General features: G+C 34.8%; 3 protein-coding genes across 3 annotated transcripts; 1 reads left to right on the top strand and 2 right to left on the bottom strand.

Annotated features, from left to right (window-relative positions):
- Positions 1-14,883: 14,883 nt before the first annotated feature.
- Positions 14,884-16,617, top strand: LOC113771202 (protein NUCLEAR FUSION DEFECTIVE 4-like). Its single transcript, XM_027315813.1, has one exon. The coding sequence runs from the start codon at positions 14,884-14,886 to the stop codon at positions 16,615-16,617; it is 1,734 nt and encodes a 577-aa protein (XP_027171614.1).
- A 13,154-nt stretch (positions 16,618-29,771) lies between these two features.
- Positions 29,772-56,895, bottom strand: LOC113771200 (putative disease resistance protein RGA4). The gene is made up of 4 exons (XM_027315812.1): positions 56,602-56,895; positions 56,309-56,522; positions 54,262-56,186; positions 29,772-30,041 (listed from the first exon to the last, which is right to left on the bottom strand). The coding sequence occupies exons 1-4, from the start codon at positions 56,893-56,895 to the stop codon at positions 29,772-29,774; spliced, it is 2,703 nt and encodes a 900-aa protein (XP_027171613.1).
- Positions 56,896-59,643: 2,748 nt separating this feature from the next.
- Positions 59,644-63,401, bottom strand: LOC113770083 (nucleoside-triphosphatase ntp-1-like). The gene is made up of 6 exons (XM_027314439.1): positions 63,190-63,401; positions 62,580-62,692; positions 62,107-62,232; positions 61,850-61,947; positions 61,655-61,740; positions 59,644-59,892 (listed from the first exon to the last, which is right to left on the bottom strand). Exons 1-5 carry the CDS (start codon positions 63,311-63,313, stop codon positions 61,710-61,712), a joined length of 492 nt encoding a protein of 163 aa, XP_027170240.1. The 5' UTR covers positions 63,314-63,401; the 3' UTR covers positions 59,644-59,892; positions 61,655-61,709.
- Positions 63,402-72,089: the final 8,688 nt, after the last annotated feature.

Genomic DNA, 72,089 nt, shown 5'->3' with positions numbered 1-72,089 from the left:
TTTTGGTACAGTGACTGAACTTCATATGACGATACCTACGCCTTCAAAGGATTGGTGGTATGATTCTAGTGCTGCAATTCATGTTTGCAATGATAAGAATCAGTTCAAGAGTTATGAATTTCTTGAAGGTCATGAAGTTGTCATGGCAAATGGAGTGAGAGCCAAGGTTCATGGCAAAGGGGATGTGCATCTTCAATTCACATCCGGTAAAAAGTTGGTCCTTACCAACGTACTTCATGTTCCTGATGTTGTTAAGAATTTAATGTCTGCGGACATTCTTAACAAGAAAGGATTGAAGGCTGTACTAGAGTCGAATAATGTAATTTTGTCAAAGAATGGTGTATTTGTAGGGAAGGGCTATTCTTGTAATGGAATGTTCAAGTTGAGTATTAATAAAGTGAATGATATTTCTGTTTACTCTTTGGCTTCTACTTCTTCTTATTTTTTGTGGCATGGTAGGTTAGGACATGTGAATCATAAAGTGTTGAAATTTATGACTAAAGATGGCCTAATTTCCTATGATGACCTTGAAAATAAGAAATGTGAAACTTGTGTTCAAGCCAAGATTACAAGGTTGCCTTTTCTTAAAGTTGAACGACAAACGCAGATGCTTGATCTTGTGCACTCTGATGTGTGTGAATTCAATGGTTTTCTAACTAGAGGAGGAAATAGATACTTTGTCACATTCATAGATGATTGTTCTAGGTTTGTGTATGTGTATCTTATGAAGCACAAAGAAGAAGTGTTTGGTATGTTTAAAACATACAAAGCTTTAGTAGAAAATCAATTGAATAAGAGAATCAAAATTTTGAGAAGTGATAGAGGGGGTGAGTACTTCCCTAGTGAATTCTCGAAATTTTGTGAAGAAAGTGGAATTGTACACCAAACCAGTGCACCATACACACCACAACAAAATGGTTTGGCTGAAAGGAAAAATCGAACTCTTGAAGATATGGTTAATTCCATGCTTGTGAGTTCAGGGTTGCCAAATAATTTGTGGGGTGAAGCTTTGTTAGTTGCATGTCATGTTCATAATAGAATTCCTTCCTTAAAAACTAGAATTTCTCCATATGAAGTGTGGAAAAATAGAAAACCAAATCTGTCTTATTTAAGGATTTGGGGCTGTATAGTCTACTATAGGGTCCCTGATAATAAAAGGACTAAATTGGGACCTAGAGCCCTTAAAAGTGTGTTCGTTGGCTATGCAGAAAATTCGAAAGCCTATAGACTACTTGATCTTGGTTCAAATATAATAGTTCAGTCAAGGGATGTTGAGTTCTTTGAAGATAAGTTTCTTAAAGACTCAACAGTTACTATAGGTCCATCCTCTCCAAATGCAACTTCTTCTAGTGGTACAAAAAGAAAAGAAATTGATACTCCTAGTGAACCTAGGAGAAGTCAGAGACAAAAAAAAGAAAAACAATTGCCCCACGACTTTGTGTCTCTTCAAGCTATTGTTTTTCTAGTAGAAGGAAATTAAGATTCTCTACTAAATAAAACTCCAATTTTGTTGAGTGTAGAGGATGATCCTAAGACATATGATGAAGCTATGAAATCGAGAGATGTTGCATTTTGGAAAGAGGCTGTGAATGATGAAATGGACTCAATATTGTCTAACAATACTTGGGTTCTTGTGGACTTGTCTCAAGGTTCTAAACCTATTGGTTGTAAGTGGGTATTTCGCAAGAAATATGCCACTGATGGAACTATTCTTACTTACAAGGCTAGGTTAGTAGCTAAAGGCTATAGGCAAAAGGAAGGAATAGACTATTTTGACACATATGCACCTGTGGCTAGAATAACCTCTGTTAGAGTACTACTAGCCTTAGCTTCTGTTTTTAGCTTTCATGTGCATCAAATGGATGTTAAAACAGCTTTCTTAAATGGTGATTTGAATGAGGAGGTGTACATGAAACAACCGGAAGGTTTTATACTCCCGGGTAATGAACATAAGGTGTGTAAGCTAGTGAAATCTTTATATGGCTTGAAACAAGCTCCAAAACAATGGCATGAGAAATTCGAATCTGTCTTACTCTCTAGTGGATTTAGGTACAATAATGCTGATAAGTGCATTTATTCTAAATTTAATAGTGAGTATAGTGTGATTATCTGTTTGTATATGGATGACATACTAATTGTTAGTGCTACACTTAAAGGTGTAGTAGAAACTAAGAAGTATTTGTCTTCTAAGTTCAAGATGAAAGATCTTGGTGAAGTAGATACTATCTTAGGAATTAAAGTTAAAAGACATAGTGGGGGTTTTGCCTTGTCTCAATCACATTATGTTGAGAAAATATTAAACAAGTATCAACATTTAAGTGTGAAAGAAGTTGGTACCCCTTTTGATCCTAACTTTAAGTTGTATGAGAATACCGGTAAACCAATAGCTCAACTAGAATATGCTAGTGTTATTGGTAATCTTATGTATGCAATGAGTTGCACTAAACCGGATATTTCATACTCGGTTTGTAGACTAGCTAGATACACTAAAAATCCAAATAAAGATCATTGGAAAGCTATTTGTAGAGTGCTTGATTATCTTAAAAGAACTAAAGATCTTGGACTCTTTTATAATAGTTTTCCTAGTGTTCTTGAGGGATTTTCAGATGCTAGTTGGATTACTAGTATCAGTGAGCAAAAACCAACTAGTGGTTGGATTTTTATGCTTGGTGGTGGAGCTATCTCATGGGCTTCAAAGAAGCAAACGGTGATAACTCATTCAACCATGGAAGCTGAATTTATTGTACTATCTTCAGCTTGTAAAGAGGCTGAGTGGCTAAGAGATCTTTTACTCGATATTGATTTTTGGCCTAAACTAATGCCTCCAACAACTATCTTTTGTGATAGTGAAGCTACTATGTCTAGAGCATTGAATAAAGTTTACAATGGGAAGTCTAGACATATAAGTTTGAGACACGCGTTTATAAGACAAATGCTTGCAAATGATGTTGTCAGTATTGTGTTTGTAAGAACACACAAAAACTTGGCGGATCCCTTAACTAAACCTCTCACAAGAGAGTTAGTGAATGTGACAACATCTGGAATGGGATTAAAACCCTTATACTAAAATCACTTAGCAATGGTAACCCAACCTTTCTTCTAGTACTACCCCTAGTTTGGAAGGTTTAAAGGGTAATAACAAGTTGCTTCAAGTGATAGTGCACACTACGTTTTGTGTAGACCATTCCAATTAGTAGTGTTATTTGTTACTCTTAAGTGAGTAGGATGAGAAGTAACTCTTAATAAACATATTTCTTGTATTTTATTTGTTAAAACTAGAAATATAGTTTACCTATATGGTCATAGAAGTGGTGCCGCTTCTAACAAGAGTTTTGGGTGATCTCTTGTATATGATCATGAATAGGATGAGCACATGGCCAGTAATAGTGCTACAGATGGTTGTGAATATATAAATGCTACATGATTCATGTATGTAATATTTCTTATTTTTGTGAATCTTGGTTTAAGCAATCTAGCCACCAAGGGCTTCACTTAAATGTGTATTTCGGTTTGGTGACCAGAAGACTCCTTAGGAGTTAAGTGTGCCCACGCTAAGTGATCACGCTTAAAGATCAGAGTTCCAGTTACAAAACAGAAGACTTCTTATGAGTTAGACGTGCCCACGTATAATCCGGAACGAGTTAAGCGTGCCCACGCTAAGTGATCACACTTAAAGATCAGAGTTCCAATTACAAAACAGAAGACTTCTATGAGTTAGACGTGCCAACGTCTAATCCTGAACGACCAAATCAGATCGAAACTTAATTTTTCAGCAAGGGAAGTTTAAGACGAGAATTACTTTCCTTGATGCATGAACTTTCAGTGTTAGTTTGACTTTCTATTTTGCAAACTAAGTGGGGGATTGTTGATGTAGTTTGCAAAATAGGAAAGGTTTGCACCTTTTGAAGCACCCTTTCACAGTGAAACTTCATGTTCCTTTGAAAGGGTACATGTGAGCAGTTTCTAACAGTTTTCTGAATATTGTGGGTGTATAAATCAATGGGTTGAACACCAGAAAACCAACTGAAGCATTTTTATTCTTGACTAGACAAATCCAAGAACTTGCTACTTGGTTGTCTAATTAGAATTCATTGTATCCTAGAGTTTTTGCCCCGAAACCGGATTAGCAAGATAGCGGGGGCAATCAAACTTCAAGGAAAGTGATTACACGCCTTGAATTCATCAACTCTTGATCCCCGTTTATGTAAACTTATTTCTATAGAATTCTCTCTTGATTTTTTCTGGTTTGACTCAGTGCAATCTTGTCCTTTTATATTATATTTTTCCTGCAGCTAGAACCGGACAGGAAGGTGGAATGACTTTTAGTAGATACAGTGGGTTGGGATGGGCTTGGGAAGACAACAGGATGGGATGGAAATTCTTGAAATCTTCAGAGGACACAGAGTCCTGATTGGAGCTGAAACCAAGCCAAAACTTGATAGGGTCGCGAATGGGACGGCCATTTAAGATGTGGAATGTCATAGTTTCTACTATCTGTGTGTGTGAAAAGTATGGGTTTGTGGTAGGACGAGGGAGGCGACTAAAGAGAGAAATCAATCAAGTAGAAAAGTGTAGTAGTAAGATGGCTGAACTGAACTCAAGAGAGGAAATGGAGAATCAAGAAGACAGCGGAAGCGGATGATGATTAGTGGATGATGGAGAGGTTAAGCTTTGTTGAAACCCTCATTTTCTTTTTCTCCTCTCTATCTCTGTCTCTCGTTTAACCCCCGAAGCTTTCTCCTTTCAACCCTAGCCGCCCCTTTGTTTTCTTTCTTTTGTCCGCCGTAGCTTTTTCTCTTTCAAGCCCTAGCTCTTTCTTGCCGTAGCTTGTTTCTTTTTCTTTTTCTTGTCTTCCTTTTTTTCCAAATTATCCTAAGCCCCCAAGTGTCTAGCCACCTAACCCCCCCTTTCCTGTGTTGTCAACCAAGAATGAGGACATTTGTCATATTTGCATGCACTCCACTTGTCTAATATCCCCCTAATACACTTGTCTAATGATCCCCTAATACACTTGTCTTCTTATTTTCATTTATTTATTATATATTTTTTAGAAACAATTTAGGTAAACAAAATAAAAAAATGTTAATTCTTATTGTACAATTTTCATTTATCTTAAAGAAATCAAATCTAAAAGGGTTAAAGACAATTTTTAATTTTTGTGAGAATTTTTAGAAATTTAATGTAAAAATACTTTAAAAATGAAAATGATAAACCGAATTTATAAAAATAAACAAAATGAACATTAACTATCATTTAATAAAATAAAATAAAATAAAATAAAATAAAACAAGAATAAAGCTAAAATTGAATAAAATAAATGAAATTTTGGTGTCTACAGGCGGCAGGGGTGTTGCCTCTATATAAACAACCGAGGTGATGGTAGTTTCAGGAAATTTATCCATCAAATGGCCCCAAGATGCCCCCTCTGCTACCACCAGCTCAAATGTTGCAATTGAATCTGAATTGGATGTTGTCGCTGAATGTGAGCTCCAACCCTCCAACCTGTTCCACACTGCCATCACCTCTTGAGATGGGTGTTGTCACCACCATCGCGGTGGCCATTGACACATGCGAAATGAGTGGGAGAGTTTTCTAGCCCAATCCATAGCAGCATCCTTGAGCCAAGAGCAGTCTGTTTTGTGCTGGATCATAGGGGATGTGGATGACTCTTACATGGCTGATTTAAACAAGGTTCTCCAAATGTTGGTGGTGGTGGATAGGCAGCGCCAACTATGAGTACAATGCCAGCTAGGAGTTCAAGGATTCATGAATTAAGAACCAAAGCCCCGTAATTCCAAAATCCTTCATCAACCTTGAATCCAAATTTCCTAAGATTCTTAGCCATACAAGGGCCTTCGTCAAGCTTTAGACTAGTTTTGCCTTGTTTGTTTGATATAGCTCTGGGTTTCTTTTAGCATAAGTATATTCTTTTCTGGTCAAAAATATAAAGTACACTCAGTTAGGGGTGAGCAAACAGTTATAATTCGGTAATTCGGTTACATGAATTCGGTGAATTCGGTTATTTAACTTATAGAAATCTAAACCGCTTTCAATTTCGAATTAGCTATAACCGAATTCATTCCGCAATCGATTTCAAATTCAAAAATGGTAATGAATTCGGTCTAACCGAATTCATTTATTAAAAAAAAGATGAGATAAGTCAGATAACCCTGTTATCAACTTAAGTAATATTAGTTACAAACTTACAAATTACAACTAGTGTAAATACCTGTGCTATGCATGGCGCTGACATTATTGAAAAAAATGAAAATAAAAGGGTGAATAAAATAAGGTTAAAAAATTGTGCCGATACAATTAAAATATAATATCTGTCTAACAATAGTTTGAAATATGATAGAATGTGTATATCATTTAATAACTGCCTTTTTTCGGAAGATAGATCCTGAAAAAATAATAGAAATTTATATTAGAAAATGAATGATATACGAATAAAAATGAATGTAATTGAATGTTGTTAAAATGAAATACTTACAAATATTATGCATTCGATTTGATAATCTTGCATGAAGATGCGAACAATCTTCACACCAATCAACTTTTAGTATGAAAGCCAAAATTGGTGATTTAATTAATTTTGTTGAATTTTGTGAAGTGCGTACTACAAAAGAAAATGCACGATTTTTGCATGAATTAATTCGTTGGTTGAACAATCTATCACCATTTTCCTAAGAATTAAGTACGTACGAAATTCAAAATTAATGTATTTTTTTACATAGTTTATAAATAGCATTATAAAAAATAAATATATATATATATCAAGATATTCTACATTCCTTTGTAATTCTCTGAGATAAGAAGCATCACAACCAAATACGAATCGTGCATGTCTGTCTTGTAGATTAAGATACATGTTACCACTGGAATCTCTGATTTATATGTTAACATTGTACCTATTTCACAAATAAAATGTTATATACAATACAGAAAAATATGTTGAAATTAAAGATACATGAAATTAATTATCTAACAACAGTGTCGATCACGTTATTACAATGCATACACACTGTTTTTGAAAAATGACCTTCACATAGTTGTCCACAATTTTTGCATAGCCCATAGAACATGTACGTTTCGTTTCCTAAACAAATGTTTTCTCCTTTGTGTGACAGCCTCACCTCACCCTAAGGCGAACCAAAGGGATCGGCGGACTGCCTGCCCAACTCTCGCCGGAACTCAGTCGAACCTCAATCAAATCCGAAATAAAACCACAAGATCAAACGAAATAACAATCCAAAACTTAAAGCGAAACTTATATACATTAGTATCTCAAAAGGGAGTACAAATATCGAATATACAAAAGTTCTCAATTCGTCATACATCCAGCCCGTGCCAAGCACTAGGGCGAGAACCATTACAAACCAAAAAACTAGACTAGGCTAACCTACACTGGGCTCTCGTCCTCGCTCGCATCCCCCTGTTAAGGAAAACAAAACTAAAGGGGTGAGCTAAAAGCTCAGTGAGTGTTCCTTGTTGCTATATTTTCCTTGATTTCATGGCTTGTTGTTATTGTTTGGTAATGTGTTAATTGCTCTTAATGATTGCCAAAACGAGTTTTCTAGGCGAGTGTGTACTTTATTGCACTCGACCTAAATGATTGTGAAATTTTCAATGATTGAACGATTATATGCGCATGTATGTAAGCCTTTTGGCTGAACTGGGTCCTGCCCTTCGTTACCGATCGACTCGAGCCAGAAGTGGATTCGGTCGGGCGATATGGTGACCCTGGGTGAATTTGGTATACTCGAGTATTACCTTAAATTCTGGTGGAGCCTGGCCAACGTCCAGGAAGGGGGTGAACGAAATGAATGAACGAACGAGGGTTTTACTTACGAAAATACATTTTCAAATGAGTGGAGGAATAAGGGGAAATGATAGGAGAATGAATGAACGAATGAATGAATGGCTCCTTATGAGCCCGTATCCTTTTAATGAATATGTTTATCGCTTTATATTGTACATGTATCTTGAATTATTGGTGATATGTAGTGAATGCATTGGATTTGTTGTTTGCCTATGTGTTCAGAATCTCACTGAGCTTTTATCTCACCCCTTTAGTTTTGTTTTCCTTAACAGGGGGATGCGAGCGAGGACGAGAGCCCAGTGTAGGTTAGCCTAGTCTAGTTTTTTGGTTTGTAATGGTTCTCGCCCTAGTGCTTGGCACGGGCTGGATGTATGACGAATTGAGAACTTTTGTATATTCGATATTTGTACTCCCTTTTGAGATAGTAATGTATATAAGTTTCGCTTTAAGCTTTGGATTGTTATTGCGTTTGATCTTGTGGTTTTATTTCGGATTTGATTGAGGTTCGACTGAGTCCCGGCGAGAGCTGGACAGGCGGTCCGCCGAACCCTTTGGTTCGCCTTAGGGTGAAGTGGGGCTGTCACACTTTGCAATCTTGCGAGTTTAAAATTTAGTTGTCGTTGAAATACTTGTAGGCGGGTATGTTCCATAGTGAAATTAGGTTAAGGGCTAAGATGGATACCATAAAAAAGTTGAAGGAGATAATAAGTTCTTGGGGAAAATGCAAGAAAGATCTCCTAATTGGAGTGAGCACGCAAGCAAATTGAATGAGGATACTATGTTTTGGAGGACTTTTAATTGGAGTGGAATTCTTAAATTGGAGGACTCTTAATTGGAGTGGGAAAGTGGGGAAAATGTAGGGAAAACGTGAGCATGATTATAGGATTTTTAAGAGTGGTTATAGGATTAGTTAAGAGATAAAGATTTCTTAAATTGGAGGACTCTTAATTAGGGTAGAAAACGTGGAGGAAATATGGGGGCATTGCAAGTTACGGCAACGTGCTAGTGGCATCTAGTCCTAAATTTTTTTTTGGGTCAAAATCTAGTCCTAATTGGTTCTACTGTTTCCTGATCATGTTGTATGCTTCCGAATTCTACTTAGCGTTTAATAATTGATAATGGCTTATTCTATTCTTTCATGGTATTGGACAGGCGAAAATCAGACCAGAAGTGTGATAAATTTACTATAAACTCTTCATATTATCTCCCCTAGTTTTGTATACTTTTTAAAAAATTTAAACTTTTGTCAACAATAGGCTGGTCATGCAAATTAAAAAAAAAGGAACTAGTCACACATCTCATTCTTTGCCCTAAAGAACTCAATTCAACAAATTTCTTAGAATAATGGTGAAAAAATCATAACAATGGAAGAACCTGGGTTTGTTTCTTTTTTTTTTTTGGGATCTGAAACAGCCCTATTCATTTTGAAAAAATAAATAAATTGGCCATCTTACGTTCATTAAGAGAGGGAAAATTTTTTGGTCACTACGCATGGATGTCCGGCCATCCTAAAGGGAAAAAAAATCAATGGTTCCGTTCTTGCGATTTTTTTTAGGGTTTAATATAGTAAGCCTCTTAACTTTACATTTAGTTGCACTTCACCCTTTCAACTTTACATTTAGTTGCACATTTGTGAAGAAGATAGTGGAAAATTTTTAAATTTTAAATTTGACTGGTGATAGAGTTGGTTATAACGTTACATTTAGTTGCACTTTACCCCCTCAACTTTATATTTAGTTGCACATTTGTGATTTTTTTGAAACGTGATTGTAATTTGCAAAGCTCATTTGTAGGGGTAGTTATAGGATTAGTTTAGTGATAAATATTTCTTAGTTATAAAAATGTAAAATTATATTAAAATAGCATATAAATGAGCATTTGTCTTTAATATAAGGAGTAAAAAGGATTTAAAGTATAAATAACAAACTATAAATGATTTATGAAGTAGATAGTGGGAAAGTTTTAAATTTTAAATTTACCTGGTGATAGGGTTGGTTATAGCCCACTACTTTTTATGTATTAAAATAAATACAAAAATCTAGAAAAAAAATGGGAAGTTTGAAAGCCATTGAGAGGGTCTCTCCTAAAAACCTACTCTGCAATATATATAGATATAGATGATTAGTGATAAGTTATATTAGTTACAAACTTATAATTTATTTCAAATCAAAATAAAACCTATTTACTTACATATGTTATTGTGAAAGTCAATACACTAATGCATTGATTTGCAATTCATATGCATTCACTTACACTGTTTAGTTGTCTTGTCTATACTTAAAACCTTAAAATTAGTGAATAGATAATATGAATTTTTATGTTAAATATGTAATGTAAATTTAGAGCACACTAATACTTGCAAGTTACAGGTTACGCATTCAAATATTCAATAATTCAAACATGAATGATGTATCAAATTACCAATATCTAAATTCTAATTATTAATTATGTTTATTGTTTAATATTTAGTAATATACATATATGTATTAATTATTATCTAATTCTAGTCATGTTACTCATGTATAAAATAATAAGTATTATAGCTATCTTATATTGTTATGTATTACTATATATTTGTATTATTATAGTCATATAACAATCAACAAATACTAAAATAATATATTGTACATTATTATATATTATTATTATTATAAGTACATGATAATACCATATACTAATTATTATTAATAGCATTTACCTATATAATATAATAATATATTAGTAGTTTATACTAATACTAAATAGCATTTATCTATATGTTATATAATTTTATATACTAATTTGGTATTTGAATGTGGTAATGCGGTACCCTATTTCATTTTACCGAATTTGAATGCGAAATCGGTTATTACCAAATTCATAATCCCATTACCTATTTCATACCATATTAGAATTCGGTGAATTCAGTACATACCGAAGTTGTACCAAATTACCAAATACCGATTTCAAATTACCGAATTGAATTTGAATTCGGTCATGAATTCGGTATGAACCGAATTTGCTCACCCCTACACTCAGTTTCTAATTTTTTTTTATTTTTTGGGTAAATATTTCTCTCATTTCAAAGAAAAAAATGTTTTTACAAACAAAGTTTTTTTTGTGTGAAAAAGATTTAGATAATTTTTTAAAAATTTTTTAAAACTTGTATCTGTGATGACCCAGAAAAATCATTTTCTCACTTCCCAACTATTTGCATTTCTATTTAAATTATATTTTTATAAAATTTGCATTCATATAGTGATTTACTTGTTAATTGATAAATGAGTTTTTCTTGCTTATTTTAACCTTCGAGCAATTAATTTCTTGAAAATTGTTGATTTTGTGACTTATTAGTGAATTTGGCCAAAACCCTAGGAGAATAAGTTGAGATATTAATGAAGTTAAGAAAGATTTTGGGAGTTAAAAGAAGGTTAGAAAAGCTAAGGATTGATAGCAAGAAACCTAAGTGGAAGACACTATTTAGGGCACTATTCTTAGTTGACTTGAAAACCTTGTTTTGTGGCCATTACATTAGCTCAAAAAACAACCAAAAACCACTTCATTTTCTCTTCTTGATGGCCAAAAATTAGAGAGAGGGAGAGAGAGAAACACCAATCTTCTTAAAATTCTTGAAGAATCCAAGCTTCCCTTTCACCAATCTACTTGAACTTTTGGAAGATCGTGAGAGAAAAGCCTTCTAGGGAGTGGATCTTGCCATCTTCTTGGGTTAATCTTGCCAAAGTTTGGGGCTTTCAAGAGGTAAGTGGCTACATTAATTCATTCTTTTGCTTTTCAAGCAATTTTGGACTAGATCTTGGTAGATTTATGGTATTTATGGAATACCTATGATGGATTTGAAAGTTTTATGAAAATTTAGTACTAGATGCTTTAATGGTCTTGGTATGCTTGGATCTTGATAAATTTGACCAAACTTTAGTGGATTCTTGTCTCTTGAGATCCTAAAGTTAATGATTGATGAAACCCTTGAGGATTTGAGTATGATTTATGGTGAATTGTTGGAAAAAAATGGAGTATATATATGCTGAAATTTCTGTTTAGATGGCCAATTATCATGGGCAAATTTTCAGCTTTATCTTCCTTGAATTTGTGGCTTGTTGTACACTTGTGCTGGAATATTTTTAGGAAATTTGATGCTATTTGACTCTATGTATGTTGGTTGAAATATGCTGAAAATTTTGTAAGAAAATGAAGTATTGGTATGGGTTATCTTGTGGGACAAAGTAAAGTTGCAAAAGTTGGAAAATGGCCTAAGCTGGCCGAATTTGTGAGCTAAAAGTCCAGTTTTAATTTTCTATTTTAAAAACTGTTTTTGGGTGGAATTTAGCTCAGAAGGTTCTATTGGACTTTGATCTTTATACTGATTTTGGATCAAAATTTTGAAGTTAAAGGGGAGGAAGGTAAGATTTCCTCCAAAGTTTAGTGGTTGACAGCTGTATGAACTGATTTGACTTTGGATCCTTGTTTTAATGAAGTTTTGGTTGGTTTAGTTCAAGAAACCTTATTAAACTTTGATCCTTGTTTGTGAGAAGACTTTGGGACAAAAACTACGAATGTAAATAATTGAAAAGGTGGACTTTTGCTATGATTTGCTTGCTAGAAAACTATTGTAGGATTGGAAAACCTTGTCCAAACTTTTGAAATGCTTTTGCCCTAGTGGAAAGTTGTATTTTTTTTTACCTGAATTGTCGATTTGAAAGCCTGAATGGGTTGAAGTGTCTAGGACACTAAAGTTGACATATTTGAAAACAAAGTTTTCGTATTTAAGTGGATTGAATTGGTGAACACTAAAGGTTCACTTATATGTTGTATTTGTCTGTTAGGGTTGCAAACTGAACGTGCAGGTGATCCTTATGTAGACGCTTAAGTGCTATTTGGTGAGTGTTCTAAGTGCGTGGTAGCACTATATATACGCTTGATATGTCAATGAGCTTGAGAAAAATGATATGACTATGAACTGTCATTTTTTAACTTATTTATGAATGGGCGAGTGTGTACTTTATCGCACTCAACCCTACTGAATTGTTATTGCTATAAGTGAATGTGATATGATATTAATGATATGTTGGGGCCCCAAAGCCCAATGGCTAGTTATTCAAGGTTGAACCGGCAAGGGTTTGGTTGACCCAATTAGTATATGTGTTGGATCCATACTGTACTGGGTATACTCGAATAATACCAATCACTGAAATTTTGTTGGTGTGCGGGCCCGATAGGGAGTGAAAGGTGGATGAAGTTGAGTGAAGTGGCGATTCTACATGGACATAAAAGTTGATGGAGTGTTAACTACTTGAATTACTGATTGATCGAGTGGTTTGCCAGTGCTCAGTATCTTTAATGATTGACATATCAAATTTTAATGATGTGCTTATATGATACCTCTTATTTACATTTCTTGTTGACTTAAATATATGAAATAATTGCTTTCTTAGATTGCATGTCTTTCTTAGATCTCACTAGGCGCAAGCTCATATATTTCCTTTTGTTTTCCTTAGTAGGGTTGGTTCGTGATTCGGGGAATTAGCACTTAACTTTTGTTTTAGTTAGACTAAGTGATTAGAGTACTATATTATTTTGAATGTTAATTTGTAAACTTAAACTCTCTTTTGTATTTGAAGTTGTTCATCAGACAACTGTATGTATTAGTTGTATTTAGTGTAGTATTTTGTGGTAAGGTTGGATATTGAATTTGATTTTGTGGTTTGTTAATGAGTCCCGGTGAGAGTTGAACAGGTAACCTGCTAATACCTTAGGGTATGCCCTTGGGAGAGGTGAGGTCGTCATAGCATCTCTCATTTTGGTTTCCTTTTTTCATCTAGAGTTTTGTTTTCCTTTTTTTTAAAATTTTTTAATGTAGTTCTTTTTTCAGACCAAAATGATGTATCTCTTTTCTTTTACGGATAGAAATGTTGTTTGCGTTTGTTCTTTTTTTTTAACTTGTAGCATTTCTTATTTTATTTTTGTTTTTTGTGAAATTTTCTGTCCCTGCTTTCTACCTTTTCTTTCTAAGGGGTTTTTCGATATACATTTGTTCTTTCAAGGGTTTGACTGTTATTTGGCCAAACCTAATGATTGAAATGGTAATTTGGTCAAACCTCAAGAGAGGTAATATAACTAACCCAAAATGAAAAGCTTTTAAGTCATGGCACGTGGCTGCTTGTGCTATCATTTCAGTTGAAAATTAGATGAAATTCATTAATTGCTCATTTTTATGCAAATTTGAATAGATTAGGGACTACATTTACTTTCAGAAATAGAATGGGGACCAAATATGCACACAAATGATAAATTGGGGACTAAAACTATAATTATTGGGAAACAATTTGACACACAGACTAAACATTAGAAACCAAAACTATAATTTTCCCATAGAAAAAGGAGCTTATTCCATTATTTGCAAAACATGCAATAAAGTATTCACAAGTAAAATGATGCTAATCGCGCAATAAGCACAAAAAAACTGAATGGAAAGTGTAAAAGATAAGAATGATCCCATCATTAGAATCAATTTTCGGAAACAAAAATTAGATCAGCCAAACATCAGTGTCTGCAATGTAACATGATTGCTATATAATAAATTAACAACGCAAAGAACTAATCATGTAAAGATCACTGTACATTTTAACAAAAGAATAAACGGAAATATATTATAGTATATTGAAAATTGGCACATTAGCCGTTCACATCAACTAGTGATGCAGATGATAAAAAGTCAAAACAAGTAGAAAAGAAAAATGCAAAAGTAGCGCATTGAGAAGACAAAAGTGGAATCCGTCTTTTTCAGATACTGTCTACCAATTCGCCTTACTTAATGCGTGTTATTGCCAAGACTCTTTTAACCGAAAAGTACCAATTGCAATATTATGCCTTTCTCCATCATTGAATAAGATGACATTAATTAGTATGGCCAATACACTTAGTGGCCTAGTGGCCACTTAATTTTGTTGCTAACCTCAATCAATGACCCGAAAGATCAATTCCATGTAGAACTCTGCAAGATAAATCTCGTCGATATAAGCACAAGTTTTGTACATTTCTAGCAAGCAGTATTTTGGGAAGAAACTATGGTGGAGACTGAGTTGAAGGGAGCAATGGGTTGGAAAGCTACGGGTGCCTTTGTCCGACATCTACTCACTAGCCGATGGTTCATGGTCTGTGCAACCTTTCTGCTCATGTCCATGTCTGGAGCTACTTACATGTTTGGCATCTACTCAGGGGACATCAAATCATCCCTAGGCTATGACCAAACAACCCTGAACTTGATAAGCTTCTTCAAGGACGTGGGAGCAAACAATGGAATTGTTGCAGGGCTTGTCAATGAGGTTGCACCACCTTGGTTAGTCCTCTCATGTGGAGCAATCATGAACTTTTTTGGGTACTTCATGATTTGGCTGGTGGTCACACATCGAATAGCGAAACCTCCTGCTTGGCAGATGTATTTATACATAGGCATTGGTACCAATTCTCAAACATTTCCATGCATTGTTGCATTAGTTTCATGTGTAAAGAACTGCCCAGAAAGTCTAGGTGTTGTCGTAGGCATGATAAAGGGATTTATTGGCCTTAGTGGAGCAGTTATCACACAGCTCTATCTTACTTTTTATGGGCATAATTCCAAATCTCTCATCTTACTTGTTGCCTGGCTTCCAGCAGCTGTTTCAATCTTGTTTCTGCGCACAATTCGCATCATGAAGGTTGTTCAACAAGCGAATGCGCACAAGATATTCCAAAATTTTCTCTACTCTTCGCTTAGCCTTGCTGGATTTCTAATGATTATGATTATCATACAAAACTGGCTCTCCTTTACCAGGTTCGAGTATGCGGCAAGTGGTTCTGTTGTGCTTCTTTTGCTAATCTTCACCAACTTCCTGGTTGTTGTTAGAGAAGAATTTGACCTTTGGAAGAGCAAGAAACAAGTATTAGATGATCATCCACCCTCGATAGTTCAATTAACACCTGCAGAAACTGTCCCAAAACCGCAAAATCAAGAAGTGCAAGTTTCTTGCTTTAGTAACATGTTTACGCAACCAAAGAGGGGCGAGGATCATACAATTCTACAAGGAATTTTCAACATTGATATGCTAATTCTATTCACAGTCTCAGCATTTGGGATTGGTGGGACCTTGGTGGCAATTGACAACTTGGGCCAAATTGGAAAGTCCTTAGGATATCCAACTAAAACTATTGCCACATTTGTAACTCTAGTGAGCATTTGGAATTTTCTTGGACGTGTCGCAGCAGGATTTGCTTCAGAAATTCTTTTGGCTAAATACAACTTTGCACGTCCACTGATGCTGGCCTTGGTACTTTTTGTATCTTGTGCTGGCCATCTTCTCATTGCTTTCGGCGTTCCTAATTCTGTCTATCTCGCCTCTTTGATTGTGGGTTTTTGCTTCGGAGCTCAATGGACGTTGATATTCAGTATAGTGTCAGAATTATTTGGGCTCAAGTACTACTCCACCTTAGTCAGTATAGTTGCTGGAGGCACTCCATTGGGTACTTACGTGCTTAATGTCAGAGTTGCTGGCCATCTCTACGATATGGAAGCTTTAAAGCAAATGGCAGCCAAGGGACTCACAAGGAAAGAAGGGGAAGCTTTGACATGCAACGGTGTGGAGTGTTACAAGCTATCTTTTCTGATACTAACAGCAGCTACGTTCTTTGGCAGTGCTCTTTCTCTGGTTCTATCCTATAGAACCAGAAATTTCTATAAAGGTGATATTTACAAAAAATTCAAAGATCAAGCACACGCAGCAGACACTGAGAAACTCTCAGTTACAAATGTAACGACCACATAGCTAGCTGGTCTAAGCCAAATGATTGGTGTAGTTGACAATTAAGATTATTGAGAATATTGTACACAAGTTTGTGTGGTTAGCAATTGTTGTACATTCAGTATGGATGATAATTTGTAGAATAAAAAGAAGAATATGTATTTATGTTTGAGGGGAGACCTTCACGTCCGGTTCGGAGGGCGGGCATATCCGAGCCATCCTCATTCAATCAATCGTTCGGGAGCCATCCCAGGGGGCACCCACCCCCTGGAGGGGTTCTCTAAAGCCGTAGGGCTCTATAGCTCCAATAGATGCTAGTTTAGGCATTGCAATTAAGGACTTAAATCGGACTGAAAGAGGAACGAAGAGGCTCGTTTGGGCCTATCACCCGATAGTCCCTTCACTCGTTATTGCTTCTTTTGAGATTCTTTGTCCCATGTTTAACTACAAAAGGAACTCGAACTCATAACTCATATTTTCTTATATGATCAGAGAAACACCCACGGACATCAGGAAGAGAATCGCTTGTTGATTGAATCAAAATGGGTTGGGATTCACAGCCATATTTCGTACATCATTAATATTAAGAAAAGGCTCTGACACTGCTACTTAAGTGCGTTTCCTGGGCATTCTCTTAAGCTTAAAAGTATTTCACCGGTGGCCCCCTATATGCATGTTAACTGGCCTAAAAAGGCCTGGAAATGGCCATAGGAAGAACGCATTCATTTGGCAGTGGGGCTAAAGAGATAGAGAGAATCGGTCTTGAGAGATCTTTTCTCTTCTTTCTTTTGGGATCATTCCAACTTCCTTAGTCACTCAGAGAGGAAGAATCTTGGGGAGGGTAGAAGAGGGCTATACTACTTTGGCCATTCCATTCCTTCCATTGTTGAATCGAAAAGAGAAGCGGCAGGACCCAGCCGCTTCTCTAAGAGTAAGCTGTAGAACAATTTGTTCGAGGCCTAATACGTTTCCTATTTTTAGGGGGGTAACGTTCCGATCTTCCTCTTCTTGTTGATGCTCGGATGCTTCGTATGTTAGTGTATATACTTTAAAGCCGGGGTTTTATCATTGTAATTGAATTATTTGTGTTCAATAGAAGGCGCAATGATCTATTTAATTATTGTATTGCTTAATTAGTTTGGTAAAGTGTGGAGAGTAGACAACACTTAGTTTAATGTAATCATAAAGTATGGTTATAGTGAGATACATTAAAGAGAAATTTAACGTAATCATAAACTATGGTGATAATGAGATATATTAAAGAGAGTTTATTTTTAAATGTTTCTAATCGTAGTATTAATAGATGGGACATTATTAATATGGATAGACTAGCATATTCTTCCTTTTCAATGAAGTAATAAATTTTATCTACTTGATATAGACATCAAAATTAGCTATGTAGCTACTTGATAAGATGATTAAGCTAATTAAGGGAAAATCGGTCAAAACGTCCTTCACATTTTACGAGATGACTTTTTTCGTCCCTCACTTTTAAAAGTGTAATTTTACGTCTCTTATAAATTCACATTGACCAAATTTGGTCCCTACCTAGGTTTCCGACTAGTTTTTGACCTGAATCCACCACGTGACTTGCATGTGACCATTTTTTAAGGGCAAAATTGTCAAATCAAATTTTTACATAATAATCTAATTCATAGTTCCTCACATTTCACAAAATGAATTTTTTCGTCCCTAACATTTCACAAAATGAATTATTTCAATCCTCACATTTTAAAAAATGAATTTTTCCATCCCTCATATTTTTCAAAATGAATTTTTTCATCCCTCATTGATCATGTGTATGAATAGCTCTTTTTCTATAAACCCACGTATATGTCTATTTGATTTTACCTGATCAGTACAAATAACATGTAATTTATCTCTATTGTATTTCATCTAAACATGCTAATCGTAGTTATACACATGCTATTCAATAGATATATATAAGGGGTTTAAAACTAATAATTTTGTTTGAAACCCATGTATATATTTATATGATTTCACCATTTGAACCTATTCAATATTTGTCACCTTTCTCTTTTGGTAATAATTTATTTATTGAGTTGTATAATAAGGTCATCTAATTAATGGGTCCTAACTCGAATTCTATAATTGTACTAACAAATTTCAATTTAAATCTGAAATTTCTACTCAACACTTTTAAGACTAACAGTTGAATTACTTGCCTTGTGATTGTCTTAAAATTTGAAAGTGCCAATCACTTATTTCTTTTTGTCATATTTTCTTTTATTTACTTTTTCTATCCAAATTTAATTTGATATAAACACTCGATAATATTTAGGATTAAATGTCTTCTTTATTTTCAAATTTTGAGTAAAAGAAAATGAATATAAGTGAAAAACTAACAATTTTTTTAAACTTATGTACATATCTATTTGATTTCACTTGAGCAGTATGAATAATATGTAATATATCTCTATTTGATTTCACATGCTATTCATACTATTCAGGTGAAATCAAATAGATATATACATTGATTTTAAAAAAAAAAAACTATTCACACACATGATCAATAAAAGATGAAAAAATTCATTTTGAAAAGTATGAAGGATGAAAAAATTCAGTTTGTAAAATGTAAGGGACAAAAAAATTTATTTTATGAAATGTGAGGGATTATGAATCGAATTATATAAAATTTAATTTGACAATTTTGCCCTTAAAATATGATTACATGCAAGGCATGTGGTGAATTCTGACAAAAAGCTAGTCGGAAACTTAAGGAGTGACCAAATTTGACCAATATGAATTTGTAAGAGATGTAAAATTACATTTTTAAAAGTGAGGGACGAAAAAAGTTATTTTACAAAATGTGAAGGATGTTTTGAATGATTTTCCCGCTAATTAAATTGATCCAACATGAGATTGTGTCAATGATAAATACCTAAATATGACATGTGCATAAGTGATTCTTTTACTTATGATTAGCATAGTATTTTGAATGCAAATTATTATACTTCCACTTTCTCGATAGTTATCCATAAAAGGGTAATCAATTCATTAGAGGTTGGGTATATCATGAAACATGGAAAGATGGTAAGTAATCTAAGAATTTACAATCTTTAATAGATAGATGAGTTATCTCATTAATGGCAACTTATTCAAATATGATTCTAGAAATCTTAGTACTAATTAATAGAGAGATTTTGGATAGATGTATCTAAATATCTATTCATTGAGACTTATATTTTGGTAATAAAGAAATCATTAATTAATTTAGAGTTGGAACTTATTCCATACTCTAAGATTAATGAGGGTTAAAGATGGTGAAGGAGATTAATTATATGATATATGTACATAGAAAAATGTTGTCAGTTACTTGACTATTCCCTATACTTTTGGTGGTCATAATACTTTATTAGAAGCCAATCTTGATCTAAAGTTAGTTGATGAAGTTTAATCAATAATAAATTAAAGGTGTTTAATTTATCTAGTTCTTATTATTAAGAATTCTAACTTTTAGTTATTACTAGCCTAGTCGAGAACCTAATGGGTTGTACACATGAGAGTCAATTGCGCAAAATTAAAAGTATCCAAGTAATAGGTACTTGATTGATAAGTTTGAAAAACTTATAATTTAATTTGTGAGACAAGTTAAACTTGAGGAACTTTATTACAAATATGAATAAGTTTTGTAAAACAAGAGTTATGTTGAACATTGGTTTCTCAAATCCTTATGGAAACATCATTAGAGTTTCCAATAGGATTTAAAAACTTATTTGCCTATATATATCCTAATTGCTTTAACTAGTAAAACACAATTGTGAGAGATTTTAGTGAAAATCTAGAAAGAGATAACAGACATATTTGGCTGCGGAAAAATCGTTCTCCCACCCTTATGTTGGCCAAATTCTCTTAGTTAAAAAACTAGGGTTTTTCTCCATGAAAACTAATTCAAATTGTGAGGGAGAGGCTTGATAGTTGTCTACCACCATTCTAGCTGAGGAATACTACCTAAGGAGGTCTTTGCATCAAGGAGTCACGTGGATTACCATTGGGGATTGAACACTTGGGCAACTTCAAGTAGAAGTGCTCAACTGGCATGCATGTTTCTTCGCAAAGTAGACAAATCTTCAATTAATCAAGGTATATCTCTATGATCTCTTATCACATGGACGATTATCGACTTGTAGGAATCGAAATTTTTAAATTTCTGCTGCATATGCATGTTTGATTGCTTATAACAGAAAGGCGAATGCTTTATGAGACCAGAGGTATAGTTAACTGAATTAGCATTCAAGCATTGAAAACAATGCTAATGGGAACATTTAACCAACGCTGAGAATTTGATTTGCTAATTTTAAACACTAAATTTAAATCATCTTAGTAAGGAAAAAAATTGTCATTAGCAGCCTTTAATTCAAACAAATGTTTGAGAAACACAAAGAAAATAAAAATGATACCATACATTTGATAGAAAAGGCCATTTGATAAAATTGAAAATTAAAATTTGAAATCTAAAAACTGAAACTTAAGTCTTGGAATCTTAATTTGCTGAATCTATAGACTTAAATTTGTTTGATAATTAGCTGAATGTGAGCATTGAATCAAAATATTTTATTCCAAGTGTATTCTATACTTTCAAAGTAATATTATGTTGTATTTGCTATAATACATTAGTTTTTTAACATATTAATTCGTAATACTGAAAAAGTGTATGATAGTATAGATAGTGCATATATTTGTTTGTGAGAGAGAAAGTATGTGTTTACTGCATTAAAATGTGCGTCTTGGAGAAAATATTGTGTGTTTCATAGAGTTTTTTTTAATGGTTAAAAGCACTTTGCGGCCTTGTACTTGGAATGTAATCACACTTTGCCCCGTTCAACCAGAACAATACACATTTTGTCTGCCTAGTCTAGCAAAAGTTAAGTTTTTAATGACCTCAAAATAGTAAAAACAAAATTGTCTTCCAATTTTGCCCTTAGTATTGGTTAAAGTTTGCCCCCTTGAACTAAGAAAATATCCTACTTTGCCCTACTCAACATAAAAATATACACTTTGGTTAATAATCAACACTTATATATAAGTTGTAATATGAAGTATAAAGCTTAAAAATAATATGTTTATTCTAAAAATTTATTGATCAAATGAAACAACTTATAAATTCTTTATAATATCAACACATTCTTTATACTATGTTTTTACACTTTTCGTTTGAGCTCAAATTAGAGAATTCTATAGCTATTTTTGTTCACATTAAATTTCAGATAATCTCATCTACTATAATTTCTTTTGAAATTTTGAACACATTTAATCTTTGACCTTAGAGAAGAAGAAAGAAATGAGCTGTACATCAATGAAAATTATTTGGCAAAAATTTATTAACAAATATTTGCAAGAACATTGTCAAAATTTATGTACAAAAGATGATAACCAATAACATTTGAAAATAAATTTAAAAATTTATTATGATGTGAAATAATTATAATGTTAAATTTAACATAATGTTAAATTTTGGAGTTTTGTAATTAATTCCACAAAACTCCATAACTTAAGAAGGCATTAAATAAATAACATAACAGTATTTGTGCCTAATTATTACTACAACATGAACAATTTAGTCATTATATTCTTCTCATAAGATAAATTATGTTGGAGTTAATTAAACAACTTGTTATTCTTAAATTTTTCTTTTTTTTTGTTTTGCTCGTTTTTTTGGTAACAATTGTAATAGAAGAATAGCCCTATTTATTATCTTTTTATGTTTTTAAATGTTTAGAATTATAGTTCATTCTTGGTTATAAGATGATAAAAATTTTTATTTGAACACAATTTTGATCTTACGATACATTTTCTACAAATCTAAGCATTTTAAAATTGACTCTCCCTTTGACTTTGTCCAGCTTTGTCTAATATCTTAGTGACACTTTGCATGAAACAGTATTCTAAAATTTGTCATCATAACTTTCACCATATGCTTTGGCATTTCAATTTTAACATATTATCTATGTGATACAAAAAATAAAATAAAATCTTCTTTGTCAATATACGTGTTCTTGTAGAAAATTGACATCCAGAAATGATATTAACCTAGTCTAAGTTTTGAGTTGCACTACAGCTCCATTTGGGTAAAACTTCTCTAGTACTACTTAGGAAACATCAAATTCTGTAAGGGTGAAAATTATCTACTAGAATAAAAGATTTTATCAAGCCAAAGTTGGTCTTAAATTTACCACATCACTCATGTTATATAGTCCAAAAAAAGTCTGTTGTCCTAGTGGACCCCAACCTAGAGTAGGGTAAATTTGGACAAGTGTTTTCTTTACATTATAGTCCAAATAAACACTTGACAAGGATAAATTTGGGCAAGTGTTTATATTGAATTAAATTTGGACAAGAAAAATAAACAAAGGAAAAGTATGACAAAAAGAAGTAAGTAATTGACACTTTCAAATTTTAAAACAATCATAAGGTAAAAAATTCAACTGTTGGTCTTAAAAGTAGTAAGTAGAAACTTTAGATTTAAACTACATTTTATAAACATGACTATAGAATTCGAGTTAGGACCGATTAATTGGATGACCTTATTACACAACTCAATAAATAAATTATTATCAAAAGAGGAAAGACCACAAATATTGAATAGATTCACATGATAAAATCAAATAGATATATATATGTGGGTTTAAAACAAAATTGGTAGATTTAAACCCATGTGTATATCTATTGAATAACATGTGTACAACTATAATTAATCTATTTAGGTGAAATCAAATAGAGATATATTATATGCTATTCGTATTGTTCAAGTGAAATCAAATAGATATATATATATGGATTTAAAAAAAACTATTCATACACATGGTCAATGAGGGATGAAAAAATTTATTTTGTGTTATGTGAGGGATGAAAAAATTTATTTTGTGAAATTTATTTTGTGAAATGTGAGGGACGAAACAATTCATTTTGTGAAATGTAAGGGACTATAGATCGAATTATGTAAAATTTGATTTGACAATTTTTCTCTTAAAAAATGATCACATGCAAGGCACGTGATGAATTCTGACAAGAAACTAGTCAAACATCTAGGTAGGGATCAAATTTGATCAAAGTAAATTTATAAGGAACGTAAAAATATACTTTTAAAAGTGAGAGAAAAAAAGTTATTTTATAAATTATGAGAGACGCTTTGAACAATTTTTTTTTGTTATTAACAAGACTTTCTCTTTTTAGCAACAAATGTCAATCCAATTCAACCCTCTAGGCAATGGTGCTATGCGTGGAGATCTTCAATTTCACGAAATTTGCAAAACAAGCCTAATTTATGTGTTACAAATCGACTAGTTTTCTCACTTCACCCTAAAATTGATCAAAACTATGAGTAAACTCTTGCTATATAAATTCAAGGAAAAGCAAATTCTCACAATATGAACACAAAGACTTTATCAGAATCTTCACAAAGGAACTTTAAAAGAAGTAATTCTTGAATGAAAACATTCACATACTTAAAAAGAAGGGATAATTTCAGAAACCTCCTCTGAGGTTTTCGACAATTTCACTCGGCTCCCCTGAAGTTTATATAATTACGGAGACCTTGCTTGGTATGATAAAATGACAACAACGCCCTTCATTAATTGTCAACCCATTGAAAAACTCTCTCATTTATTATCAATCAATAATTCAAACTACAGTCTTTCTCATTTAACTATCTATCATCTTTCTCCTACATCTATTTTTCTTTCAAACTCATTTATTTATTATTATCAATGAAATATGTACTGTCGCCACTAACAAAATCACCATACACACCAAACCACCAATACTTACCTATCCTGCTATCTATTCCCAATTATAGCTTATCCATTATTATTAAATAGTTTCCTTGCGCCCACTTTTGTTTCCAATTTTTGATAGGCATTAGCAAATTGAAATTGTCAAATGATAAATTGAGTGCTAATTTCATTACCAAACTAGATGGAGATGAAGATAATGGCAGTGATAAAAAATAAAAATTAAGGATAGGAAGTGGAATAGGGACTAAATATAGGTTACACTGTTATGGTTACCATGCAAAAAAAAAGTGTTCCCGATATATATTTATAACTTCAATGTATTTCTATTTTTTATTTACAATTATTGATGTTATTTCCATAGAGAGAATTTGACTGATTTTGAACTCTGTGCCAATAGAGTATAATAGATATTGATATTAGTAGTTATGAATTAGATTATTTTGTATTAAGAAGGTGGCAGCCACGAAATTGAAATTTAGGCATATTGATCACTATTGTTGTGTGTTAAGTAAAATCTGATATTGACATGAGATTGTAGGTAAGCTTTTGGGCATCTGATGTAGCATTTATAGTTGATACAATGATCTGCATCAGAAATTTTTAGGTAAAAAAAAAAAAAAAGAACATGAATGTTGATAGGATAGGTAATAGTGATAGCAAGTAAAGATAAAAATGAAATAAAATCTGTGAACCATTTTTTTCCTTTTCATTTTTGTTGTGAATTATAACTCAAGGGCATTATAGGAATTTTGAGAAAAAGTATAGTCTTTTGGGCCTAGAATGTTACTTAAATAGTGAAAATAGGGGAGCTAGGTGTACTTTTAGAACTTGAGGGGATTTTTTGCAATTGTCAAAAACCTCAGGGCGTTTATGTGAAATTAACCCTAAAAAGAATACTAGCTCCACTGATTTGAAAAAAAAATATTCATCTGACTTGAAAATGGGAGGAGATGGTTTAATTTGAAAATCATTAGTTTTTTTTGATAAAACATAAGTCAATATTATTAATCATCTTGCTGGAAATCGTTCAATGTGATTTGCTTGACAAAGTAATCTGCACTAATGGTAGAAAATACACTGAACATGTCACAGATATATTTGATTTGAAAAATCATAAGATTTAACAGAGTTACAAAATATAAAAAATTACACTGTGAATCACCAATCATCAAATCTGACAAATTGAATGAACCGCTCTATAGATATCCGTGCATGTCTATTCCTTTAGATCTACTATCCAATTTGTTCAAACTCAAAACTAACGTTGAGATCTAACGAGAAGATATAAAAAATTTTAGATGTAAAATATAGATCTGAAAAACTTCTTAGATCTGAGAAAATAAATAACAAAAAAAAATAAAAACTAAACAAAACTCTCACCAGGATAGCCTAGAAGAGAAGAAAACTCTCATCACGATAACTTGAGAGAGAAGAAAACTCTCACTAGAATACCCTAGGAGAGACTTTATTAAATAAAAGTAAGAATAAAGGAATAGGAAGGGAGAATAAAGGAAGAGGAAGGGATACCTTGGTTTAAAGCCAAGATCTCCCTCCTATGAAGGAAGAAGAGTAGAGAGAAGGTTGAAGGTAGAGAGAGAGGAGTGATTTTGGAAATCATTAGTTGATTGAAAGATAATGGTTTTGATTGGTGAATCTAGACAAGAGATGGACCTTGAACCATTTTAATAAAATAAATTATGAAAAAAAAGAAGTAGAACTCATATTTGAAAGATGTTCATTAGACTCAAGAAGAAAGCGAACAATTCTTTGGTTTGATTTCGAATTGTGACTGATCAGTCAAAAAGAGTGGTTAACAGGGATGAATCTATACAAGAAGATGAAAGTTTAAAAGACTTAAAACACCACTCGGTTGTAGAACAATTTCTTCTTCTTCCTTGAAAAAGCTAATTTCTTTGCATTCTCTCTAAACAACTTCTTTTGTTGCAGAACAAGTTCTTCAACCTCAACGAGTCTCCCTCCCTATAGTCATTTTTTCTTGTTTGTTAGAATAAAAGTCTCTCTTAGATTTTCTAGATGAGGGTTATTTTTTTCTTCTGAGATTTCTTAACTAGTGAAAGTTTCGTCTTTCCTTGATTTTTCTAATAAGAGTTTTCTCCCTTTCTAAAATTTTATTGTAATTTGAGATTTCTTAGATCTAAACTTTCTTTTTGGGTCTAAAACAGTTTTACATTGTTTTTGGCTATCAAAAACATGCACGCCAAAAACATGCACGCACAGGGGTTGTAGTGTTTCATCTTATGTTGGAAGATATATTAAAGCATGGTGCTATATTCATTGAGTTGCTCTACTTTGGTCATGGATATATTACCCTGGTTAATGCTTTTGGTCCTTTAGTCACTTTAGCTATGTGCTAAGTTTACATGAGATTGTGATCATACAAAATTGTAGCAAGTGAATAAAATTCGGAATTTCACTTCTTTAAAAGCATGCTTCTTGCCCCACTCCTTAGCTTACTAGAGGATGAAACTTTTGAAAACCCAACCAGGTATCAAAAATAAAAATGGAATGACAAGGAAGGCCCTTAGGCTTGCTCGAATAGGAGGATAGATAGAGAGAGAGATGGAATCCTCATTCAATCCGTAAAAGCTAGTTCAGATAACCCAAATGATGCGATTCTTGAAACACCAAGATGAATCAAGAACGTAAAGCACAAGTCCGGATCTACGTTAGGAATCACGTTTGGTGATGGAGTTCGTAATCTATCTTGGACCGCACAAGAAAGACTAGAACGGTTAGGACAACGCCACAATCAAGGGGACTACTTGATTGATAAGTTGACAAATCACCTTAGGGCAACTCTAAGATGTTCAATAGTGGCTTCACAAGCCAAGGAGAACTCTTTCATTCACGAAAGAAATCTGGAAAATTTTCTCAACTTTCTTCCTCCCCCTAAAACGTGAAAGTAAAGGCTTTTTATAGCCTTTTACAAGACCAAAACTCCTAATCCAACTAGGAAGTAAGAGACTTAACCCTAACTCCAATTAACTCTATGAATTAACTCCAATTGGCTACTAAGTATGGTCAACATGACCTTGAGCCCTTTTATTAACTAATTGACTAAGACGACCAAACTCAAATTTTGGAATTAACAACCAAATGACATAAAACAATGGAAATAAGCCACAACAGCCCATAAAGGGGACCATTCGGCCAAGACACAATGAAGACACCATCAAATGACTCTAGCTCGATGCAAACAGATTTGATAAATGTTATAACCAGCTAGTCTCGTATCATTTCCCTCCTCTTAAAGGCGATTTGCCCACAAATCGAAGCGCGAAGGCTCACAAGAAGAGTGACATGTCGTTGGGACAACCGGACGATGATCAAGTTCAAGGGTTGCATCCAATACAAGGACCACCATGTACAATGCCGGAAAGGACCAGTTGTGATAACTTGAAGCTCACGGACCATTTTCAAGGCTTGTGTTTCGAAGAGGTATGGATCCTCAAATTGGTGCTGAACATCTCCCCACAATCCAACGTCTTTGATTGCAATCACGGGTATATAGCACAGAATCGGATGTCGAGATAAGGAAGCTTCACATGGATGATCTAGAAGGGGGAGATGGTAGTTGTAATGCTCATTGAGGAACCCTTGCTTTAAGAAAACCTGTGATATACAATCGGCCCCAATGTCTACAAAAATGGAACAACAACGATTAGTAGACTGCTCACTAAAATGAGGTAAATGTGGAAAGAAAACATAGACATGATAAGAAAGAAGAAACGAAGGTAATAAGGTGAAATTTTCTGGAATGGTGCTATCATCATCTTCACGAAACGGAATGGCAACAAGTTTGGGTGAGATTGGACAGCAATCATGCAATTCCATATTCGAGTGGCTAACCTGCAAAAAGGAAACAAAACTAGGAGCACTTGTGTTAGTAAAGTTACAAGAAAGAACTTTGTCACACTCAGCCCTTACTAACAAGCTATGCTTCATAGCTTTATACACCTCTTTGGCGGAACTCACTAGTGCTTTTCTCTCTTCACTACTCTCAATCTCACTCTTTTCTTGTTTTCTCAACTCACACTCTAACTCATATTCCTCACGTAACCTCACTTGATCCTCTTGGACTTGTCCAGGGGTAAGAGGAACAAGAGTAATCTTTTGGTGACCATGCATGAAAGAATACTTGTTAGATAGACCATCGAAGTGGATAGCTTTGTCGTATTGCCAAGGACGGCCTAAGATCAAGTGACACGCTTGCATGGGTACCACATCACATACCACTTCATCTTCATACCTACCAATGCGAAATGGTACCTTTACTTGCCTATAAACTCGTTCACCACCATCGTTATTTAACCATTGAAGGCGATATGGTTTAGGGTGTCTGGTGGTTAGGAGAGACAATTTCTCAACCATGAACAAGCTTGCTACGTTTGCACAACTTCCTCCATCAATTATTAGGCTACGCAACTTGTTCTTGATATGGCAACGAGTGTGGAACAAGTTATCCCTTTGTTCACCTTCATTTGTTAAGGCTCGGACAGCAAGCACTTTTCTTGCAACCAAGAGTCCAACATTCCCTTCACATGGTACTTCTTCCTCCGAGTGGTCGCTTTCTCCTACGAAAGGTGGCATTCCCTCACAATCGTCCTCATTATTGAACACCACTTCTCCATTAGGCAAGATAAGCATGGCCCTTTGGTTGGGACATTGAGATGCTATGTGCCCAAAGCCTTGACACTTGAAGCATTTACCATCCTGACTTCGCGATTTTGGAGTTCTTTGGCTAGCTTCCATCTCGGCCTTAGGTGTTGGTGTAGCATCATAGGGCCTCGGTTTTGGTGGTTGAGAGATCCCTACGGTCTTGTCCTTGCCTCTTGAAGGTGAACTTCGCCAATTTCCAGCTTGATAGTTGGAATTTGAGCGAGTGTGTACCTCTCCCCTTGAGGCGCCTTTCCACCTTTACCGCCTTATCCAACAACTCACTTAAATCAAGGTAATGATGCAGCTCCACAATCTCAGCAATTTCGTCCCTCAATCCATGCAAAAATCTGGCCATAGTGGCCTCCAAATCCTGATGAACATCAGCCCTCATCATGGCCATTTCCATTTCCTTAAAATAATCTTCGACTGTCATGCTACCTTGAGTAAGAGTTTGCAATTTGTTGTGCAAATCTCTATGGTAGTAAGCTGGGATGAAGCATTTCCGCATCAATCTCTTGAGCTCACCCATGTCCTTACGGGATGCTCATCATTTCTCCTCCGACTTGGGCGCAGTTGATCCCACCAAATTGCTGCGTAATCGGTGAATTCAATAGCTGCGAGCTTAACCTTTTGACTCTCCGAATAAGATTGACATTCAAAGATAAGTTCCATCTTTCTCTCCCACTCTAGGTAAGTCTCTGGATCGGACTTGCCTTGGAAAGGAGGAATTTTGAGTTTAATCCCTCAGATTTCATCATCATCTCCGTGCTTGGAATTTCTCTTTGCTCCTCTAGTTCGGTCCTCATGGCCCTCAGAGTCAGCCTCATTATTCGAATCACTTGATTCGTCCAAATGAGGCTTCCTTTTGGTGGTACTTTTTGATGGACCAGATTGCTCCACCTTGCTTTCCAAAGCGTCAAATCTTTTGTTCAATTGATTCAACACCTCGATCATATGTCCCATGTCATAAGGATTATTAATAGTTCCAACACTTTGAGACATAGTTAATTCAACCTGCAAAGAGAAAGGTTAGTAATAAAGTTCCTCACTTCGCTCCCTGAGTGTTTACCCGCACACTCGTGTTTGCGCTCAAGTGTTCAAGTCCTCTCTGTGAGGACCCGTCCCGTATTTTTATATTATTTTATTTTACTTTCCCACATGCATTTTCTTCATTATACCTTCTTATATTGATTTTTCTAGACATTTTATAAGTGAGTAGAGTTTTTACATCATTTTTCTAATTTAAGTTAGTTCATATTAAGTTTGAAGCGTATTATGGATGTGGGGCCCACTAGTGCGCTAAGTGCGATAAATTTTTACCGATTAATTGAAGTTTTGTATAAAGGAATATTACTGTACAAAGTGTTGGGAGACAATTAGAGGTTAGTTAGATAAATTACCACTGGTAGACAAAAGGTTAAGTTTAAAACCCTAAAAAGGAGCCAAGTGTTAGGGGTGGGCAAAATTATCCGCCAACCCGAAAACCCGTCATATCCGATCCGATCCGATCCGAAAATTAGGATATCCGATATTTATTATTTGATCGGGTCAAAAGAGGGTCGGGTTCCAGCTAAGATGCGGGGCGGGTTAGGGTCACATAATTAAAAACCCGCGGATACCCGATCTGCCCCGCATATATATATTTTTTATTTTTTATTTTATTTTTATACACACACTATAAAATAATAAGAACTAAATAAGTAATTTTATTGAACAAATTGTATTACAATTATGAGAGACTATAGTTTATTTACAAGATTCATTTGTAGAGACCATGATCTTATATTTTATAGAAAAAAGTTTAATTAATGTGAAACATATATATTAAAAATTGTGCTACTTATTTCAAACTTTTATTGATTTCGAATTCTTTTAATTTTTTTTCTTTATCTTATATTTTCTTCACATGCTTGTTTCTTGGTGGGAAACCCTTTTTTAGAAAAAAAATATTTCTTAAATCTTAAATGAATGTGTAAAATATAAAATTAAATTGGTACAAATCACTTTTTTAAAAATTAAATGATAAATGGGACGGGGCGGGTACCCGTTGACCCGACCCTATCTCAGAGGGTACCCGATTATAGGGTACCCGCTAATATGCGGGGCGGGTTAGGGTCAAAAAATGGCTGACCCGCAAGGTGCGGGTCGGGTCAGCCAAATGATGAATGGGGCGGGTACCCGACCCGCGCCCACCCTTACCAAGTGTCACTATGCTATTAGAAGTTAGACTTTTGGGTAAGGTTAGTAGCTTTACTAAAATCAGATTTTTGACCAAAATTCATTCATTTTCTTGTCTCCTTTGGCCGAAATTAGTGAGAGAGAAACTAAGAGAGTTTTTTCAACTTCAACTTCAATTCTTGCTCCAATCTTGAGTTTCAACCGTTGAATTATCAAATTACTCCATAAAAGTTGCTTACTAAGAAGGATTAAAGCTTCTAATGGAGGGATTTGTGAAAGAAAAACCCTAAACTATCATCTTTCTTGAAGTGTCAAGGTACCTTGCTTGGAAACTTCCTCTTTGTTCTTGCTAATGTCAAATTAGTGGGTTTTAGTGGCTAACTATGCTATTGTATGGAATGTTTTGTGGTTTGAAGTAGAGTTAGCTAAATTTTAGATTTTAGTGGGGATTTTTCTGATTTTATATGATAATTAGTGGTTGACCATGAATGATAGCTTGATATGGTATGAAATGAAGTCTTTGTGCGTTAATTGCGATTGTTTGCGGAAAAATTTCGATTTTGTGCGAAAATTCCAGTTTTAGGGTTTCAATCTGCCCTGTTCTGACCAGCTTTATTCGTGCATGTTAGAGGTCGAATCAGGCTTAGATTAAAACATGAAAGTTGTAGAAAATGATATTACTAGCTGCCTACAAAAGTTTAGCTCAATCGGAGCACTGTAGCCCATGAAATGACGAAATTTCCTTGACTGTCCATAAGCCCTGTTTCGTGGACAGTTTTCTGTCTTTGGGGAGATTTCAATTTTTGACTCTGAAAATGCATGATTTAGCTTTGGAGGCCTTCATAAGAAATGTAAGTATATGTCTTGGCTTCGAAATGCCATAAGATACACCTCAATCGGACTTCGGTATCCTTAGTTATTGTCGTTTAATCATAGTGCGGTTAACTAGTCTGATTGTGAGATGCTGGTTCTGTAATTTGAAATTTTGACCTGGATACACTACGAAGTAGACTGAGTGGTCTTCATCAAAGTTGTAGGGCTTTATCTTAGCTTCGAAATGGTATAAATTCCGGTATATGTATAAGTGTTTAACCTATTAAGTGTATTCAGTTGAGATTATGATTTTATGGTTTGGTAAGCATGTTCTCACCTTAGTAGTCTCCGATTGTTCGTTTTCTTTGGGTCCTATTGCACGTGCTATATTGGGTTTGTATGATTCGACTCCGTAGTCCTGGCAAGAGCTGGGCAGGCGGTCTGCCGAACCCTTTGGTTCGCCTTAGGGGGAGGTGGGGCTGTCATAGGTGGTATCAGAGCCACTTCGCGTGGTCTCTGCGCGGAGTGAGTTTGGGCCAAGTGGTGTTATGGTCCTGATTTCGTGAATGTGTTTAAAGGATTCCGTGCTCTTCTTGGGCGTAAACTATGAGCCGTGCATGTTATAAGTGTAAAAATCTTTATCATGGGACTTGAGGAAGATAGGTATGTATGTCGGGTAGGAATCTTTAATATGGATGATTTACGCTTGGGACCGGTCGGCTCGAGTTGTGAATTATTTTCTTTGGAATTCTTGTACCCGGATACGAAAGAAATGAGAACCTAGGTTAGAAATGATTTGGGTAAATTAGAAATGTGATTCTATGGAATTTCGTGTGATTTGTTCGGCTGTTATTAAGTATGACTAATCTTGATTAACATATAAATTGTGGTATTCTCGTAAAGTATGGATGGAACTCTAGAGGGGGAAAGCTTTTCGTTAGTTGCTTTTGTACCTTTGGCCTGGTTAGTATATAGTACTTTTGATGACCCTGATACTTTCATGAAATTTCCTTTTGCTTGCATCTGACTGACTGCTACCGTTTGATTTGTTTGATAAAGTTGTGTTATGTATATATGCTTTTGATCTGTGTGTACCTCTTGTTACTTGGTTATGCATATAATTATCTTTAATGGTATATTCACGCTTCGACCCTAAATTGGTAAATTCAATGGAGGGTACCCGTAGTGGAAGAGGCCGTGGACGTAGTATTAGGTAACCCTCGAATGAAGGAAGTAACCGGGAACCAATATCTGAACCAAATCCTGAACCTAGGGTTGACCCGAATGCTCAAGTAGCCGCTGCTATCCAGCGTATGGCCGATCTGCTAGCCCATGTAGTGGAACACCAAGGCCAAAACCCTAATTATCAACCTGAAAACCCTGGTAACAATATAGAAGGCGAGGATAGAGCCCTTGAAAGATTTCAGAAGTTCTCCCCACTAAAATTCCTTGGAGGACCAGACCCTGACGTGGCTGAGAGGTGGTTGGAGAAGATGATCGATATTTTTGCTGCAATACATTATATCGAGGAGAGACAAGTGGCCTTCGCTGTCTTCCAACTGGATGGAGCAGCTCGATCTTGATGGAATATCATTAGACTGAAATGGGAAAGAGAACAAACCCCGAGAACATGGACGAACTTCATGAGAGAATTCAACACCAAGTTTTTCCCTCCTCTAATCAAAGAAAAGAAAGAAGATGAATTCATTCGGTTTCGCCAAGGAACTCAAACCATAGCCGAGTATAAGAGTCAATTTACTCGGTTATCTAAGTTTGCGCCTGAATTGATTGTAACTGAACAAAGACGGATAAAACGTTTTGTCCAGGGATTAAATGTTGAGATTCAGAAGGACTTGGCTGTAGCTCAACTTAGTACCTTTAGTGATGCTGTGAAGAAAGCCCAACGGGTTAAAAATGTGAGGCTACAGGTGAGAAACTTCCAAGCCAAGAAAAGGAGCTTCCCTGGGAATAGTTCGGGACAAGAAGATAAGAGTACGCCCCCTAAAATTAGAAAGGGAAACAGAGGAGTACGACAATCGGGGGTGTCGCCTGATGTCTCTCAGGGGGGATCGGTCTCTGCTACTCGTGGTCCATGTGGATATTGCGGAGAGCCAAATCATACGGAGGCAAATTGTTGGAAGAAAGAGGAAAAATGTCTGCGCTGTGGAAGCGCCGATCATCGGATTGCCGACTGCCCTAAGGCGAACCAAAGGGTTCGGCGGACCGCCTGCCCAACTCTCGTCAGGACTACGGAGTCGAATCATACAAACCCAATATAGCACACGCGATAGGACCCAAATAAAACGAACAATCGGAGACTACTAAGGTGAGAACATGCTTACCAAACCATAAAATCATAATCTCAACTGAATACACTTAATAGGTTAAACACTTATACATATATTTACATCGGAGTCTTTAACAAATTAACTAAACTAAAGTACAAACCAAAGTATTCATACAATTAAAATTACAATTTCTGGTTTCGATTACAAAAGAGCTTAACAAAATAATATTTACACTAGCTCGACCCTTTTTTCCAAAATCAAGGATTCAAAGTTTGCCCCTAAAAGGAAAATAAAGATAACGGGAAGGGGGTGAGCTTACGCTCAATGAGGTACCAAAATAATAGCAGTCAAGAATCATGAAATTTCAAGTTCAATTAGTCACATGTGCATATCACATAGAGAAATGAACAGACACCTTAGATAGAAAGGATACAGGTGGCTCTCAGGAGCCAAAATTCCCATTGTTGTACTTGAACCAAACTAGTTGACTCTCCGTCAACATATAAAGAACAACCATGTCCGTAGACCCCACTTTACACCAACTTCCATCCACCGAACATACCTCTTACCGGACCCGAACACCTCAACAGAAATAGAAATGGTAATACTCAAGTATACCGGAATCAAGAGTCTCAATACCCAAAGATTCCCAGAAACAGACTACCGTGATTCATTATCTAATCGACCAGGCTCTTGCCGACCCGACTCGAGTAACTAGCCACAGGTGTTGAGTTCAGAGGTCACAGAAAGGTCGTTGGATACCAGCCTCCAAACGACGTCCGAACAGACTCACGTACAGATAACAGATTACACACAGTAAATAGGCATACAGACGGACAAGAGAATGAGTGTGATAAAGTACACCCTCGTCTCAAACAAAATAAACAGATGGTACAGTCATTCAAATCACAGATTGCAGGTGCAGAAACCAAGTTAAGCAACAAATGAGGCGAGTGGTACACTCACCGGTTCCAGTACAGATATTTCAAAAGTTTTTACCCAAAGTGGCTTTAATCGCCAAGAAATCCTAAAATAATCAAGATAAAACAATTATAGTTCGCACATCCATAAACCCAGTAAATGGAATGTATCAATGAGACTCGACTACAAGTCGTATGCCTTCCCAGGTTAAGTACTAGTACAAAAGAATAAAATATGACTTTTGACCAAAAAGATAACAGTTGGTCCTAGGGTTACAAACAACTCCCAAAACCCTTCATTTTAGCCAAGATCAACTCAACTTGAAGGAATCGCGTAGCTCTAAAATTTTGGGCAGCACGCCCTCTATATTTACCTATTTTCCAGCCATTTATGGCTTCATTGTTTTCCTCAATCAATCCCAAAGTCACACACAAAATAATTTCATTTCAATAGCCGTTCAATAGATTCAAAGTCGTACAAGTACAAATTCAAGTTAGGAACATGTCCGGAAATGAAGTTTAAGTCAGAAAACAAAAGATAGATTTGACGTTGCTTAGCGGAACAGACACAACCAAAGCTACGCTTATCGGATTGGGGTACAATTTATACCGTTTCGAAGCTAAGATAAAGCCCTACAACTTTGATGAATACCACTCAGCCCACTTCATAGTGTATCTAGGCCAAAATTTCAAATTATAGAACCAGCATCTCACAATCAGACTAGTTAACTGCACTATGATTAAACGACAGTAACTCAGGATACCGAAGTCCGATTGGGGTGTATCTTACGGCGTTTCAAAGCCAAGACATATACCTACATTTCTTATGAAGGCCTCCAAAGCTAAATTATGCATTTTCAGAGTCAAAAATTGAAATCTCCACGAAGACAGAAAACTGTCCGCGAAACAGGGCTTATGGGCAGTCAAGGGTATTTCGGTCATTTCATGGGCTACAGTGCTCCGATTGAGCTGAATTTTGCAGGCAGCTAGTTAACATCATTTGCTACAACTTTCATGTTTTAACCTAAGCCTGATTCGGCCTCTAACATGAACGAATAAAGCTGATCAGAACAGGACAAATTGAAACCCTAAAACTGGAATTTCCGCACAAAATCGAAATTTTTCCGCAAACAATCGCAATTAATGCACAAAGACTTCATTTCATACCATATCAAGCTATCATTCATGGTCAACCACTAATTATCATATAAAATCAGAAAAATCCCCACTAAAATCTGAAATTTAGCTAACTCTACTTCAAACCACAAAACCTTCCATACAATAGCATATTTAGCCACTAAAACCCACTAATTTGACATTAGCAAGAACAAAGAGGAAGTTTCCAAGTAAGGTACCTTGACACTTCAAGAAAGATGATAGTTTAGGGTTTTCCTTTCACAAATCCCTCCACTAGAAGCAGTCGACTTTGAGAGATCCTAGTGGTAAGGAAATTTCGAGGACAAAATTTCTTTAAGAGGGAGAGAGTGCGAGGACCCGTCCCTTATTTTTATATTATTTTATTTTACTTTCCCACATGCATTTTCTTCATTATACCTTCTTATATTGATTTTTCCAGACATTTTATAAGTGAGTAGAGTTTTTACATCATTTTTCTAGTTTAAATTAGTTCATATTAAGTTTGAAGCGTATTATGGATGTGGGGCCCGCTAGTGCGCTAAGTGTGATAAATTTTTGCCGATTAATTGAAGTTTTGTATAAAAGAATATTACTGTACAAGGTGTTGGGAGACGATTAGAGGTTAGTTTGATAAATTACCATTGGTAGACAAAAGGATAAGATTATAACCCTAAAAAGGAGCCAAGTGTCACTATGCTATTAGAAGTTGGACTTTTGACCAAGGTTAGTAACTTTACTAAAATCAGATTTTTGACCAAAATTCATTCATTTTCTTGTCTCCTTTGGCCGAAATTAGTGAGAGAGAAACTAAGAGAGTTTCTTCAACTTCAACTTCAATTCTTGCTCCAATCTTGAGTTTCAACCGTTGAATTATCAAATTACTCCATCAAAGTTGCTTATTAAGAAGGATTAAAGCTTCTAGTGGAGGGATTTGTGAAAGGAAAAACCCTAAACTATCAAAGGGTAAGGAAATTTTGTTTTATCTTGGTTATTTTAGGATTTCTTTGCGATTAAAGCCACTTTGGGTAAAAACTTTTGAAGTATCTGTACTAGAACCGGTTAGTGTACCATTCCCCTCATTTGTTGCTTAACTTGGTTTCTACACCTGCAATCTGTGATTGATGACTGTACCATCTGTTTATTTTGTTTGAGACGAGGGTGTACTTTATCACACTCGTTCTCTTGTCTGTCTGTATGCCTATTTACTGTGTGTAATCTGTTATCTGTATCTGAGTCTGTTCGGACGTCGTTTGGAGGCTGGTATCCATTGACGCTTCTGTGACCTCTGAGCTCAACACTTGTGGCTAGTTACTCGAGTCGGGCCGGCAAGGGCCTGGTCGATTAGATAACGAACCACGGTAGTCTGTTTTTGGGAATCTTTGGGTATTGAGACTCTTGATTCCGATATATTCGAGTATTACCATTTTTGTTTCTGTTGAGGTGTTCGGGCCCGGTAAGGGGTATGTTCGGTGGACGGAAGTTGGTATAAAGTGGGGTCTACGGACAAGGTTGTTCTTTATACGTTGACGGAGAGTCAACGAGTTTGGTTCAAGTACGGCAATGGGAATTTTGGCTCCTGAGAGCCACCTGTATCCTTTCTATCTAAGGTGTCTGTTCATTTCTCTATGTGATATGCACATGTGACTAATTGAACTTGAAATTCCATGATTCTTGACTGCTATTATTTTGGTACCTCATTGAGTGTAAACTCACCCCCTTTCCGTTATCTTTATTTTCCTTTTAGGGGCAAATTTTGAATCCTTGATTTTGGAAGAAAGGGTCGAGCTAGTGTAAATATTATTTTGTTAAGCTATTTTGTAACCGAAACCAGAAATTATAATTTTAATTGTATGAATATTTTGGTTTGTACTTTAGTTTAGTTAATTTGTTAATGACTCCGATGTAAATATATGTATAAGTGTTTAACCTATTAAGTGTATTCAGTTGAGATTATGATTTTATGGTTTGGTAAGCATGTTCTCACCTTAGTAGTCTCCGATTGTTTGTTTTCTTTGGGTCCTATCGCGTGTGCTATATTGGGTTTGTATGATTCGACTCCGTAGTCCTGGAGAGAGTTGGGCAGGCGGTCTGCCGAACCCTTTGGTTCGTCTTAGGGTGAGGTGAGGCTGTCATAGGTGGTATCAGAGCTGCTTCGCATGGTCTCTGCACGGAGTGAGTTTGGGCCAAGTGGTGTTATGGTCCTGATTTCGTGAATGCGTCTAAAGGTATAAGTGCTCTTTTGAGCATAAGCTATGAACCATGCACGTTATAAGTGTAAAAATCTTTATCATGATACCTGAGGAAGATATATATGTATGTCCGGTAGGAATCTTTAATATGGATAATTTACTCTTGGGACCGGCCGGCTCAAGTTGCTTATGCCTATAATTATACTGAATACGCTTAAGGGACGGGTCCTCATCCTCTCTCCCCCTTAAAGAAATTTCGTACTCGAAATTTTCTTACCACTAGGATCTCTCAAAGTCTTAGTTAAACGGCAGATCGTACTTTCTACATTCTCAGACGAGTCAGGGACCTGATGTTACTCTAGGGAATACACCCGAGCCGGTACTTTCATTCCAGTCCCTTCCCCTTTTAACTGTCCAGAGTTGGTCTCAGTTGGTTGCTGGATCCCTTTTCATTTTCGCAATCGAACTGGGCAGTCGGAAATCCGATGATCGACGCTTCCACAGTGCAGATATTTTCCCTCTTTCTTCCAACAATTTGCCTCCGTATGATTTGGCCCTCCACAATATCCACAGGAACCACGAGTAGCAGAGACCGATCCCTCCTGAGAGACATCACACGACACCCCCGGTTGTCGTACTCCCCCGTTTCCCTTTCCAATCTTAGGGGGTGTACTCTTATCTTCTTGTTCCGAACTACTCCCAGGGAAGCTTCTTTTCTTGGCTTGGAAGTTTCTCACCTGTAGCCTCGCATTTTCAACCCGTTGGGCTTTCTCCACAGCATCACTAAAGGTACTAAGTTGAGCTACAGCTAAGTCCTTCTGATTCTCAACATTTAATTCTTGGACAAAATGTCTTATCCGTCTTTGTTCAGTTACAATCAATTCAAGCGCAATCTTTGATAACCGAGTAAATTGACTCTTATACTCGACTACTGTCTGAGTTCCTTGGCGAAACCGAATGAATTCATCTTCCTTCTTTTCTTGGATTAGAGGAGGGAAAAACTTGGTGTTGAATTCCCTCATGAAGTTCGCCCATGTCTTCGGTGTTTGTTCTCTTTCCCATTTCAGTCTAATGATATTCCACCAAGATCGAGCTGCTCCCTCCAGTTGGAAGACAGCGAAGGTCACTTGTCTCTCCTCGGTATAATGTATCGCGGCAAAAATATCGATCATCTTCTCCAGCCACCTCTCAGCCACGTCAGGGTCTGGTCCTCCAAGGAATTTTGGTAGGGAGAACTTCTGAAATCTTTCAAGGGCTCTATCCTCGCCTTCTATATTGTTATCAGGGTTTCCAGGTTGAGGATTAGGGTTTTGGCCCTGGTGTTCCACTACATGGGCTAGCAGATCGGTCATACGCTGGATAGCAGCAGCTACTTGAACATTCAGGTCAACCCTAGGTTCAGGGTTGGGTTCAGGTATTGGTTCTTGGTTACTTCCTTCATTCAAGGGTTGCCTAACACCACGTCCATGGCCTCTTCCACTACGGGTACCCTCCATTGAATTTATCAATCTAGGGTCGAAGCGTGAATATACCATTAAAGATAATTATATGCATAAGTAAGTAACAAGAGGAACACACAGATCAAAAGCATATATACATAACACAACTTTATCAAACAAATCAAACGGTAGCAGTCAGTCAGATGCAAGCAAAAGGAAATTCTATGAAAGTATCAGGGTCATCAAAAGTACTATATACTAACCAGGCCAAAGGTACAAAAGCAACTAACGAAAAGCTTTCCCCCTCTAGGGTTCCGTCCATACTTTACGAGAATACCACAATTTATATCTTAATCAAGATTAGTCATACTTAATAACAGCCGAACAAGTCACACGAAATTCCATAGAATCACATTTCTAGTTTACCCAAATCATTTCTAACCTAGGTTCTCATTTCTTTCGTATCCGGGTACAAGAATCCCAAAAAAAATAATTCACAACTCTAGCAGGCCGGTTCCAAGCGTAAATCATCCATATTAAAGATTCCTACCCGACATACATACCTATCTTCCTCAAGTCCCATGATAAACATCTTTACACTTATAACATGCACGGCTCATAGTTTATGCCCAAGAAGAGCACGGAATTCTTTAAACACATTCACAAAATCAGGACCATAACACCAATTGGCCCAAACTCACTCGACGCAGAGACCACGCGAAGTGGCTTTGATACCACCTGTGACAGCCCCACCTCCCCCTAAGGTGAACCAAAGGGTTCAGTGGACCGCCTGCCCAACTCTTGCCAGGACTACAGAGTTGAATCATACAAACCCAATATAGCACACGCGATAGGACCCAAAGAAAACGAACAATCGGAGACTACTAAGGTGAGAACATGCTTACCAAACCATAAAATCATAATCTCAACTGAATACACTTAATAGGTTAAACACTTATACATATACCAGAATTTATACCATTTCAAAACTAAGATAAAGCCCTACAACTTTGATGAAGACCACTCAGTCCAGTTCGTAGTGTATCCAGGTCAAAATTTCAAATTACAGAACCAGCATCTCACAATCAGACTAGTTAACCGCACTATGATTAAATGACAATAACTAAGGATACCGAAGTCCGATTGAGGTGTATCTTATGGAGTTTCGAAGCCAAGACATATACCTACATTTCTTATGAAGGCCTCCAAAGCTAAATCATGCATTTTCAGAGTCAAAATTTGAAATCTCCACGAAGACAGAAAACTGTCTGCGATACAGGGCTTATGGACAGTCAAGGGTATTTCGGTCATTTCATGGGTTACGGTGCTCCGATTGAGTTAAAATTTTGTAGACAGCTAGTTAACATCATTTGATACAACTTTCATGTTTTAACCTAAGCTTGATTCGGCCTCTAACATGCACGAATAAAGCTGGTCAGAACAGGGCAGATTGAAACCCTAAAACTGGAATTTCCGCACAAAATCGAAATTTTTCCGTAAACAATCGTAATTAACGCACAAAGACTTCATTTCATACCATATCAAGCTATCATTCATGGTCAACCATTAATTATCATATAAAATCAGAAAAATCCCCACTAAAATCTGAAATTTAGCTAACTCTACTTCAAACCACAAAACCTTCCATACAATAGCATATTTAGCCACTAAAATCCACTAATTTGACATTAGCTAGAACAAAGAGGAAGTTTCCAAGCAAGGTACCTTGACACTTCAAAAAAGATGATAGTTTAGGGTTTTCCTTTCACAAATCCCTCCACTAGAAGCTTTAATCCTTCTTAGTAAGCAACTTTGATAGAGTAATTTGATAATTCAACGGTTGAAACTCAAGATTGGAGCAAGAATTGAAGTTGAAGTTGAAGAAACTCTCTTAGTTTCTCTCTCACTAATTTCAGCCAAATGAGACAAGAAAATGAATGAATTTTGGTCAAAAATCTGATTTTAGTAAAGTTACTAACCTTGGTCAAAAGTCCAACTTCTAATAGTATAGTGACACTTGGCTCCTTTTTAGGGTTTTAATCTTATCTTTTTGTCTACCAATGGTAATTTATCTAACTCGGTGGACGGAAGTTGGTGTAAAGTGGGGTCTATGGACCTGATTGTTCTTTATACGTTGACGGAGAGTCAACGAGTTTGGTTCAAGTACGGCAATGGGAATTTTGGATCCTGAGAGCCACCTGTATCCTTTCTATCTAAGGTGTCTGTTCATTTCTCTATGTGATATGCACATGTGACTAATTGAACTTGAAATTCCATGATTCTTGATTGCTATTATTGTGGTACCTCATTGAGCATAAACTCACCCCTTTCCCGTTATCTTTGTTTTCCTTTCAGGGGCAAACTTTGAATCCTTGATTTTGGAAAAAAGGGTCAAGCTAGTATAAATATTATTTTGTTAAGCTCTTTTGTAACCGAAACCCAAATTGTATTTTTAATTGTATGAATACTTTGGTTTGTACTTTAGTTTAGTTAATTTGTTAAAGACTCTGATGTAAATATATGTATAAGTGTTTAACCTATTAAGTGTATTCAGTTGAGATTATGATTTTATGGTTTGGTAAGCATGTTCTCACCTTAGTAGTCTCCGATTGTTCGTTTTCTTTGGGTCCTATCGTGCGTGCTATATTGGGTTTGTATGATTCGACTCCGTAGTCCTCGCGAGAGCTGGGCAGGCAGTCCGCCGAACCCTTTGGTTCGCCTTAGGGGGAGGTGGACTGTCACACTCTCTAAGCTCACAAATAAGCTCCCAAAGCTGCTAGTTGCCTCTATTGAATAGCGTAGAGCTTTCCTCAAGATAAGACTCCACTTATCACCAAAGCCACAAAGACGTCACTTGGCGATTATTCTATCCCAGAGACTACTCAAGTGTCTATCTCCTGCTTCCAAGTCTGTTCATCACACTGTTTGAGAATGCCTTGAAATCAGATTATACCAATGTCTGGCTTTCATTCATTATAATTAGGCAACCGGTGGAAGTTTGTTAGTCATAAGTTAATACCAAGGAGTTTTAGACTGCAGGCCTCTTTAACATAGAATTTGTAATGCCACAAAGAATATATAAGAGGTCAAACTACCATTTCTCGTGTATGTTGATTTTTAGATCTATTTGCATATGGTGTATGTTTGATGTAATTTCTACCGTGACTGTAGATTCATGGCAATATATTTATTTTGTTTATAAAAAGGAAAAGACTTTAAACACCACTCAATTTGACAAACTGATTGAGAGCAAATGGGACAAAAGAAGCTGCCAAATTTTGAAAACATTTAGTTGCCACAATTTAAGGAGCTACTCTTAAAAGAATATCTGGTTTAAACTTGTTTGAAAAAAATGAATGATTTCTCACATTTTGAAGACGCTAGCTCTCGGCCTCATGCTATACTTGAACGGGCCCAGGGTGGGTGTGGAATTTACATAATATTGTGCATAGTTTTGCTACATTGTTTTATCAGATCATATCATATGAATGACATCAAAAGTTGTGAAAACTGTAGTCATCACAAAATAATAATAATAATAATAACAACGACAACAACAACAACAACAACAACAATAGGGTTAATTAAATCTACCTCTCCTAAGGTTTGACTAAAGTTCAAATTAAGAAAAGATTAAGTAAGAAGAAGAAGAAGAACAACAACAACAACAACAACAACAGAGTTAATTAAATCTACCTCTCCTAAGGTTTGACTAAAGTGCAAATTAAGAAAATATTAAGTTATTTTTATTAAAATCAGTATAAGTTATCAGATTTTTTTACAATCAAATAGAAGTTATTGGATATGGAAGTTATTGAAAGTTACTAAATTAAGCAGCTATTCTTAGTAAATCTTTACTTTTATATGGGTAAAATAAAATTAAAAAACTAAAAAGTGATACAAAAGTTTAACACCAAACCCCATCCTCGTGGGAATTAAGAAGAAGAACAACAACAATAGGGTTAATTAAATCTACCTCTCCTAGGTTTGACTAATGTGCAAATTAAGAAAAAATTAAGAAAGAAGAAGAAGAAGAAGAACAACAACAACAACAACAATAGGGTTAATTAAATCTACCTCTCCTAAGGTTTGACTAAAGTGCAAATTAAGAAAAAATTAAGTTGTTTTTATTAAAATCAATAGAAGTTATGAGATTTTTTTTTACAAACAAATAGAAGTTATTGAAAGTTACTAAATTAAGCAGTTATTCTTCATAAATCTTTACTTTTATATGAATAAAATTGAAAAGCTAAGAAATGACACAAAAGTTTAACACCAAACTCCCTCCTCATGAAACAACAACAATAACAACAATAGGTCTAATTAAATCTACCTCTCCTAAGGTTTGATTAAAGTGCAAATTAAGAAAAAATTAAGCTATTTTAGAATTAGTAGAAGTTATGGGATTATTTTTTACAAACAAATAGAAGTTATTGGATATGGAGGTTATTGAAAGTTACTAAATCAAGCAGTTATTCTTAGTATATCTTTATTTTTATACGAATATAATTGAAAAACTAAAAAATGACACAAAAGTTTAACACCAAACCCCCTCCTCATGCTTTATATATAGAAATATAATAATAATAATAATAATAATAATAATAATAGTAATAGTAATAATAATAATAATAATAGGGTTAATTACATCTACCTATCCTAAGGTTTGATTAAATAACAAAATTTACTTTCTGCCTGGGCTATATTATAGTCAAATCCTTTAATTGGAAAACGTTTGTCAAATACCCTTGCTCCGTGATATATATATATATATATATATATATATATATATGAAAGTCTCAAACTATTTTGCCTCTCTTAAAGTTTGTTCAAATGACAAAATGAACCCCACAATTTGTCCAAATTAATGCAATGCTTTAAATAGCCAAACATTTATTGAATAAACATTTCTCACTAGTCAATTGGATTAGTCACAACAAAATTGTAGATGAAAATCTAAAAATATCTATTAATTATTAATCAATTTTGAACCATTACATTATGAGTAAATTTTATATATATTGAGAGTATATACACACTATCACCGTTAGATCCATTGCACATGTGCGAAAGTTAAATTTTAAATTAAAATTTTGCATAGTTATTATTCATCTAAAACTGACAGTGTATACACTTATAGTGTATATAGATTATAATTTGTGTAATCAAAACTCGAGTTATATGGCATTACAAATAATAGTTTTTTGATCATCAGGTGCAGTTTCTTTAGCCGCTAGTGTTATATTTTTATACAAAAACCTTTTCCCATGTTAATGTGCAAATAATCAGACTCTGTTTGTCAAAAAGAAAATAAACTATTCATTCCAAACTCACTTTAGAAATTAAAACAAAAGTCAAACTCCAACAAAGGCACTTATCTAGAACTGAATTAATTTTTATGTTATGGATAGAAGATTATACAATCTAGCTAAATTTCATTATTGGACACCAAAATATACATTAAATAAGCATAATTGTTATGTGAGAAAAGTGGGTTGGAAAACTGTTATAGCGGTTGCAAAGAGCCATAGGCAAAAATTTTCTCAATTTAATTTTATTGTATTTCTTAATAGTTAGTAATGATTGTATTCTTTCAATTTTGATTCAATTTTTTCATGAATCAAATTAAGGAATCTTTGTATAAATTGTCATTTAAAGTTTAATTTCATTCTAGTCAAATTATGTTTTTTTTTTTGTAATTTGGACAATCTTGTTGTCCAAATAGGCCAAACTAAATGTGATGTGAATAACTTGATATGCATTTTTCTCGAAGGAGTTTGAGGGTTTTTAAACTTGGAAAAAATACAAGAAACTAATAATGAAATAAACCAATCCCAAACTTCCAATATAACCTTACCAAAACACTAGCAATCAAGCAAATAACTTGAATAGATATTTGTGTAAGCGTAACTCAGGCAATTAAAATTTGAAGTAAATTACAAGTTTAACTCTGAATATAAAGGATAAAGTGCACTGAAAATAAGAAGAGTAAACAAGAGAGGGACAAAAATATTATAGTGGTTTCATGCAATAAAAACATACTTGATTAGAAGTAGATATAGGATTTGAATTTGAAGGTTCGCTCTTTCTATTTGAGCTTCTCCTTTGATTTCCTCGCGGTATTCTCCTGTATTCTTGTATAGCTATTTGATTACTCAAGTGACCGTTGCAAGTCCGTCATTCTCATTTGAGCTCAAAATGGACTCATCATTATTCGTTACTACATTGAAGGGTAACAATTTCTTGCCTTTTTTTTTTCCATCTCCTCTTTTTGTTTTTGTTTTTGTTTTTGCAATTAAATTTCATCTATCAGTAATGAACCAACAAGTTTCTCTAATTGCATGATACTGATATTATTTACCTTTTCAGTTGCAATAACCTTTGACTTCTATTTCTTTATTTGATGACCCATTATTTTTTATTGAGTTCAATTTGTGAATATTTTTTTCCAAGATTTACCAAAGGGTTGATGATGTCCATAAATCTCTTAATCATCTTTGTATTTCAAGTCGTATATTTCCTTTAATCATTAAAATTTAGCCTATGATTTGATTTTAACCACTCTAATAAAGTTTCACATGATATAAGTATGTGTGTGTGTGTATATATATATTAGGAAATACACTATGTGACAGCCCCACCTCACCCTAAGGCGAACCAAAGGGTTCGGCGGACCGCCTGCCCAACTCTCGCCAGGACTACGAAGTCGATTCATACAAACCCAATATAGTGCGCGTGATAGGACTCAAAAAAAACGAAGAATCGAAAACTACTAAGGTGAGAACATGCTTACCAAACCATAAAATCATAGTCTCAACGAAATACATTTAGTAGACAAGGTTAAACACTTATACATATATTTATATTGGAGTCTTAACATACAGTGCAATCCAAGGTATTCATACTACACAAAATACAAAATACAATTAGGGTTTCGTTTCCAAAAGAACTTAACAACATGACATATATACTAGCTTGACCCTTTTCTTCCAAAACCGCGATTCCCAAGTTTGTCCCCTGTAAGGAAAACAAAGGTAACAGAAAGGGGTGAGCTTACGCTCAATGAGGTACCAAACATATAGGGGTAAAATCATGGCCTTTCACATTTAACCAATCAGATACATATACCAGATATAAAGGAAAGCAATTAGACACAGTGACTCAAAGGGAAAGGATACAAGTGGCTCTCAGGAGCCAGATTTCCATTTGCAGTACTTGATCCGAACCCGTTGACTCTCCGTCAACGGAAATAGAACCAACATATCCGTAGACCCCACTTTACACCAATTTTCGTCCACCAAACATACCCCTACCGGGCCCGAACGCCGAACTGGAACAATAATGGTAATACTCGAGTATACCAGAATCAAGAGTTTCAATACCCAAAGATTCCCAGAACAGACTACTGTCGTTCGTTACCTAATCGACCAGGCCCTTGCCGGCCTGACTTGAGTAACTAGTCACAGGTGTTGAGCTCAGAAGTCACAGCAAGGTCGTTAGATACCAGCCTCCAAACGACGTCCGAACAGACTCAGATACAGTTAACAGATTATACATAGTAAATAGGCATATGGACAGACAAGAGAACGAGTGTGACAAAGTACACCCTCGTCTCAAACAGAATAAACAGATAGTGCAGTTATTTAAATTGCAGATTGCAGGGGCAAAAATCAAGTTAAGCAGCAAATGAGGGGAGTGGTACACTCACCGGTTCCAGTACAGATACTTCAAAAGTTTTTTACCCTGTGACAGCCCCACCTCCCCCTAAGGCGAACCAAAGGGTTCGGCGGACCGCCTGCCCAACTCTCGCCGGGACTCATTCACTCACTACAGTCCTCAAATAAATTACAATATAAATTTCAAATGTACATCAATTATTCCACAAATTTAATTGCACTACAAACTAAAACCTCAAGAAATACATGCCATACTAATTTCCCGAATAAGACAAAGGTCCTCAGTTCTCACATAAGTACAAGTACAAGTACCATCTCAAATATTACGCAAATTAAAACTAGAGCTCCAACGGTACAGTAGATCCTCCAACCATTCACACGGAGAACTTTAATACAAATGCTTCCTTCACCTCGAGCCCTGTGGAGGGGAATAAAATAGTTTTGGGGTGAGTTAGAAGCTCAGCGAGTAACCAGTAAAATCAGTAATCAAATCAGTTTCTCAATAGTTCATTTCAATGATGTCATGATTCAGTAATCAAATGTACTTTTATTGCTCTTGTGAGCCAGGGAGATCATGGTACTCAGACGTCTAACACTCAAATAGATCCAGTAACAGTGAAATAGTAATAGGGAGCCCTTTGGTGCTCCAGATGAACAGTAAACTGTGGTGGAGACGTTGGTTCTAAGCCCAAGACTTCCCAAGAATTCATTTAAGCCAAATCATGTCATGAACTCACATGCAAACACACATGATATGCAATCGAGTAAATAATGCAAGAAACAGTTCATAAGTAGCTTTGGAAACAGTTTGGGGTCACTCACCAACCACGGCTCAGGAACCATCCATCATATGTCGTTGCCTTGCTCAAGTCCAAGTTCTTCAACTCAAACTCAAAGCAATCAAATGCTTTCAAAGATCAGACAGCATATCCCCTTAATTTCCTTACTTTTCCATCCTACAAGCATCACCAATTCATCTCAAATCAACCACATACACATCATAGACTATCAAATACACCTTTCGGCACAATATCCATAACTGAAGCTACACTTATCGGATTGAAACGAATCTTATGGCGTTTCGCAGCCAAGACATAACCCTACATTTCTTACGAAGACCTCCAAAGCCAAATCATGCATTTTCAGAGTCAAAAATGGAAAACTCCTCGAAAACAGAAATCTGGGCGCGAAACAGGGCTCATGGGCAGTCAAGGGTATTTCGATCATTTCACATGATACAGTGCTCCGATTGAACTGAAATTTTACAGGTAGCTAGCTAACTCAATTACCAACAACTTTCATGTTTCGGGAAAAGGCTGATTCGGCCTCAATCATGGCCTAACAGGTTCGGGCAGAATAGGGTTGGATGAAACCCTAAACTGGAAATTCCGCATAAACTCTGAAATTTTCCGCAACCAATCATATCCAACATATACCAATCTCCATTTTACACTATAACAGGCCATCAATCCATGACTAAACAATAATTATGATATAAAAACAGAAAAATCACTAATAAATCAAAACTCCATCAAAACTCCACTTTCAACCATAAAACCTACCACAAATCAACATATTTAGCCACTAAAGCCACTAATTTGACATTAGCAAGAACAAACAGAAAGTTTGTAAGCAAAGGACCTTATCACCTCAAGAAAGATAATAACTTAGGGTTTTCCTTTCACAAATCCCTCCACTAGAAGCTTTAATCCTCCTTAATAAACAACTTTGATGGAGTAATTTGATAATTCAACGGTTGAAACTCAAGATTTGAGCAAGAATTAAAGTTGAAGTTGAAGAAACTCTCTCTTGTTCTTTCCTCTCCGTAAATTTCGGCCAAGACAATGAAAATGGAAAGAAATTGGGTCAAAATTTGGTTTAGTAAAGGTTAAGACAAGTCCAAGTCAAAGTCAAGGTCCAATGTTTCAAGGACTAATGGCATCCAAGGGTTAATTCTCATCTTGTTATCTTCCAATGGTTAATCCCTCTAGGTAACCTCTAACCTCTAATTATTTCCTAGTACCTTGTAAAATAATATTTCTTGATATAAAACTTCAATTAATCGGCAAAAATTTATCGCACTTAACGCACTAGCAGGCCCCACATCTATAATACGCTTCAAATTGACCCGAACTAACTTATACTAGGAAAATGGTTGGAAAACTATATTCATTTATAAAAATCTCTGGAAAATTTTGATAATAAAATAAAGTAAGAGAAATGCACGTGAAAAATAAAATAAATAAGGAAAATTTTCCCTTTTCTTCCTTCGGGCGTCACATACCCAAAGTGGCTTTAATCACCAAAAAATCCTAAAATAATGAAGATAAAACAATTATAGTTCGCCCATCCACAAACCCAGTAAATAGAATGCATAAAAGAGGCTCGACTACATGTCGTACGTCTTTCCAGGTTAAGTACTAGTACAGAAGAATAAACATATGACTTTTGAGTAAAAAGATAACAGTTGGTCCTAGGGTTACAAACAACCCTCAAAACCCTTCATTTTTACTAAGATCAATTCAACTTGAAGGAATCGCGGTTTTGGAAGAAAAGGGTCAAGCTAGTATATATGTCATGTTGTTAAGTTCTTTTGGAAATGAAGCCCTAATTGTATTTTGTATTTTGTATAGTATGAATACCTTGTATTGCACTGTATGTTAAGACTCCAATATAAATATATGTATAAGTGTTTAACCTTGTCTACTAAATGTATTCCGTTGAGACTATGATTTTATGCTTTAGTAAGCATGTTCTCACCTTAATAGTTTCCGATTGTTCGTTTTCTTTGAGTCCTATCGCGTGCACTATATTGGGTTTGTATGAATCAACTCCGTAGTCCTGGCAAGAGCTGGGCAGGCGGTCCGCCGAACCCTTTGGTTCGCCTTAGGGTGAGGTGGGGCTGTCACACTAATAATTGATTATTTTTAAAAATGAAAAAAAGATCATCATAAGCAAAAACTCATTGCAGGAAAACAACAAAAAAGTTTAGTATTAGCATATAAATGGGTAATTGATTGTGAATAATGTAATTATAAGAAAGTAAATAAAAATTGTTTCTTAATTTCTAAAATTGGATAATAGATGAAATTGACTTGTAAAAAATATATAAATCTTTTTTTAATTTTGTGGATTAGAGAATCAACAACCTAAATTTTTGTTAAAGAAATTTATTATTTTCTTAAAAATAAAATTTTGAAAAAAGAAAACTAATTTGGAATAAAAAAGAGAAGAGAGAAAAAAGGAAAAAGATTACATAGTAGAGGGATATTTTTGTCTCTTAGGAGATTTAGTGACATGAAACAAAGGTTAGGTGATAAAGTGAAAATCAGACTACGTCTTAAAAGGATAAATTGCAATCAACCCTTGTGTTAATGCACACTGGAATAAAAATAGTTCTTAGTGCATAGTGGAGCTGAAAAGACACAAATAAAAAGTGTCCAGAAAACTATTGCCAATGGAAAATATGCACAATCTGATCAAATAAATTTATATCATATGATAGTCATAAGAGTCAGCCTTGTGGACAAGGGAGGACTCTTAGAATCTTTTTTATTATCAGGTTTAGGATTCGAATCTTGTGATAGTTGAGGGTTGAAAGGGTATGAAGTGAGGTGGGAGGGTGAAAAGAAGTCTAGTAAAAAAAATTATAGCATATGATGTATTTCAAAACCCACATTGGCTATTGCTTATGAGGCACATAGACTTAGGTCTGTTTGATAACATAAAAAAGTGATGAAATTGAACTTTTTTAGACATTCAGAAGTTTTGAGTATTTGATAAATGAAAATCCATCTGCTGAACTTGTTAAGCACTGCTGAACTTGTGTATTTTTTTCAGCACAAGAATCCTAACTGAAAACTTAATTCTGATAAGAATCAATAGAATTATTTCAACAACCTTATCTTATCTAGCTAATCTACCCTTATTTGTTAATTATGTTCAAAATTCTTATTTAATTAAACAACATGATATTCTCTATCTAAGGATTTTCTATTTCTCTTTTCTTTCTTTTTAATGACTTTCACATCTTCTCCATACTTCTCATATAATATATTTCATCTTTTATATTAATTTGATTTAAAAATAAATATTGTCATTTTTATACCTAACAATTTTAAGCTAATTAAATAATAGATTCTATTTCTTTTTTGGATGAAAAAATATAAGGGCAAAATTATCAAATTTAACTTATTAGACATTCAGTTATAAATGTTTGTCAAACAGTATAAATAGGTTTGGCATTAAAATTCAGGCATTTATATATTTCTTTTTAGTGCTTAAAATTCAACAAATTAATTGTTTCAGTATTCAGATTTCAGAATTCAGATTCAGTTTTATCAAACGGAACCTTATATTTAAAATTTGTAAAAAAACATATTGCTTCATCCTCTATTTATAGGTAGAAGAATATATAAGTTACGAAGGTAGAATTGAAGACTTAATCATTAGTGAATTAAGAATAGTTATTGGATGATTTTAGTTACAAAATATAACTTTCTAGATTAATATAGAGTGGTCAAATTCACCATCAATATGGCCTGGTACAAAAGTTTTTAATTTATGCATAAAATTTGTAATTCAAATTATTGCTATATAGTTTTGGGATATTTTTTTTTATTAAAATACTTCAACAGTACTGAAAGCTCAAAACAAAACCAAGCCATGTGAGTAAAATTGCTAAAATAACCCCACTGCACTAGTGCGAATGAGATGAATAGTGTTGGGTATATTTATAGGATACACTAAATGGTTGTAAAAGGTATGATTTTAGGGGAGGTTAATGATATTTTTTAAGTTTTAGAGGTACCAAGTAATATTAACATAAATCTCGATGAGGTTTCTAAAATTATCTCTAACCGAAACGGTATGGAATATACCCTTTTACAAGTTTGAGGGACAGAAATATACACTTAATAATTAAAGGATTAAAAATCGACCAACTTAATAGTTTGAAAACCATCCAGATATTTTATCCCATAAATAATGGGACCATGAAGTACTTCTGCATAGAGGACAAATTCATAAACATTTATGCACGATTGTCAATTAAAGTTGTATGGGACAATGTGAGTGCTGATATTAAATATAACTGACGTAGGAGCTATAACAAGAAGCATAGATTTTAAGAAAATAACGGAATAAAACACAACACCTCATAACACATTAAAGTTGCGATTCAAATAAATTTTATCCATATGATTTTATATTGTATCAATTTCCACAATTAATAACACTTTTTATTTTTTATTTTTTATTTTTATAAAAAGTGAATTTCATTAATAAACTTTCTAGAAATTGCCTAGTACAATTTGATTTACATAACAAAAGTCTGCACTAATTGTAGAATAAGCATGCACTATAGATAACAGATCTATAATTTAATAGGTGCCAAGATCTAAAAATTTATGTATAGATCTAAAAAAATACAAGAAATATCAAAATGTCTTCTAATAAGATAAATTAGTATAGTTTCTATGTTGCAATGGTCAAATGTGTTAATAGAACAGAAAATTCTCATTATGAATCTCTAAGAGAAACAGAAAGCTCACACTACGAAATTTCATAAGAGATTTTATTAGAAAAATAAATTAAAAATGGAATCCATGGAAGGGAGACTACACGAAGAGAAAGGGAAGGCCTTTTGAGAAGAGAAGAAAAAGTAGATAAAAATTAAAAAAGAGGAGAGATAGAGAGAAACTGGACATGGCATGTACAATCCATTAATTACACTCTACAATCACTCAGTATCCAAAAAATCACTCAGTATTTTTTGACAAAAAAAAAAAAATCACTCAGTATCCAAATTTTATTACTCAAAACTAACCCATTTCTTTATGAAACTATTCATCATTGACCTTGACTTTTGGACAAGCTGATACCAAATAAAAATCAAACAACATTTGAAGGCCCTAATCTTGAATTTGTTAACCCAGGGATTTGCCCTTAGGCAACGTGATGTCTCTTCCAATCGAGTACCTGGTCAAGGAAAACGAAACAATCTCATGGCCAGCTAGATGACAATAATTAAAATAGTAGATTAGGCATCATAGTTTTGTTCCCCCAAAGATTGTGGACGGTATACAATTTGGCTGAATTTCGGTATATCTTAAGTTTTATTCAAAGTTGAAATAAAGCTTGTGACATTATAGATCACTAGTATTAGTGTGGTAATTTTGATATAGACTTTGCTATTCTATTTTTATATGGTATAGCTAAACAATATAAATTGTGCAATTCGGAGTGTTGTCCATAAGATAGGAAGGATAACAAACGATATATCAATTTGAAAAATGAAAAGAACACAAAAGCACACAAAGTTTGAGATCTTAGAATATTTGAAATCAAAAGGTAGGAATTTGGGTGTTGTTAAATCATTTCTGTTGCATGATATGAACCTTGTAAAATTATGGTGCTTACTCCTCTATTATATTTAGGATTGCAAAACAAAGTAAACTTAGATGCTTCCCACCATATAATTGAGAATAAGAAATTAAGAAATTCATTATGCGAATAAGAAATTAATGATCAACCATACCTGGAATCAGCATAACGATCATGATCAGAGATCCATCAATGTCATCGAATTGTTACAGACTGGAGTGATGATGACATGCGAAGCATGCGATGTGGCAGAAAAAAGAATTCTTCGCAACCAAACAAGGCTAGGTGCTGAAGACATGGCAACACCAAGACAGCATCTTCTTCGCCTGGTTCAATGTCTTGCCAGGTTTGCCAATTTGGTAAATGACTGAACACTAATATCTTCAACCTGGTAAATGCGACTACCTTAGATTCACCAAGAGAATCAATGTTCTCTGGTAGTCCAAGGAACTCGCGACCGATGTATGCTAAACTCTGCAATTCCACAAACTTAAGCTCTTCGAGGGCCGGTAATTTCCCTAGTGCTGGTAAAGACAAGACGTCATAGGCCTCAATGATATGAAGAACTCTCAAATTGTTGAGAGCTGTTTCCATCCAGTTTGGGAATAGGTATCCTGGATATTTACGGATTGTGAGCTTCTTCAGGTTTGGAGGTGGTATCAGAGATTCTCTCTCATCTATGTCCAATCCTGAGCACGACATACTAAACTCTAGAATCATATTTTTGAGGTGCTGCTTTTCTTCGAGTTTAGCATTTGCAGTTCCAACCATGTCAAAGATTTGAATGTGCATAAGTTCCTGAAGTTGGTTTAGGTTCTTAAGACTGCTCCAGTTGAAGTACACTGTCCCAATTTTGACGATTGTCAAAGTACGAAGCCAAGTCATTTTCTCAATCCCTCGTGGAAATTCGTACAACCTGAATGTATTAAAATTAAGCAGATGCCTCAAGTGTACTAGATTTTCAATGTTTTGAGGAAGTTTCATCAGATCTTCACATGAATTGATATCCAAAGTTTCTAAATAGAATAAGTTGCAGACTGTTTCAGGTAATTCCTCAAAGTGATTATGGCTCAAGTTCAAGTACCTCAGATGGATCAAATCTCCAATCTCGCTTGGTATTTCTGCCAGACTACAGGCGCTGAAACTCAAAGTCCTCGCACATTTGAGATGCTTAATGAAACAATCTTGAGGAACACTTGTAGTGGCAAAAAAGCTTCGAACCTTTCCTACATCAAGGTCTAGAGAGGATAATGTCTCCCTAGAATTGTCCCTTGGCCACCTTAGATGCTTAATAGCTCCAGTGTTTTCTCTCAAGTGAGCTTCTTCCACTATAAGACATTCATTTTTTGCGAGATGTTTTGCAAAGTCATGCACTATATCATGGATCTTGCATGAGACAACTTTTCTGTCAAGGATATCCTTTTCCTGTTCTTGAAAAAAGCAACGTCCTGCTAACAGAGTAAAGTACTCGCGTCCCCTTTCTTCCATCTGTACTTCATCTGCCTCTGATGAGTAAAGAATATAACCTTGTGCCATCCACAGTCTAATCAAACCTTCCACGTCTATCCTCAAATTTTTCTGAAAGACTGCACAGTATCTGATGCAACATTTCAGTTCAGGAGACAATTCATGATAAGTTAAATATAAAGCAGGGAAAAGTTCAAGGTCCACAGGTACTTCATCCAATTCCCATATCTGATTATCCAGTATGTTTTGCCAGTCTCGCACTGTATCCTTACATTGTAAGAGACTTCCCACAATCTTTGCAGCTAGTGGTGAACCATTACACTTCTTTGCAATCCCCTTGCCAATCTGTTCCACTTTCTCAAAGATTTCTTTAGTCCTTCCTTGGAATGCTCTCCTGGATAATATTTCCCAACAATCTGAATCAGGCATTTGTTTCAAGTGGTGCATATAAGTTGTGCCCATCAATCGTGCCACTCTTTCACTCCTAGTTGTAACCAAGATTCTACTTCCACTGACTCCATCCTTGAGAGAGTCTCTAATTTTCACCCATTTTATCTCATCCTGAATGCATACACCATCCAAGACAAGCAAGAATTTCTTCCTAGACAGAGTGCTCCTAAGATATTGGAGCAAACTATCCAACTCTGACACATTAGGGGAACACTTCCCTGCCAAATCATAAGAATCTGGTAAACATACCCATTTTCTGGATGTTCTAAAGTGAGTTTTCACCCTATCATCATTGAATACTATTCTAGCCAGATTGGTTTTTTTCCAATTCCTCCAGTGCCAACTACAGAGATAACAAGAACTCCAACATCCCTTTTGTTACTACTCTCAGATACTAGACGGCTTACTATAACATCCCTGTCAGATTCTTGACCAAACGCCTCCAACTCATCACAAAGAATGCCACCAGGTTTTTCACAAGTAGCTAGATGGCTTTTGACGAACTTAAATTGAGCTGCCTCATTCCAAATCACTTCCAGTTCATCATATATTGCCTTAATTCTCGAGGCAACATGATGGTGCACCAATAATTCTTTTGGAACAACAGCAAAAAGATAGGATAAAGGAACATACCTTCTCCCAAGTTGTCTGAGTACAAAGTTTCTGTATCTCAAGGTTCCATTCATCCAACAAATCATCAATCTCACATGCTATGCCATCAAGCTTTTGTAGCCAAATTCGGACTTCTTCCTCCTTCAGTTTTCTCCTCTCGGCATCAGACATCAATCCTCCAATTGTTGTCAATTTCTCAGAGATATTTTTCACCTCTTCTATGACACTTGTCATGGGATTAACATTCTCTTCTAATTGATTCAAGAAACCATCAGCCAATCGCTCTGATATCTTAGCAAGGGGCAGTGCAGCCATTGCTTATTTCTTGAAATGATTTTGTTCAGTGTATGGTTGGGTATGATCAAGTGATAAGCAAGCGATCAGCTCCAATATCACAAGCTTTACAAGAAAATGGAGCTTTTCCTGATGTTGAATATACAACAAATTTTGAATTCTGAAATATTTTACAAACATTTCGACCATCCATTGTCCCACTACAGAAGGCGCATTCCTGTTTGCAGCTGAAGAAAATTAAACAATTGAAGCCAACTCTAACACGCCTTCAAGTCGCTCTTATTGAATTGGAGGATCCTGCAAATCAAATTAATTATTAATTCACAAACAATTGAATTCACAAGTCCACAAATAAACAATTGAATTAACAATATATAATTGCTGAACTTGGTGAATCATATAAAGCTGAGTCATAGTCTTGAATTGATTTGCTCATTATTAAGACTTTTTTGTGCTCTTTCTTCTCCCATGGATTGAACTTTTAATGTGTTTGAAAAGGTAATAAGAATTAAGATCATACATATTTTTTTTTGGGGTAGGTAAATTAAGATGCCTCCTCCGTGGACTCTCACCCTCTTCAGACTCTCACATTCATCAGCAATAAGAAGAAATTTTCAGCTCTCTCTCTCTCTTGCTATAGTACAATTACCATTTCCATGGCAGATGTGGTGCATGGGGGCCATACTACGACCGGGGTTTATGATATAGATATAGAGTACCGATCAAAAGAATTAAGATAATACATTACCTTAGTGAAAACGTATAAAGCTAATTAATTTATTAGTTATCATAGTTTGTCACACACGAGGATGGCAATAGGTAGAGTAAAACCTGATACATGCACGTATTCGACCTCATGGTTAATTCGATTAGACGACCAATGGGATTATGTGTCATAAGAGAATTCTAGAAATCCGTTAGCCGTTATATATATTTATATATTTGTGTGTATTTTTAATCCAATTGTAGTCCAATAATATGTTTCTTAATTTTATAATCCAATAACATATAACTCTAACCCAACACAAATAAAGATCATTGTGGTTAAAAATAGAAAAATCTTAATTTAACCCTTCATTAAATGTTGGATTTTATGCACGCAAGCTCTATGGGTTTAGCCAAGTTTAAAACTCAATGTAGTATGTTAATTTAATATGATGTTTGTATTGATTTTAGTTTAATAAAGGTTAATTTTCTTTTGTTGAGCTATTCAATTTAGTGGACAAAAGGTATCTGATGGGTAATTCAAACCCGTGAATTAGAGGATTTGGTAATGAGAAATGAAACCCGTAAGATTACCGTATAGGGTTTGATAAAATACTTAGATATACATTAGGGTTTGGTAAGTGTGATTTTTGAGGGTATACGACCCGTTGTTATCCCCAGTCTCACGTAATATTTTCTCCCATGTGCCAAAATATTGGACATCTATATCTATATGTATTGAGGAAGGGGTTTTTATCAGAGACCCTCTCAATGACTTCTAAACTTCTCATTATTTTTTCTAGATTTTTGTATTTATTTTAATACATAAAAAGTAGTGGATTATAATCAACCCTATCACCAATCAAATTTAAAATTTAAAACATTCCCACTATCTACTTCATAAACCGTTTATACTTTGTTATTTATACTTTAAATCCTTTTTACTCTTTAATTAAAAACAAATGCTTATTCGTATGCTATTTTAATGCAATGTTACATTTTTATAATTAAGAAATATTTATCCCCAAACTAACCCTATAACCACCCCTACAAATGAGCTTTGTAAATTACAATTACGTTTCAAAAAAATCACAAATGTGCAACTACATGTAAAGTTGAGGGGGTACAGTGCAACTATATGTAAAGTTAAGGGGTTTACTATATTTAACCCTAAAAAAAATCTCAAGAACGGAACAAGTAGTGGGTTATAGATTTTTGTATTTATTTTAACACATAAAAAGTAGTGGGTTATAACCAACCCTATCACCAATCAAATTTAAAATTTAAAACATTCTCACTATCTACTTCATAAACCGTTTATACTTTGTTATTTATATTTTAAATCTTTTTTACTCTTTAATTAAAGACAAATGCTCATTCGTATGCTATTTTAATACAATGTTACATTTTTATAATTAAAAAATATTTATCCCCAAACTAACCCTATAACCACCCCTTCAAATGAGCTTTACAAATTACAATCACGTTTCAAAAAAATCACAAATGTGCAACTAAAAGTAAAGTGCAACTAAATCACTACAAGAAATTTGACCTTTTGTGACAATAGGAAGTCATCACTAAAAATTAGAAAGTCGTCATTATATGAATATAGTGACGACTTTTTCCATTGTCACATTGTTGTCATTAATTCTATGTCACAAATGGGTACGTGTGACAACCTCTACAAAGTCGTCACTAAATATTATTATTTAATGACGAAGACTAAGTCGTCACTAAAAAATAGTATTCTGTGACGAAGTTTCTTGTCACTGTTTCCAAAATTTTTTTGTCATAAAAAATAGCAGAAGTCGTCACAAATTTGAACGTGCACAGTGACGACTTGAACTTGTCACTCTCACTCCTAGTATTCTGTGACAAGAATAGTCGTCACTTAGTGAACTTACAACTTTGTGTACAAGAGCTGCAATTCTATTGCATTTTCAACAACCATAGCAGAAAATTGTGGCTCGACTAATGCAAAAAACGATAGTAATTAATGTACAATGAACCCTCAAATATATATATATATGGTTATAAACATCTCTAAATTCATCAAAACACACATTAACCAAAATGGGTTCCAAAGCCCACATTAGTTCAAGTACTAACAGCCATTATCCATCCAAACAATAGAGTACTAAATTCACATCAGTTCAACTAGTAATAGCCATTACGCATCCAAAAAAACAAAGTACTCTTTCCAAACAAAAACATAGACTAAAGCAGCAATTTGTGTCAAACTGAAGTCATCTTCATGAGCATATCCAAAAGCCAACCTTTTTCATCTCCTCAAGAGCATTTAATAGCATTGTACTGCATTGAAAGAAAAGTATCATATGCATTAGAATCGATTTCAGTCAAAAAAATGCCATTACAAGCATACACTATTGAATTTGAATGAATAGTCATACTGAACAAAAATCCAATTAAGTCAATATGATAAGCTCCCACCAACATCATGTACAATGTCACACCACAGGACCATACATCCGCAATCTAGAAAATAGACAGCAATTACAAAATGAATGAAGACCTCTTGAGACAAAACTATTTAATGAGCAGAAAGTAGGTAGCAGTGCATGCCTGTTAAGCAGGAAGAAATGAACTGAACAAGCATAACCACTAGCACAAAGTTTACAAGATACTTGAGACAAGGGCCATATTGCTGATTTAGAAGAAACAGTACAAGTGATCCTTTGGTAGCTTTGGCTGACTCTTCTTTCCTACTAAGTTAGGTGCTTCATGATAACCGGTCCGCATACAGTTTGAGACTTTGTATCTTAGAAATTGTTCTACTTAACTATTGCCTTTGATCTTCATCTACTTTGCATCTGGTTTATCTGTTGATATATGAAGGTGGAATTTGGACTTTGTTATAAACTTGGATTGAAGCTCCAAACTTCAATCTTTGGATTTATCTGTTTTTTGTTTCTTAGAAACGGAGACAAGGTCCATCACTTTTCTTTTTCTTTTTTGGTAGTTGATTAAACAGCTATACACTTTTTGGGAAGATAACAATCAGAGCACAAGATTTGGTAGAATTAAAGGCTTCGTTGTGTAACTTTTCATTTTTCAGATATTCATAAGTCAAAGTTTGACAAATTCTAAAAATCCTCTCTCCTTTTTAGATACACTTTAGCAGCACTTTTTGTGTAGTATCATATATTAGTAAGCTATTACCATCTAAGTCATCGACAAGTTAAGCGTGCACAAATAAGGATAAATGAAAAAGTAAAGTGAAAATTTCAATTAAGCTTCACTAAAATCACTAAAGATTAAAAAAAATACTTTTTCCTTAGTGTATCGATAAAAAAAAAATCAGACAAATATTGATCTAATAGGATAGTCTTCTAAAACTATGCTTACGGTGCTTACAAAGCCAAATAAAAGGAAGGCTACTGCAAAAGATACCAGTTCGGAAACTAACCAAAACTTGTCCATAGAAACCAGAGGAATACATCTAAATAGGATTACAGTCCATAACCATTGTTTGTACATTCAATTGTTTCATCTCTATGTGGGAGATGCAACATCAGATGTAACTGAGGCGGCATAAAGAATTTTCCAAACTTGGAGAGAATCCCTTGAGGCAAGGTTATTAGATGTAGTCACAACTCAATTTTCTCAATATAGTGCTCCAATTTGTCTCAAGAAATATCAATGGCAAGAGATACAAGAACTAAATTTTAGACCAACTCCTCTGACTTAGCCATTAACTTATCTTGTAGCAGATCAGACATGAACAATTAACTGCACATGTTAAATGATGTCTAAACACAATTGCTAAATGAAAGAGAATATTAGTACTCATTACATAGCCGTTTAGGTTGCAGCTGATTCCTTCTATAAGCATACTAAAGATGTTTACCAATGCTATGTAAAGGTAAACAATATCATTTTAGTTGAATAAAGACTCCACAACTAAAGAGGCTACATTTTCATGCAACAGTTGAGATGGATAACCAGCATGGATTGCCAAAAATGTTAACAACCAAATGATACTTGAATCTTTAATCATCCTCAGAAACACACATCACCAGGAAGGAGATGCAAAATATGTTACACCAGAATTTACCTTTTACCAGATTTGACAGACCATTTTCCTTCAAACTTCTTGAAATCACCATCAACTATCGAAAACTGGAGTTCACGGTCATTTGCCTGAATAAATTTCATTTGCAAATAGTTAACTGAGATAAAGTTATCACATTGGAATGCCTAGTTACTGCTACCTACTCTATTAGAATGAAAATGCAGTTTAACATCTCACATTATATTACTTGCAATAACTACTTTGTTGTCTTTGCCTTTTGTAATCTCACAAAGGTTTAACAAATCACGTATCACCATCACAAGAAACTTGTTTTCCTGCCACAGTTGATGCAAAAAATAAAAGTAAGAAAATGGTGAAAAAGAAAAAGAACCACAAAACTGAAAGTTATCCAAACACAAGGTCTCATTCTGAGAAGAAAGAAGCCAGAAAATAGTCACTCAGCGAAAAAAGACTAAAAAACAGGAAAAATATACAGCATAAAGCAATACACTTGTTCCTCCATCATTGATCCTGATATAGATCCTATTGCCCAGCAAGGTATTTAGGTTGTTCCATATCCAATCCTCACTATTCAGCTGTTTACTTAACTTCCTCAGCATCTGTTAACAAGATTCATCATACATGTCAACACCTTTTTTAAAAAAATTTTACATGTCAACTCCTTGAACAAATATAGAAGAAAATCATAATAACTATAGCAGTTTCGACAAGGAAAGATTTGAGCCCCATCATATTTAGAACCAAAATAACAATACTTAGTTTGCAGTTTCAGTTGGCATTACAAATGTATAAGAAGTCACCATTCATTACCCTAAAAGCTTCACCTATGAGTAGAAGAAATACTCAACTAACTAGAAAAAATTCAGACATGAGTTCCACATAAGTCAGTGAATATGAGCATGTCTTAACTATAGAAGAACCTAACAATTGAAAATAAATTCACAACCTGAGCTGCAGCACCTCCAAGTTCAATAATACCAGTTGTTTGCTTAGGATCACCTCCTACAGTGCCAAGGGCATAATTAGCAACGACCCAGGCATATACACCTTCATCAGAACCTAAACAATGGATCATCCAACTTTAGACTTTCAAAATATAACAAGAATTAAATGCTAACAAAACTAGTTTATAAGAATTAATATGACTAATAAAAGCCCATATAGCATTGCCAAGCTATTAGATAGGAAATGCAGCAGTTAGCATGAGACCAACATCCAAGTACATTTTACCCAGAATTCAAAAATCTGAATCTACCTATAATCTGGCCTTACTTACTTAAAGTTCAAATTTTGACTCCTTAGCAAGCACATTGTCACTTGAAGTTGAATAAACCAAAAAGATAAGCAATAACAAACACCTAACAAAGAAGTTATATCCACTCAGACAGGGTTGCAAAAGTTCACATTCTCAATGTCCAGATACGTCACTAGCATACTAACTAGAGCAAAGCACTAGAATTTCCAACACTCTTACCATTGATTATACAAAACATGCTTCAAAATGCAGATCAGAGAACCAAAATTAAAAGAAATCCACAAGCCAAATGGCATCATACCGGAAATAACGGAAGCCCAATCATCGTAAAACCTGAAACCCGAGCCCCTCAACACGGTTCGGCAAGCCTCCAAAATCCTATCTTGAACTCCTTTCTCCAACATCCTCAAACCAGCAGTTGCCATTAGCCTAATTTCAGTCTCCCTCCAATACTCCCGAGATACCCTTTTCCTCCCAAACTCCACCAGCTCCGCCACCGCAGAAGCAGCCCTCTTCGGCTCCTCCGCAAAATCAGACAACCCTGGCTGTCCTTAGCCTTCTTAGCATCAAGGCAAGCCCCAATTTTCTTGAGAAGACTGATAGCATTGGAGGTTTTCTCCATGGCCTCAGCAGAATCGGAGATCACACAGGGGATTTGCAGGACAGACTCGATCCGGTGGCTGCGGGCCATGACAAGGGAAGGCACTGCAGAGGCGGCGATGGCAGAAACCACGGCATACCATTTCTTGTTAACTGGGACCTGCGGTGCCAATGGTGCCAGATCTTGGTCGGAGCAAACATGCGGCCGCCGCAGCACATGTTGCCATAGACACCCTGGCCAGCACGGTGAGTGCCACCGCCAGGAACACGAGAGATACGGGAAACAGCGAGACCAGCACCCCAAGACTCGGCGGAGGTCTGGTGGCCGGCGGACCTAGAGACAGCGTAGGGTTGGCGAGAGTTCTTGGAGATGTCGCGATGAATGTCTTGCTAAAATGATGTCCGAAATTTTTCTAAGTGTTATGAGTGTTTTTGTTTAACTCTTGCTAAAATGACGTCGTTTCTGCTTCTTTTGTTTACCCATCTCTACTCGTTCAATTTTGTTCAATTTTTAGCTTCCCCCGCCTATACACCAAATTTCAGCTTCCCCCGCCTCTACTCCAATTTTGAGCTTCCCACTTCCATTTTAGCTTCAGCCAAAAAATAACGCTTTCAAGTGACTTTTGTACTAACTATTTGGACCTTTCTTTACAAAAACAATGCCTTCTCTAGTATATCTCTTTTTCTTTTCTCTATCTTTGTGTAATTAAAGTTGTTTATTATTTTGAGTTTTTAGCTCATAAGTTGTATTAAAACTTTATTTGTTGCATTAAAACTTTAGAATATGAAAATTTAGTGTTTTTTGATAATGTTGTTTACTAACACAGGTTCTTTTTATCTCTACAAAAAATTAATGTACAAAAACTAAAAAGCTTATTAAAAATACGTTTATGATTCAAAAAAAATTCTTTTGATGCAAATATTTTTGGTATTATTTTAATAATTTTATGAATTATGTACGAATTATGGTTTGACAAGACCTAACAATACTGTTTAGTTGATCAAATAACCAAAATAATTTGCTAATACATGCATGATACACTAAATGTTTTTGGTACAAGTACCGATTCATAAACCATAAACAATGTGACTATTGTAATTAATAATAAACTCCAGTCTCCCAATTGGTTTACTAGTTAATAATAAACTAGTTGATCAAATAACCAAAATGGTTTACTAATACATGCACGAAACACTAAATCTATTTGATACATGTACTGATTCATAAACCATAAATAATTTGATTATTGTAAATTGTAATACATAACAAACTCCAGTCATGGAATTGTCAAGATTTTTACTTAATTTCATATTAAATTTTGTTATTCTGTTCCATTATTTTCACACTATGTTAATCAGTAATTTCCCATATGTTGTCAAGAGAACTAAATAAAGAATTCATTATATTTTTTAACTTTATAACAAGGTATTAGCTATGTTTGGAATAATTGAAAAATAGGAAAACATTGTTTTTTACAATATATACCTCATTTTGCTAATGATAAACACAACTTAAAGTGTAAAAGCATAGGGTGGCATAATAAAATTAATAAAAATTTTCTTTATCACATACGAGACTAATTTGCAAAAGATAAGGTGTCATGGTAAAGTTAATGAGATTAGTTTACCAAATACGGGGCTAAACTATAAAAGTTCGAGTGTCATAATATAATTAATTAAATTTACTTGCAGCATATGGGCCATATAGAAAAAATTAAGGTGGTATATGGGGTTAAAATATAAAAGTTAGGGTGTCATAGTAGAATTAATAAAATTTGTTTACAACACATGGGTCATATTGAAAAAATTAAGGTGGTATATGGGGTCAAAATGTAAAAGTTAGGGTGTCATAGTTGAATCAATAAAATTTATTTACAACACATGGGCCATATTCAAAAAATTAAGATGGTATATGGGGTTAAAATGTAAAAGTTAGGGTGTCATAGCAAAATTAATAAAATTTATTTACAACACATGGGCCATATTAAAAAAAATTAAGGTGGTATACGGGGTCAAATTGTAAAAGTTAGGGTGGCATGGTAGAATTAATAAAACTTATTTACAACATATGGGCCATATTGAAAATATTAGGGTGACATAGTAGAATTAGCGAAAGTGAGATGGCAATAAATTATTTGGACAGTGACGACTAGTTGTTGTCACTAATTTAGAACTGGCAACCATATTGTGACGATATTTTAAGTTGTCACTGTAGGACGAGTTTCAGTGACAACATATTTTCTAGTCGTCACAACGGCAATCTCCCGCCACATTGGATAGTTGCGCGCCATCCATATTGTGACGACTTATCTCGTGTTGTCACTGTTGACGGGTGAACCCACGATCAAGTATGACGATATTAAAAGTCGTCACTAAAGTTTTCAATTGTGACAACTTTCTCTCTTGTCGCAGAGAATGTTGTCACAAAAGGCCAAATTTCTTGTAGTGAATGTAAAGTTGAGGGGGTAAAGTGCAGCTAAATGTAAAGTTAAGGGGTTTACTATATTTAACCCTAGAAAAAATCTCAAGAACGGAACAAGTAGTGGGTTATAGATTTTTGTCTAGATTTTTGTATTTATTTTAAGGATTAATCTTTCCTACACTGACAGTGTATACACTATCAGCGTTGGATGATTGACAACTATGCAAAATTTGAATTTGAAATTCAACTTTTGTACACATGTCATGAATCCAATGATGATAGTGTATACACCGTCAGTGTAGGAAAGATTTACTCTTATTTTAATACATAAAGAGTAGTGGGTTATAACCAACCCTATCACCAATCAAATTTAAAATTTAAAACATTCCCACTATCTATTTCATAAACCGTTTATACTTTGTTATTTATACTTTAAATCCTTTTTACTCCTTAATTAAAGACAAATGCTCATTCGTATGCTATTTTAATACAATGTTACATTTTTATAATTAAGAAATATTTATCCCCAAACTAACCCTATAACCACCCCTACAAATGAGTTTTGCAAATTACAATCACGTTTCAAAAAAATCACAAATGTGTAACTAAATATAAAGTTGAGGGGATAAAGTGCAGCTAAATGTAAAGTTAAGGGGCTTACTATATTTAACCCTAAAAAAAATTCCAAGAACGGAACAAGTAGTGAGTTATAGATTTTTGTCTAGATTTTTGTATTTATCAAATCGAATGCATAATATTTGTAAGTATTTCATTTTAACAACATTTAATTACATTCATTTTTGTTCATTTATCATTCATTTTCTAAAATAAATTTCTATTATTTTTTTAGGATCTATCTTCCGAAAAAAGACAGTTCTTGAATGATATGCACATTCTATCATATTTCAAACTATTGTTAGACAGATATTACATTTTAATTGTGTTGTTACAATTTTTAAACTTTTTTTATTCACCATTTTATTTTTACTTTTTCAATAATGCCAGCACCGTGCGTAGCACGGGTATTCACACTTGAAAAAGTAACGCAGTAATGCTGGTAGGAATTTCAAGGCTTTTTAGAGATAATATGGGCCTCTTCATGTTCGTTTTAAATTTTGAAATTACTGACTAAAAAAAATTATTAATAGTCGAAGAAGCCTTAGCTAGTGGCTGAGATTGAGATTATAAGATTTAGAAGTTTTGAATTATAATCGCCTCTTTCGTCCTAGGTTCTAATCCCTGTCCCCTTCTCAATTTATTAAATCCCACTCTTCTCCTGCTAAAAAAAAAAAAAAGAAAAATCAGAATCACTTCAAGCCAGACTTGATAGATTTGAAGTGATCTCAAGCCATGATTTGAAGTCTTTTGCATCATTTGCTTTGTAACTTTAAACTATTTTCTCTTGTATTATCCCCAACAATCCTCATCACTAGGGATGGCAACGGGGCGGGGTTGGGGCGGGGGACCCCTCCCTCGCCCCCCGCCCCGTTGCCTATTAGTTCCCCCCGTCCCCCGCCCCGTCCCCCGCCTCCTGCTCCCCCCGCCCCGCCCCGCCTTGCCCCGCTTCCCCCGCGGGTGCTCCCGCGGGGTTAAAAAATTTTTATTATAATTAAATTTTAATAAATAATCAAGTACTAAAATATCAACATATCACCAAATTATTATTCATTGTAATTTTACAATTGAAACTCATAAAAACAATCAAACAGAAGTTATTTGAATACAATCCAATATGATAAAATAAATATAATTAAAATAATCAAGTTTTCACTTTTAGTACAAATGCAATCACTAATTCATTATTGTGTTTGTGCTTTTTTTTGAGAAAAAAGTGTTATTCTATTAAGTGTAATTAGAAATTTAGTATAAATGTACTAGTAAATTTAGTATAACTAATTAATAAATTTTATTAGTAGACATGTATAATTATTCATATAATTGATAATATCAATTATATTACATAAACTAATATACATTATATAATACATCTAACTAATAATATCATTATCATAAGTTTATAACTAATTAACTTACATATTATATATAATTATACATATATTTATATATATATATTTTGTTGTTTTGCGGGTGGCGGGGCGGGGGTATACTCCCCCACCCCCCGCCCCGAGAGTCCCCCGCGGGGCGGGTATCCGCGGGCACCCGCCCCCATTGCCATCCCTACTCATCACCCTCTTTATTCATCAAATTTCACCCTTCTCCTTCTAGAAAAGAAAAAAAAATCAAAGTCACAAGAAGCTAGACTTGGTAGGTTCTAAATTTTAGATTTTTTTTAATTTTTGTTCATATCAAAATATTTAAAGTTTAGAAACAAAGGTTGATGTCATTATCAAAAATACCAATTATCCAACAGTGTGATCTTAAATCAGGTGAAATAATCAAGTGACAACCGACTTGTATAATGACTTTGCACAATCAGGTGATCGAGGTGAGTATAGACCCTTAGGGATATAAGATTAGATTAATCGTATAATGCACCATCAGTGTAGACCCTTTTTTTACACACTAGTAGATTTAAATGCATATCTATATACTAAATTCAAATTTAAGATTATTATTTTTACGTATGTAGCATGCACGTAGGAATTGGGCTCGATGCGATTGAGTTATGTGCGATTGAGTATGGTTATTTTGTCCACAATTTGATATACGTTTACATATGTGATTATATTTAAAGATTGAGTTGATATACATGAATAAAATTTATGAGTACAACAATTTTATATAAAAGTACACCATACTATGTAGAACTAGGCATTGTGCCCCGCGAGTTTCACGGGGTGCCCATTATTGATTGTTTGAGAGTAATGTAAGATTTATTTAGTAATTAATGTTTAGAGTGTTTTGTATGATAATAGGGTTGGAATAATAAATAGAGGAACAATATATTGGATTAATATATTTATAAATAGATATAATAATAGTGTTGTGATTTGTATTTAATGTTTTAAGAGTAACAGGATGTAAATATTAATTAAATTAATGGAATGTAAATCATTTTTTCAAAGTTGAGATAAATTAATAATTTGAAATAATTTTGATATGTTTATTTTTATATTCTTAAATATAAGTGGAAGTAGAATATAGAAAATTCAGGGAACAGATAATTGGTATGCGCAAGAAGGTGTGGTGGAGATGTTTAATTATGATTCTTGGATAAAGTTTTTGCCCAAGAGATGCAGATGATAATTGTTTTCATTGAGCAGGGTGAACAGGATGACACTTCCTTCATGTAAGAAGTGTTTTTGTGCGAATGTTGGCCAACCTTCTGTTATTTCTATTCCTTCTAGCTGAAAGATCCATCGAGTTTTATCATGACAGCAATTGATGACTCCTGTGTCGTTTGTTTGTATATGTGAGGGTATATCACCGATGAGTACCTGAGATAGAAAATAGGGAAAAAATGTAGTTGTATTATGAAATGAGAGTAGCAATGTAGCGTATGAATTATATTAATTGGAATGTAATTTGTACGAAACTGACTAAAGATTCAAGATCGTTCGCTCTTAGCATTATATAAAATGAGAAGTGCGTCATTAGTCTTTCTTCTTCTGTGAATAGTGTTTAGTTTCAAGAAAAGGAATGGGTTAATTTATTTTATAATAGAGAGGTAAGATTGTTTTATAGAGAAAGAATTGCTTACTGCATCCAATGGATGACTGTGAATGATTGAGGAGGATGTTCCATTCATGACAAGCTAAATAGTTATTTGGATTATATATGGCAACTCTAAAGACCATATATCCTATGTGCAAAAAACGAAGAATGGAGCCATTCTGTAGGTTATGGTCTTGTATGAATTTGTTCCATCCAGATAGCCGAAAGCCGGTATTGTGACGACCCCACCTCCCCCCTAGGGCATACCCAAAGGTTTGACGGACTGCCTGCCTAACTCTCGCCAGGACTCACTCACTCACTCAATCAACTCTCAAGAGCAAGTAAAGACATGCCAATCAAACTTCACATATATACAAACATTAACACAGATATACGATCCTCACACATTAACACGGATATACAATTCTCAAGGTTAAGTACAAAAGTTCAGGATCCAACCAACTACTAATACTATCACTATTACACAACGAAAGTTCTAGTCCAAAGTTTAATATTCCTCTAATTACCCGTCCTTGCTCAAGAACCCTGTAGGAAAAACAAATGTAACGGAATAGAGGGATGAGCTAAAGCTCAGTGAGGTTCCCATACACATAATCAAGCAATTGAAACAAGGACATTAGTCATTTAATAACAATCAATCGAGAAAACATTCACAATATAAAAGCAATGAAAACACACTCATTAAAAGGATACATGCTCACGTGGAGCCATTCGTTCATTCATTCGCCAACTATTTTCCTTATCCCTCCAATATTAAAAAATAGTTTTTTCTTTTTTTGCAAGTGAAAACCCCTTCAATGTTCTTGACATTCATTCATTGATTTCATTTCCCGCCACTGGTCAGTTCTCCACCAACCTTCGTGGTCATACTCGATTATACCAAACATTGTCCCAGGGTCACCAGTCGCCCGACTGAGTCCATTTCTAGCTCGAGTCGACTGGCAACGAAGGGCAATGGCCCAATTTAGCCAAAAGGCTTACATCCATGCACAAGTAGTATTCAGTCATTGAAAATTCACTTTTGCTTGGGTAGAGTGTGATAAAGTATGCACTCGCCTATGAAATATCAAATCAGGTGTTTAGTTAATTTCCAGCAATAATGAGCAGGTAATATGCAGTTGGAACACTCACCCTAAACAAGTCACATTTTATCAAAATTCAGTTCAGGGCCGGCACCTTGGCCACTCTCGAAATCTGCAATCAAATATTGTCCACAAAGAGCTAATCATACACAAGTGCAAGCTACATAACTTATATTTCTATATGAAAGGAAAAAGGCATGAAAAGTATAGTAAGTCATATAGGCAAGGTGCACGCATAATTTGTAAAAGAAAATAATAAAAAACGGTTAAGTTCAAAGCCAATATGTTCAACTAAAAACCATGTTTTGAAGACTTGTTTAGAATGTTAAAAATCAAGTTTAGAACACTTGAGAAGTACATGTTAAGTCGGACCAAGGAAACGGAAAACAAAAGAAAGGCAACGAGAAACAATGAAGATGGCTGCTTTGCCATCCTTTGGTGTTTTGATCACAACTGAAGCTACACTTATCGGATTGAGGCAAATTTTATGATGTTTCAAAGCTAAGACATAGACCTACATTTCTTATGAAGACCTCCAAAGCCAAATCATGCATTTTCATGGTCAAAAATTGAAATCTCAGAGAAAACAGAAAGCTGTCGGTTAAACAGGGCATTTGGGCAGTCAGGAGTATTTTAGTCATTTCACAATCTACAGTACTCAGATTGAGCTGAAATTTTTTGGGTAGAAAACTAACTCAACTCCCTACAATTTTCATGTTCTGAGAAAGAACTGATTTGGCCTTTATCATGGACGAATATGCAGTTCAAATTGATTCCAGAATCAGGGCAGAACTGAAATTACACTTCTCAAGCTAGAATTTGCATATAACCGTCACTAATTGTGATTAAAAGCTAGAAATTCCACCTTAACACTAAACTAGCTTCTACTAATCATATAAATGCCAAATCAAAGATGAAATAACTTCTATAAAATCTGGAAAATATCAATACAACTGAAATTTATCATCCCCAACCCTAAGCTGGAAATTTCACCAATCTTCACAAATCTAGGTTATCTTCCATAAAACTTCCAATTTCAAGTCATCTTCCTAATAAATTGTAAGAATAGAAAGAGAAGGAAGTTCATCAACTTCAAACCTTCAAACCTCCAAGGAAAATACAAAAAAAGAGCTGTCCTTCCCAAGTCAATCCACTACAAGCCTTCTTGCTCCCTTGATGCAACTTTCTATGGATTGATTTCCCTTGATGCAACTTTTAGGTTGATTTCCCTCCAAATCAAGTATGAATCAAGATGATAAATTGATGTCTTTTCTCTCCTTTCCCTCTCTTGAAGTCGGCCACCAAGAAGAAGAAAGAAAGATGATGGAATTTTGGTTCAATTTTGCAAGATAAAGACTAAGATTAGTCTTGGTCAAAGGTAGCTAGATCATCAACACTTGTCACCCTACCAATTTGTCTTTCTTTTCCTTTTCCTTAATCAATAATGGTGGCTGAATTAAG

Source organism: Coffea eugenioides, chromosome 5 (genome assembly GCF_003713205.1).
Source record: "Coffea eugenioides isolate CCC68of chromosome 5, Ceug_1.0, whole genome shotgun sequence".
In the NCBI taxonomy this organism is placed as follows: domain Eukaryota; kingdom Viridiplantae; phylum Streptophyta; class Magnoliopsida; order Gentianales; family Rubiaceae; genus Coffea; species Coffea eugenioides.
Note: the sequence above shows the minus strand (reverse complement) of the source record. Positions and strands in the feature narration are given on the sequence as shown.

Excerpts from the sequence above, each read along its gene's own strand:
- LOC113771202 (XM_027315813.1), top strand. The coding sequence starts at position 14,884 with ATGGTGGAGACTGAGTTGAAGGGAGCAATGGGTTGGAAAGCTACGGGT.
- LOC113771200 (XM_027315812.1), bottom strand. The coding sequence starts at position 56,895 with ATGGCTGCACTGCCCCTTGCTAAGATATCAGAGCGATTGGCTGATGGT. Across the intron at positions 56,187-56,308 it reads TCTTGTTATCTCTGTAGTTG|GGAAGTGTTCCCCTAATGTG; the intron begins GCACTGGAGGAA and ends ATGATTTGGCAG. Across the intron at positions 30,042-54,261 it reads TGTCATCATCACTCCAGTCT|GTTGAATTAACTATGTCTCA; the intron begins GTAACAATTCGA and ends TTCTCTTTGCAG.
- LOC113770083 (XM_027314439.1), bottom strand. The coding sequence starts at position 63,313 with ATGGCAACTGCTGGTTTGAGGATGTTGGAGAAAGGAGTTCAAGATAGG. Across the intron at positions 62,233-62,579 it reads TTGGAGGTGCTGCAGCTCAG|ATGCTGAGGAAGTTAAGTAA; the intron begins GTTGTGAATTTA and ends TCTTGTTAACAG. Across the intron at positions 61,741-61,849 it reads GTTATTGCAAGTAATATAAT|GCAAATGACCGTGAACTCCA; the intron begins GTGAGATGTTAA and ends AAATTTATTCAG.